General features: G+C 47.5%; 2 protein-coding genes across 2 annotated transcripts; both read left to right on the forward strand.

Annotated features, from left to right (window-relative positions):
* The first annotated feature begins 3,678 nt into the window (after positions 1 to 3,678).
* Positions 3,679 to 4,554, forward strand: LOC134944411 (taste receptor type 2 member 1-like). The gene is made up of 2 exons (XM_063932988.1): positions 3,679 to 4,008; positions 4,111 to 4,554. The coding sequence occupies exons 1-2, from the start codon at positions 3,679 to 3,681 to the stop codon at positions 4,552 to 4,554; spliced, it is 774 nt and encodes a 257-aa protein (XP_063789058.1).
* Positions 4,555 to 43,325: 38,771 nt separating this feature from the next.
* Positions 43,326 to 44,228, forward strand: LOC134944412 (taste receptor type 2 member 40-like). The gene has a single exon (XM_063932989.1). The coding sequence runs from the start codon at positions 43,326 to 43,328 to the stop codon at positions 44,226 to 44,228; it is 903 nt and encodes a 300-aa protein (XP_063789059.1).
* Positions 44,229 to 72,089: the final 27,861 nt, after the last annotated feature.

The following is a 72,089-nucleotide window of genomic DNA, read 5'->3' on the forward strand; positions in this document are numbered from 1 at the left end:
AGCCGTCCGCAGGGAGGTCTTCTTGGTGGCGTTCCACATCGTGTCCGTGATCCGGTCTCTTTTATCCTGCCGACTACGCCAAGTGTGGGAGGTGCGGTGCGTGTGGTGGTGCCTGCTGTCGTGCAGGTGTAGACTCTGTACTCACCAGGCGCCGCTCTCTCTCACCTTCAGGTACCGGAACCTTCAACGGACCTGGAATTCTTCAGTCGGATCCGGACACGGCGATTCCCCCTCGGAGCTGACCGACGACCTAGCTGAGGAGAGAAGGGTTTACATTAAAGGGGGTATCGACCCTGCTTCCGGTGGAACAGGGGATACCCCAGGGGTGGCTGCGACCTTCACCGGCTGGGTGAATGGTCATCACCGGCACAAAGCCTCAGCTACCCAGCTTTCACACACTCGCGCTTTCGCACGTAGTGTGATGAAAGGGATTCTCACGTCCGTGAGCAATCCTAACTCCGGCGCTCGGGGACAAACAAGGGACAGACGTACACGGATGCTACTCACCGTCACAAGTCTTGCACTCCGATCTTCTCCACTTACAGGTCCCTGTAAGGAGGCAAAGAGAAACAGCCGTGCAGGGCCTAACTCTACCCTAGTGTCACACCCTACACTAAATACAACAGCCGAGCCCTCAAACTAGCTCTGTGGGTGTGGTGCAACACAACTAGGCACAACTTAAACACATACACTTTGCCCTGCACGGTAACATATATCACACTATCGGAGTTACAACATAAAACGGTGCTGTCCCTTTATCTACCCGACCCAGAACACCCAGTAGTGGGGACCGCACAGCTCACCCACCTACCGTACTCTCAGGGTGGCCTGAGCCTAGCGCCACCTTTACTCACCTCAGGGAAACACTGCTTCGCTGGGCCTAGCGCCCCCTAACTGCCCACAGGCCGGAGGCCTGACTTTGCCCACGGGCCTAGCGCCCGCCTACTTACCGCCCGTTGGGTGACCTGGGCCTTGTGCCCAGGGTCACCTTATCGTATCCCTAATGGCCAAAAACACGCTAGGGCCTAATGCCCTCTAATGCCCACAGGCCTAGTGCCTGGATTGTCCCCCCGGGCCTAGTGCCCGCCTAACTGGTGCCACCAGAGGAGGGTGGCTTGGGCCTAATGCCCAAACCAGCTCATCAATTATTGGGGGCCCAAACTCCTAACTGCGCCCAGGCCTAGCGCCTGAATTGTGTCCTCGGGCCTAATGCCCGTCCCTGGTGGTCGAGGGAGGAAAAGGGGAGGGGGGGAAGGATGCCTCACTGAGGCCTTACCTAACCCGGGGGCCTCCACCGTCTTCTGCCGCTGACCCGTCCTGGCCAGCGGCGCCTCCGTCTTTTCCCTGCGTCCAGCCGCCGCTGGACATCTTCTTTCTGCAGGCCGACGTCTTCTGGCCTCTTCCGCGGCCTCAGGACCTCCTCTCCCCGCGGTCGTCGTCTTCTCCTCGGCGCCGGATCCTCTTCTGCGCTCCGGCGCGCCGACGACCTCCTCCGCTGCTTCCCACCGTGACTTCTCTCTTCGCCGCTCTTCGGCGCGGCCTCCTGCTCTGCGTCCCGCCCGGCGTCTGACGTCAGACGCCGGAGGCGGGGCCTATGACGCGGCGAGCGCCGATTGGCTCGCCGCGTCTCTCCACGATTGGCTGCCGCTCCGGGAGCCGCGATTGGCTCCCGGAGGGCGCCAAGATTCAAATGCCGCGGGCGGCGCTTCTGATTGGCGGCCCGAGCGGCGCCAAGTTCAAAGCGCCGCCGCGCCGCTCTCCGCAGTCTCTGGTCCGGTGCAGGGAAAAAGGTAATCCCTGCACCGGACACCCGCCGCCACGCACCAAGCATGGATGTGCCCACAGGGCACATCCTTACACTGGCATCATGACTCGTTCTCCTCTGTCCCCTGTGACAGGGAGAGGAGTGTTTTCTGTCCGACGAAAGGGGGCGGAGCTACACGGGCCAAGAGGGCGGAGCTTCACGGACCAAGGGGCGGAGCTACACGGATCAAGGGGGCGGAGCTACACGGACCAGGCTAGCAGACAGTGGAAGATCTGGCCAGCAAGATTGTGGTAAGAGTGTAAAGAGTGTGAAAGAGAAAGTGTGTGTGTGTGTGTGTGTGTGTGTGTGTGTGTGTGTGTGTGTGTGTTTGTATTTAAAAAGTGGATGCTGTCCGCCGTAATGTGTAAAAAGGGGGGAGCTGTCCGCCGTAATGTGTAAAAAGGGGAGCGCTATCCGCCGTAATGTGTAAAAAGGGGAGCGCTGTCCACCGTAATGTGTAAAAAGGGGACTCTGTCCGCCGTAATGTGTAAAAAGGGGGGCGCTGTCTGCCGTAATGTGTAAAAAGTGGACGCAGTCCGCCGTAATGTGTAAAAAGGGGGGCGCTGTCCGCCGTAATGTGTAAAAAGGGGACTCTGTCCGCCGTAATGTGTAAAAAGGGAGGCGCTGTCCGCCGTAATGTGTAAAAAGGGGAGCGCTGTCCGCCGTAATGTGTAAAAAGGGGAGCGCTGTCCGCCGTAATGTGTAAAAAACGGAATCTGTCGGCCGTAATGTGTAAAAGGGGCTCTACCTGGTGTAGTGGCGCTACTGTGCGGCATAGTTTGAATAATGGAGACTACTATAATATGTAATATGAATTGGTATTATTTTGTGGCCACACCCCTTCCCCACGAAGCCACGCCCCTATATTTGTGTGCGCGCCTGCGGCGCACACTGCCCCTGTTTTACATGCAGGTGTGTGTGTGTGTGTGGGGGGGGGAGGGTGCCGATTCCCTCTCTTGCACACAGCGGTAAAATGTCTAGTTACGGCACTGTCTGTGTGCAGGGCCGTAACTAGCGCTGCACAGAGTGAATGTGGGCAGAGAGTTCACATCCATAGGCTTACGCGGATCTCCTGCAGCTCAGGGGCCCAAGAGGCCATGGTAACCCCCCGGCCCTACATGTAAAGTATGGGAGGGCGCAAATTTATATTTTGCAGGAGGGCGCCGAACACCCTAGCACCGGCCCTGACTACAGACTCCAGACCTTAAAGGAGAAGACACCACTGGAACCAATGTCTGTCCAGCAAATAAGTCATCCTGTATTATCAGCATCTAAACCATTCTATGGGATCAGCACATAGAACATTCTCTGACACATCTATACATTACTTTGTATGACTTAAACCAATCTTTTACTGACAACATATAAAAAATCTTGTGTGGTCACCATATACAGTAAATCATTGTATAGTGTTGGTGTATGTTGTATATGATATTGCATGACCAACAGCATATAAATATTACTATATAAGGAAAACCAAGCAGCATATACTAATAGTATCTACTGGAGTCAGCATAGTTTTCTAGCCCTTTAGCAGAATATACAGTAAGTCATCTTACAGAATATGGCCTACATAAGTCATCCTACTGTATGTCAGCATTGTATTACTCATATAGGAGTGTGAGGATGATGACGTTTCAATGATATACATCTAAAATGCAAAAATAAGCTGGAATTTCCCATAAAGCACAAACACACGGATCCCTCTGACTGAGCTCTGTAACAGATACGTATTGGGTCTGTGTATATTACCATGCACTTTGCAGACAGGTGACTGACTATTTGCTTTACTTATAATCCAAGCACTGACCTCCTCAGCACACACTGTACAAAGTCTTCACCACCAGCTTCATCCAGCGCAGTCAGTCCAGAAAATGTCGGTTTATGGGATGTCCGTTCTGGAGGTCTTCTCGGTCATAGAAGGTGTGGTTGCAATTGCTCTGAACACAGGTATCATCATCATAAATGTGAATAGCATTAAAAATGGGCTAAAGCTGATCCCCTCTGAGCTAATCCACCTTACCATGGGAGTGGCTAACATCACCATGCAGAGCTTATTGCTTGCAGAATTACGGATCTCATATCTGTGGGTTGATCTCGTCCTTCTGCCATTCCTCATGTTCTTCACCAGCTGGCTGAGTGCCTGGCTCTGTGCCTATTACTGTGCCACCATCACCAACTTCAGTCACCGCCTCTTTGTCTGGGTAAGAAAAAGTCTCTCTGCATTCCTACCACATCTCCTGGTACTCTCAGCGGTGGGGACATTCACCATATGTCTTCCATCCTTTTGGATTGTCTCCTTTCAGACTGAAGAAGGACACTCTGAGAATGGTACCCTCAGTTCCAGCACTGTTACTGGGGTAGTTTGTAGCAGCTTACTATACATGATACTTCTCAACTGTCTGGGGTTCTGTTTCCCATTCCTCGTCATTCTCATCTCCCTTATGATCACATCATCCTCACTTATAAGGCACATCTGGAATATAAAGAATAAGAATTCTGGAATCACTCCTCCTAAGCTCCAGGCCCATACTAATGCCATCAGAACAATTGCCCTCTTCCTCATCCTCTCTGGAGTGTACTACATAGCTGAGGTCATCATCTTCACTGGAAATTCCAACAGTACAGTTTCTCTAAAGTATTTTAGCTGGTGTATGATCATGATATTTCCAACAGCAGAGGCCATCGTCATTACCCAGGGAAGTGCCAGGTTCAGGAAGGTGTTTTTGGGGATGGTCTGTGCTAAATAATTAGTGGAAATGGAAGTGAGAAGAAGAGACTAGTTTGGTATTAATAATATACTGTATGTAACATAGATCCATAAGTTCCATCTTTACAATTAATATATAATATGTCTAAAACAGGTGGCTAATAATCTATTCCGTTCACTACTTACAGTATATAACCTGAACTTGTGTGTATTTTTATATATATATATATATATATAAATACACCCACACTCAAGTTCAGGTTCTATAAGTATATTATATATGTTATATTAGAGTCTAAAGAATTATTTGAGTTAAATGTTATATTAGAGTCTAAAGAACACTGAAGTTAAGACATCAATGAAACTCCAATTATAATAGAGAGGGAAGACAACGGACATCACACTATTACAAAGTTGTTTTCAGAGATCACATAACTTGTGATCTGGGATGTCTCCTTGGTGTATGTCAGGGAATATGTGTCTGTAATCTTTATGCATGTTACTCTCTAGTTATTATTATTATTATTATCCTTTATTTATATGGCGCCACAAGGGTTCCGCAGCGCCCAATTACAGAGTACATAAACAAATAATCAAACAGGAAAACAGCAACTTACAGTTGATGACAGTATAGGACAAGTACAGGGTAAATAAACATAGCTACATCAGCAGATGACACTGGAAAAAGTATCAGGTGGCAGAAGACTGATGGAATTGGTGCAGTTGAAGATTATTAAAGTAAGAAAGGATAAGCACATAAGGGAAGAGGGCCCTGCTCGTGAGTACTTACATTCTAAAGGGGAGGGGTAGACAGACAGGGGTGACACAGTTGGGGTACATAGAGAGCGTAGAACAGAGGGTTAGGATGAGATTTGGCTGGGTTTGGTGAAGAAGTGGGTCTTGAGAGACCGTTTGACGTTTTGTAGAGAGGTGGAGAGTCTGAGGGGGAGAGGTAGGGAATTCCAAAGAAGAGGTGCAGCACGTGAAAAATCTTGGAGGTAGGAGTGGGAGGAAGTAATCAGTAGAGAGGAGAGTCGGCGTGCATTAGCAGAGCGAAGAGGACGGGTGGGAGTGTAAAGGGAGATAAGGTTAGAGATGTAGATGGGAGAGGAGTGGGTGAGGGCTTTGTAAGCGGGTGATTACTCTGTGACCCTCGGAGCATATACATCCATGTCATAAGGCAACTTGGGGTATACTGTATTTACCCAAAAAAAAAGTGATTTGGGTCAATTTTGATCGACGTTTGGTCGAGGTTTGGTCGCTGTTTTAATCGATTTTGTTTTTCAGGGTCTAAATCACAAATTTACTAACAGATGATTTAAAAAAAAATGCAAACCATGTTAAAATCATCTGTTAATAAATGTGTGATTTAAAACCTGAAACATAAAAAATTGAGCAAACATTGGCCAAAAATCGACCCAAATTGACTTTTAGTAAATATACACCCTAGAGCACAATATAACAATGGTGGAGTAAATCTTAATTCTTACATTACACGTTGCTACATCATAAAGGGGAGCGACTATATGACTACAAACGTTTATTGTGCACCTTATAAAAAACAAATATGTGCAGCAATGAGATAAAATTAGAGATGTGCGCTGACCCCTATGTTTTGGATTTGGCTCCGGATTTAAAAGAAAAATAAAAACATCTAAAATCATTTGATTTTTGCAATCTAAACCCTTAATTTCAGATTTAAAATCCGAATTCCAAACCACTGGGACTCCTTCAGTTAGGATCTCTTATGGAGATCCAGACCGGGTTTTGGTTCGGTTCGGATACACAAAATGTGTGGGTTCTGATTTCTGGAAAACTGAACCGCACATCTCTAGATAATATATACTTACAGCGGCGGCTCCTACTTACTTCAAGGTTGGTGGCCTGTCGCTACTCCCATGCCCAGAGAGGAGACAAAGAGCCTGGGTTCTGTCACCTGCGCAGTGGATCTGCCAGGCGCTGGTACCAAAATGTATGGTAGCAGCCCTAATGGGGGCGGAGTCTGTTGCGGGGCTAGCATATTCCATTGCCCTTTCTTTCAAAGTCAGGCAGTGGAAGATTGGGAACTGAAAGTAGCCCTGGAAAAATGAGTAGAATTAGCCTCACGTGGGCAGCACCAGAGGTATACCGTGCAACCATGGCGGCAGCACCAGAGGTATACCGTGTAACCATGGCGGCAGCACCAGTGGTAAACCGTGTAACCATGGCGGCAGCACCACCCCTCACTTATCATCAGACAAGATAGGCCCCACATGCTTGTCGGCCCAATGGGAAACTGCCCTGTGGACCCTATGGCCAATCCACCCCTGCACTACAGGTCCTGTCATGCCTTCCAGCACAGTTTGTTTAAGCTCATTTCTTTCTATGTCACAGTAACCTGTGTAATCAACTCCCTCCGTTGGTCAGCACAGAAATCGCTCAAAGTTACCTATTCTTTTAAACCCTCTTAATTTGCTGTAGTTAGTTAGCAATGCATTATGGGCCAAAAGGATGTGTGAGTAGCCATTTTCCATTCTCACGTGCACATAGACAGACCTGCTTTACATAGTCCAGCCCGGTCTTGCATGCGATGGTGAGTCTGTGACTTTAATTGTGCCATCATAGACTTGTTTAGTCAGCCCGGCATGCTAGCTATATTAGTAGCACTGTAACCTAGTCTTTGTACATGTAACGTCATGTTTGCATATTCATGTTATATGTACTGTATATTGTTTGCTAGCTTTGTTTCCACATTCATGTTGTTATTGCATCTTATTGTTTCATTTACAATTTGACCACTTTCATCACGATTGTATTAAATCATCTCATTGTTTATCACAGACATTTATGATTCCTTTACTAAATAATAAACACTGTTCTTCAGACACCGCATCTGAATTGGATTATTGAAAGTAAAAGGCGGTTATACTGTAGGCTTCAAATTTGTTACAGTAGCTTAGTGAGAGGCAGAACGGGTCCCAGTCGTCTGGATCTTCTAAATGTAATTTGTGACATGCAAGTATAGTATTCTACATCTCTTTGGTATGCATATTGCTTTTTATTCAGAAGCCTAATAAAAGTCTATAGCTTATGAAGCAGCCATTTCTATTTTATTTACAGGTTTATTGTCCCTCTGAGGATTCGGGTTGGTTTAAGAGGAAAGCCAGGGCTGGATTAAGCCAGGGGTGTGAAGGGGGGGAAGGGGGGTGGTGTTATGTTAGATTGTTCATACCTCCCAACATGACCCATTCCAGGAGGGATGAAATGTTCTTATCCTCTTGATAAGTTAATATATGATTGTTGTCACCTGTGTTGAACTGTTTCATTGTTAGAAATGGTATTTCAACAGAGGTGATTGCAATCATAAATTGAGAGGGAAGTCCAGGTAGAGAGCATTTTGGGGGTCATTCCAACCCGATAGCTCGCATGGCAGCCGTCGTTGCCTAGTGATCGCTTCTGAGACAGAGGCGGTCGCTGGGCAGGAGGGGGCTGAACGGCGGCGTTAAGCCGTCATTTAGGGGGGCGCGGTCTGGCAAACGCATGTGACTATTGTGGGGGCGGGCCGAGACGGCTGCGTGACGTCTCATGCAGCCGCTGCGGCCAGTGGCTGCAACAATTAACTCCCGGCCAGCCGCAGGAGCGGCATTGGCCGGGAGTTACTCCGCAAATACAAAAGCATCGCCGCTGTGCTTTTGTACTTGTGCAGGGGGGGAAGGGCCGGACTGACATGCGGGGCGGACTAGTCCTGTACTGGGCGTCCCCCGCATGTCAGTGTGAACGATCGTGACTGTGCTATATTTAGCACAGCTACGATCAACTCAGAATGACCCCCATTGTCCCTCCTGGAATGGGTCATGTTGGGATGTATGGATTGTGTATATTACATTTAAATCAAATGTGTATATTATATTTAGACTAATAGTGTAATAATTCCTGGGTACTGTTTATAGCTCCGATTTATTGAAAGACAACTATTTTATAAAGTTTTCTTGTAGTGGATGAAAACAACTTAAACAACCTTAAAATACACATGAAAAATAAAAATCTATAATGTATCTTGCAAAAATGCAATAGCAGCAGCCTCTGCACTACTTACACACTAGGACAGGACTCATGAGGACTCTGTGTTTCTCTCTCTCTCTCTCTCTCTCTCTCTCTCTCCCTCTCTCTCTAGACCCGAATTATCTCATTAGACAACAGGTCAACAAGACTCAGACACCCAGGTGGGGGGAAGGAGAATCTGGGATCCCGGGTCACTTACTGGTCTCTCCACCCTCCTATGTCTCTTCTGGTCAGAAAACTCAGTTGGTATTTCATGTAACCTGATACTCCTATGTCTCTGCCTGCACTCCATACTGTCCTGCTCATATTTTGGCTGCCTAATTCTGCTGCTGCACAAGAGGGAGAGCTAGTCATGTCAGTGTTGTCTGGCCAGGGGGGGGGGGGGGCTCCTGACAGAGGGGGCTCAAGGGTACAGTATACCCTGTACCCCCACCTTAATCTGGGTTTGGGGAAAGCTTCATATTCCCTACATTCTCCTGTGGGATTCATTACAAATAACCCTGCTCTATAATGGATCATCCATCCTTGATAAGCTTTTTTATTCTAAAATTAGTTATTGACACATTCCGTTATTAATCTTTACCCTTACGCCAGTGTATAAATATACTGTATACTGTATGTTATTTATCTCTAACATAAGATACACGTTTTGCTTGGAATTACACGAAAATAAATTGGCATGTTATGAATCAGTCTGAAGACCCTGTTCATTCCAACATACCACTCCCAGCCTGTGGCTTCCCACTTTACCATCATTCTCCTCCTCACATCATGAAACTTCCTTTTCCTTTTCTTGTATGTACAGTAGGTATAGCTTTGTGTCAAAGCTGTACCTACTGTACCCCAGCGAAACATGTTACTTACTTTTTTTAACAAATATCTGCTCCTTTCACTGATACTACAGTGACTCCTCTGTACCTCAGTTGGTATTTCATGTAACCTGATACTCCTATGTCCCTGCCTGCACTCCATACTGTCCTGCTCATATTCTGGCTGCCTAGTTCTGCTGCTGCACAAGAGGGAGAGCAAGTCATGTCAGTGTTGTCTGGCCAAGGGGGGCCTCCTGACAGAGGGGGGCCCAGGCTCTGATATACCCTGTGCCCCCACCTTAATCTGGCTTTGGGGAAAGCTTGCAGTCTGGGCAAGACTGCATCTTGCCCAGACACCCCAGCACGAGCCATCTACCATCTCCCCAGCAACGGATCCATAGCCATAACAACTGCAAGTCATCTTGCTTAAGAGCTGTTTTGGACCTCAAAATCCACGGACTGGTAAATACTGTATCTCTAACGGAAAAACGGCCCACCTGGACTGATACCTTATATTTCTGAGGGTTTAAACCAGACCTGAAATGACTGTTCCGCACCAGTAAGTTGCTGTGTATATTTCAATGTGTGCTAATTCGCTTTTTTTTAACATTGACCTTTTTCGTGGAACATTTCACAGTTTTTGCTTTGTTTTAATAAATGTTGAATTATTACTTTTAGCAGCCACACCATTATATTTATTGAATATTTATATTTTCATTGGTAATTTCCATTTTTATTAGCAGTTTACCCTAAATAGCACTGTATCTTCATTTCTGCTGTACTATGGGGTTATTCAGAGAGGTACGTAGATGTCTGCATGGGATGTAGTCAGCATACCAACCTGGCTGCGTATGCGGCCACATTTGCGTTCATCTCTGAACATGCTGGGGGAAGCCCACCACATGCCAAGGCCGCACAGCATGTATGAAGCCGCCTCCCGTTGCGTCCGCAATTGGAATGCTGATGAATCAGATCTGAGGATGACCCCTGGCAGCACAGCCTGGGTACACTGTCAGGCAGTCGGTACAAATTTTTTTATTTCGGAGCAGCTGCGTCTCACGTCACGCAGCCACCCTGAAACCGGTCCTGGCCCACCAACGTTTTTCCGGTGCCACCCAGCAACCCCGTAACCCTGCATCTCCGTTGCCTGTCAATCACATTGCGGCCGCATTCATCGAGGATATGACTGCAATGTGCACGGCTTGGCATCCTCAGCGCATGTGCAGTTTGCTGCCACCAGTGGCAGCAAACTGCACTGTGGGCCGCTATTGCGGCGGGGTATGAATGACCTCCTATCTATCTTATAGAAGGCTGACACACTGCTTTACAGCTGCTTTGGGTATAGTATACTAGGCAGCAGGGCCGGTTCTAAGGTTTGTGGCGCCCCGGGCAAAATATGGGGGTGTGGCTTAAATTGGGGGCGTGGTCAACGCACTGAAAGAAAAAATAAAAATCAATAAAAAGTATACTTACCATCCCCGTTCCTGATCCAGACCCCCTCCGCCGGTGGCGCCGCTCTTCTGCTCTCCTCTCTTCGATCTATGGGAGAGACGTTATTACGTCTCTCCCATAGAACAGCATAGACACTAGAGGTCAATTATGACCCCTAGTGTCTGTGCCACTATGCTGTGCGGTGCGCGATGACGTCATCGCGCATCGCACAGAAAAGGTCCTCTAGACGAAGGGAAACTAGACCGTAGCGTCTAGTTTCCCTTCATGGAGAGGACCTTTGCTGTGTGCTACGCGTCTGGTTCCCTTCAAAGCGGGGGGCACAGCAGGGCACTGCGGGGGGGCACAGTGGCGGTTCTTGCCCTGGTGCGGCGCCCTCCAGATGGCGCCGGCGCCCTCCGGAAGGTGGCGCCCCGGGCAAAAGTAGGCAGCACCAGTGTGAATCACTTTTTCTTTTATTGCAGTTATTGTTTCAAAATATCACTGATTAGTAATATTACTAAATGCATTAATAGTCCATTGCAGAATTGATCAAGCTTTGATATCTTGAATTGAATTTTCATAAACTATAATTTGTGCTAATGTGTCTTGACTTCAGAGAGAGTACCCGGGATCGTGTGTAATACAGGTAGAGTATCCCATATCCAAAATGCTTGGGACCAGAAGTATTTTGGATATCGGATTTTTCCGTATTTTGGAATAATTGCATCCCATAATGAGATATCATGGCGATAGGACCCAAGTCTAAGCACAGAATACATTTATGTTTCATATACACCTTATACACACAGCCTGAAGGTCATTTAATACAATATTTTTAATAACTTTATGTATTAGACAAAGTTTGTGTACATTGAGCCATTAGAAAACAAAGGTGTCACTTTCTCACTCAAAAAATTCTGTATTTCGGAATATTCCGTATTTCGGAATATTTGGATATGGGATACTCAGCCTGTACCTCAAGCAGTGATGGTTTTTGGCTATAACTGCTTCTAGATTGGAATTCTATGTGACATTACTAAAATAAAATAAAGTGGTGATGGGTGAGAACTTACATTCTGTCTTTCAGATGGTCATCAGGTCCAGCTTCCATTCCAGATGATATTGTACATTACTATCACACTTTTCACTGTCAGCAAAGAGAATGTTATCAGATCTCGATTTATAGATCAGCATCACTGTAAAGTGGTATGTGTGTAAATCAGAACAGGACTCAGCAGAAGTGCAGAAGTGTGACTTTACTATGGGAATCCTTGCTTAACCCAGGCTGCAGAGGCACTTCCAGTATAACTATGGGAAGGCCATACTTGCCGACAATATGAATTTACTCACCGGGATATGCCTGGAGAGGATAAGCAGGTGGGTGGTGCAAGGGGTGGGACTGGGCCAATAGAGCCATTAGACCCCATCCCCTCGAGGGGAAAAAGCCAGGATTGGATCACATTTTCATAGGGGTGGGGCTAAAATGACGCACATAGCATATAATCACATCATTAGGCCTCTCCGCAGGGATCACTGTTTGTCCGTATTTATCTCCCCGTTCTGCCCACTTCACTAGGAAGTGGGCAGAATGCGGGAGGAGTGCCAGCTCTTCTGGGACTGCGGGGGACTACCTAAAAAAACAGGTGTCTCCTGCAGGATCCGGGAGGGTAGTTAAGCATGGGGAAGGCAAAGATGCAACTACCGCCAACCACATACAGCATGCATCTACAGTACATCCCACTCTATCCCACTCTGTTGGTGTAAGCAGTGTCAGTTGCAGAGGGGGTGGTGGCTGCAGCACAGTCCAAAACTAACATGGGGGAGCCACACCAATGCCCCCCCCCCACCCGCAAATGCTGCCAAACATCACTGGCCCGGAACTCACTGTCAGCGCGAAGCCACCGTCATCCAGATGCAGCAGCAACAGACAGGGAGACTCATTAGATCATCATCTCGCCCCCAACATCTGTAGCTAACAAATTTGTATTGGCTAGCTAACTATCTGCCTACACTATAAAACATCGGACATCTGCAAATCCATTTTCGCATCTCACTCCCTGTTGAATATTTTTTCTAGTCTGTGCATAGCCCAGGACCTACTCCTCCAGTGCGATAGAAACTGTTGATCAAAGTCAGATCCGACGTCACACACCCTCCCTGAAAATGCTTGGGAACACCTGCGTTTTTCCTGATACTCCGAGAAAGTGGCTAGTTACCACCCCCAAACGCCCGCTTCCTGTCAATCAGCTAGCGTATTCCTAGCGATTTAAAAAAATCACAGGATTCTTTTGCGGTTTCGCCTCATGTGTCCGCACTACAATGCAAACGCATGCGCAGTATATTGATAATCAGCCGCTGTGCGAATTCGCACAACATTGATCAGGTCTGAATTAAGCCCATTAGTTGGCCAGCTTGACAAATTATTGCAATATTTCGGAACCAAAAGTCCCTGAATTTAAATGAAATACAGTTTGTAGTGCAATTAGGTGAGGGCACAGCATATATGTTTTATTGGTTGCAATGGTGCTTCGATGCAGCATCTTCGGATGCAGCACTCGGCTGGCAGATGCATGAAGGAGGCATCTATTTCTTTTCTGCTGCATTTGCATTTTATTTGTACAGTATTGCACAGTCACTTCCCTGTGGTTGTGTAATAAAGTACAAATCAGAATCAGGCTCTAAGTACTTATCAAATCTCTGCATATTACCAAGTACTCAGCAGACAGATTACAAAGAGCCAAGGACTGTTTGCATGAGTCAAATTCCAACCACTGATGTGTTTCTGTTACATACACACCATACAACTCCTCAGCCTGCGGGTAGAATGAGCGCTCAAATGCTCCCTCCACTGTGAACTGCGGTGATGTAAATCTATGTTGAAGGTGCTGTGGCAATTATTTTATATCATGATAAATGTGATATGCATGAAGATTTGGCTCAAGCAGTGCACCACTGTTCATCTTGCAATAATGACAGTGGTAAGCATCACTCAAAGTGGGGAAGATGTATTATGCCATGAGAAGGGATAAAGCAGTGATAAGTGCAAGAAGATAACGCACCAGCCAATCATTACAGATGTTAAAAATGACAGGAGCTGATTGGCTGGTGTGTTTATCTCCAGTCTGTCTCCTGCTTAGAAGTACCCCTCCCCCTTTCAAGCAACTGCAGTATATTGTCAAATCGATATGAGCAACTTTCATTCTGTTTTGCTACAGTACAGTACACATCTACACAAACCCTCAATGACAACACAGATACTGTACAGTACATAGAGCTGGCCCTGAAGCAGCCATTGGCCCACATGGAAGAAAATAACACTTCAGTCCCATGGGGGGGGGGGGGGGGGGGGGGGGGACACATTGGTCCCGCATGGAAACAATAAAGTAACTTAACATTGGAACCACATAAAAAATAATAATTCATAGGGTCCTGTACATATCCTCCGGTTAGTATTATAAGCTTAATATCTCTGCTTTTCATATTTATTAACATAGTAATGATTTAAAGTGTTCAAATATTGGGTTAAACAACAGCATCACTCTGCCATCACCTGGGAACCAGAACGGAACATATTTGCATTTGATGCTCATATATCTGAATGTCATGTATCAGTGTAATCATTCTGCTGCAGACTCTCCCAGCATAGACTAATCATTACTACAGAGACGTCAGACCAGGACCATACACTGAGACACAATGATATCAGCTGTGATTCTTACTAAATTCATTATTACGCTGATCACTGGGATATCTGGGACCATCGTATGCTGCGCAGTGTTCCATGTGTACATCAGACACAGGAGAGAGACCGGCAATCTGGGTGTCTGTGATAAAATCCAGCTTGTTACACTGCTGACAAATCTCCTCTTACAGAGCACGATGACTGCTCACGGCAGTTTTCAGTACTTTGGGACATATCTGATGTTGGATAATAATATGTTACTATTATTCATGTATACGGCACAACATGTACTTATTGTTGTCAGTTTCTGGAACACCACCTGGCTCTCTATCTTCTACTCTGTTAGTTTGGTCAACATTTCCCACCAGTTTTTCCATCGTGTCAAAGCAAGGTTCATATCTTCTGTCCCTCAGCTCATACTGGGATCACTGCTATGTTCTATTCTTACTAATATCCCAATCTTCTTCACAGCAACTGTAGAAAATTTCAGAAATAACACAGATGAAACATTTCAGTCTGGTTACGTGATTACATGGGATTATTATTACATCATCGTCAGCTCACTGATCAGATTCTTTATTCCATTTTCTATGACGTGTCTGTGTATCGGAGTCAGTGTCAGATCTATACTGAGACACGTCTGGAGGATGAAGCAGGGAGACTCTCATCTAACATCTGGCCAGCTCAAGTGTCATGTCCGAGCAGTCAGGTCACTGGTTGTACGCTTCATACTGGACATCCTTTTCTTTTTGTCAACAACAATAGTTACTGTTTTATCCCCATTGTACCACATTGATGACATATTGATGTATACCGCCTGTTTATTTATCCTGCTTTATCCCACTGCTCAGACTTTCATTATAATCCATGGAAATCCCAGGTTCATGGGAAGATTATGGACCTGACTCTGAGTAGCACACGGGTCCGTATGCAGCCACATTTGGAATGTAGATATATTGCTAACAGAATGCTGATGACTATACCTATGCCTCAATGAATATGCATTGCACCAAACTACTTCTTCAGTCACCATAACTAGTATCAATGCTTACACCTACTGCTGGTTGCAAGAGATCCATCTGAAATATGTGTTCCCTAGGCATACAAACAACTGAGATTATGGTGTAACTCTGGCAGCACATCCACAACTGATGCCACCACGAGACATCCATGTCACCTAGGGAAATGAAAGGATGGGATTCATGTAGTTCAGAAGAAGCATATGCTCACTAAGGCACACTATACGCCTGCAGACCGACCTGCGCGTGACCTAGAATCAGGCCCTATGTGGCCACTGAATTACCACCTGAATATAAGGTCTACACAACAATCATGAGATCTATTTTCATCTAGCTTCTTTTTTTAGACCTTGGCAGCCTATGGTAGTGTAGGGGTGTGTTGTTTTCATTTTATTTTTTTATTTAAATGACTGTTATCATGAGGCAAACCCTCTTTTTTTTCTAGTTTTCCCATCCTCCCTTCCCTTGAGCATGTTTGGTTTGGTGATTTGGTGTTGGCTATTTTGCATCAGGAAAGAACTATACCAGTTTGCATTTATTTATTTGGTTTAGGTGCACTTCCTTCAATGACTGGTGGTTGGATGTACCACCATAACGGGAACAGTATCATCACCCAAATAGGGTGAGTTAAATTGTAACAGCTCTTCCACATTACACTTCTCCTCTTCCTTCTCAGCACTGTTTATGTAGGAGATCTGTGATTGGCTGACTGTCATGTGCTTCTTGTTATATATTATACTCACAGGAAAGCGGACATATTAATTTCACTATGTGTTATATCATCTCACTGTATGTAATATCCATCTTGTTACATGTCATATCCATCCTGCTACAGTATATGTCATATCCATTTCACTATATGTTATATCCATTTCACTATATGTTATATCCATTTCACTATATGTTATATCCATTTCACTATATGTCATATCCATTTCACTATATGTTACATCCATTTCACTATATGTCATATCCAGTTCACTATATGTTACATCCATTTCACTATATGTTATATCCATTTCACTATATGTTACATCCATTTCACTATATGTCATATCCATTTCACTATATGTTATATCCATTTCACTATATGTCATATCCATTTCACTATATGTCACATCCATTTCACTATATGTTTTATCCATTTCACTATATGTTACATCCATTTCACTATATGTCATATCCATTTCACTATATGTTATATCCATTTCACTATATGTCATATCCATTTCACTATATGTTATATCCATTTCACTATATGTTATATCCATTTCACTATATGTCATATCCATTTCCCTATATGTCATATCCATTTCACTATATGTTATATCCATTTCACTATATGTTATATCCATTTCACTATATGTCATATCCATTTCACTATATGTTATATCCATTTCACTATATGTTATATCCATTTCACTATATGTCATATCCATTTCCCTATATGTCATATCCATTTCACTATAAGTCATATCCATTTCACTATATGTTATATCCATTTCACTATATGTCATATCCATTTCCCTATATGTCATATCCATTTCACTATATGTCATATCCATTTCACTATATGTCATATCCATTTCACTATATGTCATATCCATTTCACTATATGTTATATCCATTTCACTATATGTTATATCCATTTCACTATATGTTATATCCATTTCACTATATGTCATATCCATTTCCCTATATGTCATATCCATTTCCCTATATGTCATATCCATTTCACTATATGTAATATCCATTTCACTATATGTTATATCCATGTCACTATATGTTATATCCATGTCACTATATGTTATATCCATTTCACTATATGTTATATCCATTTCACAATATGTCATATCCATTTCCCTATATGTTACATCTATTTCACTATATGTCATATCCATTTCACTATATGTCATATCCATTTCACTATATGTTATATCCATATCTAATTCACTATATGTTATATCCATTCACTATATAGGGGACATCTGCCAACAATTATTAAAGAAAGAATCTCAGTGGATTTTCTATTTACAAACATTGGAGCCTGCAGGCTTGAACATAGATACTGATTTTAACTTCTTTCTATGAAGTGATATTTTTAATTAGTACTAATTATTACATATTGATTCCCTTTCTATATATTTATATATCTAATTACCGTTATTCACTTTTTATACCCCACATATTTGTTAAATGTCACCTGAAAGCGCAAATATCTGTCATTTACTCTTCTAAATAATAAGAAACAACTACATTTGAAAACAAGTTTTGATTGATGATAATTAACCAATAACGTTTTCAAATAAAAAGGAGATCTCAGATCAGAAGCGTCATCCTCGACAAAGGGCCCAATAGCCCAAAACACGTTGGTTTAGCGTTGCGGAGCCCAGATCCGACACTCCAGTATGTCATCCCCACCGCGCCGACACACGAGAGAGGGAGAAGACTGCACGGGAACCAGCCGGACGGAGAGGCGCCGCAAGCATCGGGAAGGTAGGCAGCGGTAGGGACACATAGCGAGGATCTGTGTGGCTATACCCCTGCAAACCTCTTTCCATGCGGTCCTGACCGCTGTCATGTACACGGAACCCGATGAGAAACGGACACTATAAGGACTCTTACACCAGCACCTGAAAAGGGCTGTAAAACATTGCTCATTAACCCTTAAATCTTTTTTTTCACAGGTATTTACGCTTTCACATTCATTCAACGCTCCCATCCACACTTTACTATTGTAATCATTTTATTGGAGCTGCTCACATATTTATAAAGCGCGGGGTACCATTAATTTACCAGACACTACAATTGGTTATTCTGCTAAGTGCCCTCTTGTTTTTCTGTCATTCACTTATACTGACTTCATTTTTTCTTTAGCCTCACAGAGTAATGAGTCTCAATCACCAAGAATTGAACCTCTGGAAAAAGAGGAGGATGGGACATTTATTTTAAATTTGCAAACTCAGAGGCCTCCCAGCCCAGACTTACAGGAGGCAACAAGACAAGCAGGTGCTGATGTTTTCTTCTTAAGGAGTTGAATGAAAATGTGAAAACATTAGGACAACAAAATGTTGGTCACCTCCTTGAGGCTTTATGTTCCACCATTAGTAGTGCCAACTTCTCGCCTGCACCAATGCCACAAGATGTGGGGTCCACACTAGAGGTGCAGGTATTGGTCCTTGCTGCTCCTCATCAGCCCCTAGCCATCCACCTAAAAGGAGGTGTTGATAAAAATTTGTGTCAATATCATGACCAATTACATGACTATGGCCCTCATTCCGAGTTGATCGGTCGCAAGGCGAATTTAGCAGAGTTGCACACGCTAAGCCGCCGCCTACTGGGAGTGAATCTTAGCATCTTAAAATTGTGAACGATGTATTCGCAATATTGCGATCACAAACTACTTAGCAGTTTTAGAGTAGCTCCACACTTACTCTGCCTGTGCGATCAATTCAGTGCTTGTCGTTCCTGGTTTGACGTCAGAAACACACCCAGCGTTCGCTCAGACACTCCCCCGTTTCTCCGGCCACTCCTGCGTTTTTTCCGGTAGCGTTTTCAACCACACGCCCATAAAACGCCGTGTTTCCGCCCAGTAACACCCATTTCCTGTCAATCACACTACGAACGCCGGAGCGAAGAAAAAGCCGTGAGTAAAAATCCTTTCTTAATAGCAAAGTTACTTGGCGCAGTCGCAATTCTGGCTTCGTTTCAAAACAAAAACACCACTTTAATTATTTATTTTATTATTTATTAATAGTTTCATATATAGCACAGCAAATTTGGCTGCGCTTTGCAATTGGAAATAACAATGATATAACAAAACTAGGTAATAAGAAACAGTCATAGAGGTAGGAGGGCCCTGCTCGCAAGCTTACAATCTATAGGGAAATAGGCTTAGATACACAAAGATAGGTGCTATCTATTGCATTAATGTGAATTGACTAACATGATATGGTGGCGTTGAACAAATAAACCCTGTTGAAAACCAATTATTTTTTTCCGTGCAACTTTTTGGCATGTGATTCCTGTCCTCCTGCAATTCGTTATTTGGAAGCATTACACACATTAAAATAAGTGTAAACTGATTTTCTGTACTTTGTCTGAGTTTCAAACTTGTTAATACACTGACATATCAGTGAAATTGTATGGGCCAAATACAGTTACATACTTAACATTAACTCTAAGTGGAGCGGGTAAACACTGTTTCAGTACTGTCTACAGCAAACAGTTTAGAAGAGACTACTTTATTTGCACCGGATGCCAAAAATGTTGTCCAATTTTAGGATTGCAATTTTAAAAAATACTGAAAATGTCTATGTTGTGTAATATATTTCCTGTGAAGTAGTTGGCTATCACTGATGACCTAACCTGCCTCCAATACTCTGAATTCAGAGTCGCCAGATGAAACCAGTAGCCCTGCCTGCTGTTTGTGCATTACATAATCCGGTAGGGTGGTTGATTGTGCACAGTTGCTGCGTGTTGCATAATCTGTGCCTAAATGTCACAGATCTTATAAAAACTATACAACACACTCCATTCTGATCTATCTAAACAACGAAACTTATTTAATAGCCCAAATGTACATTCTATCACAGATTGAGTGCATTATTGTGCATCATTATACTTGCGTTCTGCAGGACAATCAGGAAGCGGCAATGTAGTCAGAAGCCAGGAGAAACAGCCATATCCTGAGTCCCCTATAAGGCAAAAATAAGAATTTACTTACCGATAATTCTATTTCTCATAGTCCGTAGTGGATGCTGGGGACTCCGAAAGGACCATGGGGAATAGCGGCTCCGCAGGAGACTGGGCACAAAAGTAAAAAGCTTTAGGACTACCTGGTGTGCACTGGCTCCTCCCCCTATGACCCTCCTCCAAGCCTCAGTTAGGATACTGTGCCCGGACGAGCGTACACAATAAGGAAGGATTTTGAATCCCGGGTAAGACTCATACCAGCCACACCAATCACACCGTACAACTTGTGATCTGAACCCAGTTAACAGCATGATAACAGAAGGAGCCTCTGAAAAGATGGCTCACAACAACAATAACCCGATTTTTGTAACAATAACTATGTACAAGTAATGCAGACAATCCGCACTTGGGATGGGCGCCCAGCATCCACTACGGACTATGAGAAATAGAATTATCGGTAAGCAAATTCTTATTTTCTCTAACGTCCTAGTGGATGCTGGGGACTCCGAAAGGACCATGGGGATTATACCAAAGCTCCCAAACGGGCGGGAGAGTGCGGATGACTCTGCAGCACCGAATGAGAGAACTCCAGGTCCTCCTCAGCCAGGGTATCAAATTTGTAGAATTTAGCAAACGTGTTTGCCCCTGACCAAGTAGCTGCTCGGCAAAGTTGTAAAGCCGAGACCCCTCGGGCAGCCGCCCAAGATGAGCCCACTTTCCATGTGGAATGGGCTTTTGCAGATTTTGGCTGTGGCAGGCCTGCCACAGAATGTGCAAGCTGAATTGTACTATAAATCCAACGAGCAATCGTCTGCTTAGAAGCAGGAGCACCCAGCTTGTTGGGTGCATACAGGATAAACAGCGAGTCAGATTTTCTGACTCCAGCCGTCCTGGAAACATATATTTTCAGGGCCCTGACTACGTCCAGCAACTTGGAATCCTCCAAGGCCCTAGTAGCCGCAGGCACCACAATAGGCTGGTTTAAGTGAAATGCTGAAACCACCTTAGGGAGAAATTGAGGACGAGTCCTCAATTCTGCCCTGTCCGTATGAAAAATTAGGTAAGGGCTTTTATAGGATAAAGCCGCCAATTCTGAAACACGCCTGGCTGAAGCCAGGGCTAACAGCATTACCACTTTCCATGTGAGATATTTTAAGTCCACAGTGGTGAGTGGTTCAAACCAATGTGATTTTAGGAATCCCAAAACTACATTGAGATCCCAAGGTGCCACTGGAGGCACAAAAGGAGGCTGTATATGCAGTACTCCCTTGACAAACGTCTGAACTTCAGGAACAGAAGCTAGTTCTTTTTGGAAGAATATTGACAGGGCCGAAATTTGAACCTTAATGGACCCTAATTTTAGGCCCATAGACACTCCTGTTTGCAGGAAATGCAGGAATCGACCCAGTTGAAATTCCTCTGTAGGGGCCTTCCTGGCCTCGCACCACGCAACATATTTACGCCAAATACGGTGATAATGTTGTACGGTCACATCCTTCCTGGCTTTGATCAGGGTAGGGATGACTTCATCTGGAATGCCTTTTTCCTTCAGGATCCGGCGTTCAACCGCCATGCCGTCAAACGCAGCCGCGGTAAGTCTTGGAACAGACATGGTCCCTGCTGGAGCAGGTCCTTTCTTAGAGGTAGAGGCCACGGGTCCTCCGTGAGCATCTCTTGAATTTCCGGGTACCAAGTCCTTCTTGGCCAATCCGGAGCCACGAGTATAGTCCTTACTCCTCTCCTTCTTATGATTCTCAGTACTTTTGGTATGAGAGGGAGAGGAGGGAACACATACACTGACTGGTACACCCATGGTGTTACCAGAGCGTCCACAGCTATTGCCTGAGGGTCCCTTGACCTGGCGCAATATCTGTCCAGTTTTTTGTTGAGGCGGGACGCCATCATGTCCACCTTTGGTTTTTCCCAACGGTTCACAATCATGTGGAAGACTTCTGGGTGAAGTCCCCACTCTCCCGGGTGAAGATCGTGTCTGCTGAGGAAGTCTGCTTCCCAGTTGTCCACTCCCGGAATGAACACTGCTGACAGTGCTATCACATGATTTTCCGCCCATCGAAGAATCCTTGCCACTTCCGTCATTGCCCTCCTGCTTCTTGTGCCGCCCTGTCTGTTTACGTGGGCGACTGCCGTGATGTTGTCCGACTGGATCAACACCGGCTGACCCTGAAGCAGAGGTCTTGCCTGACTTAGGGCATTGTGAATGGCCCTTAGTTCCAGGATATTTATGTGAAGTGACGTTTCCATGCTTGACCACAAGCCCTGGAAATTTCTTCCCTGTGTGACTGCTCCCCAGCCTCTCAGGCTGGCATCCGTGGTCACCAGGACCCAATCCTGAATGCCGAATCTGCGGCCCTCTAGGAGATGAGCACTTTGTAACCACCACAGGAGAGACACCCTTGTCCTTGGAGACAGGGTTATCCGTTGATGCATTTGAAGATGCGATCCGGACCATTTGTCCAGCAGATCCCACTGAAAAGCTCTTGCGTGGAATCTGCCGAATGGAATCGCTTCGTAAGAAGCCACCATCTTTCCCAGGACCCTTGTGCATTGATGTACTGACACTTGGCCTGGTCTTAGGAGGTTCCTGACTAGGTCGGATAACTCCCTGGCTTTCTCTTCCGGGAGAAACACCTTTTTCTGTACTGTGTCCAGAATCATTCCTAGGAACAGCAGACGTGTCGTCGGAATCAGCTGCGATTTTGGAATATTTAGAATCCATCCGTGCTGTCTTAGCACTACTTGAGATAGTGCTACTCCGACCTCTAACTGTTCTCTGGACCTTACCCTTATCAGGAGATCGTCCAAGTAAGGGATAATTAAGACGCCTTTTCTTCGAAGAAGAATCATCATCTCGGCCATTACCTTGGTAAACACCCGGGGTGCCGTGGACAATCCAAACGGCAGCGTCTGAAACTGATAGTGACAGTTCTGTACCACAAACCTGAGGTACCCTTGGTGAGAAGATCAAATTGGGACATGGAGGTAAGCATCCTTGATGTCCAGAGACACCATATAGTCCCCTTCTTCCAGGTTCGCTATCACTGCTCTGAGTGACTCCATCTTGAACTTGAACCTTTTATGTAAGTGTTCAAGGATTTCAGATTTAAAATGGGTCTCACCGAGCCGTCCGGCTTCGGTACCACAAACAGCGTGGAATAATACCCCTTTCCCTGTTGTAGGAGGGGTACCTTGATTATCACTTGCTGGGAATACAGCTTGTGAATGGCTTCCAATACCGCCTCCCTGTCGGGGGGAGACGTTGGTAAAGCAGACTTCAGGAACCGGCGAGGGGGAGACGTCTCGAATTCCAATTTGTACCCCTGAGATACTACCTGCAGGATCCAGGGGTCCACTTGCGAGTGAGCCCACTGCGCGCTGAAATTCTTGAGACGGGCCCCCACCGTGCCTGAGTCCGCTTGTAAGGCCCCAGCGTCATGCTGAGGACTTGGCAGAAGCGGGGGAGGGTTTCTGTTCGTGGGAAGAGGCTGTCTGCTGCAGTCTTTTTCCCCTTCCTCTGCCCCGGGGCAGATATGAGTGGCCTTTTGCCCGCTTGCCCTTATGGGGACGAAAGGACTGAGCCTGAAAAGACGGTATCTTTTTCTGCTGTGAGGTGACTTGGGGTAAAAAGGTGGATTTCCCAGGCGTTGCCGTGGCCACCAGGTCCGATAGACCGACCCCAAATAACTCCTCCCCTTTATACGGCAATACTTCCATATGCCGTTTGGAATCCGCATCACCTGACCACTGTCGCGTCCATAACCCTCTTCTGGCAGAAATGGACATCGCACTTACTCTTGATGCCAGGGTGCAAATATCCCTCTGTGCATCACGCATATATAGAAATGCGTCCTTTAAATGCTCTATAGTCAATAATATATTGTCCCTGTCCAGGGTATCAATATTTTCAGTCAGGGAATCCGACCAAGCCACCCCAGCACTGCACATCCAGGCTGAGGCGATTGCTGGTCGCAGTATAATACCAGCATGTGTGTATATACTTTTTAGGATATTTTCCAGCTTCCTATCAGCTGGTTCCTTGAGGGCGGCCGTATCAGGAGACGGTAACGCCACTTGTTTTGATAAGCGTGTGAGCGCCTTATCCACTCTAGGGGGTGTTTCCCAACGCGCCCTAACCTCTGGCGGGAAAGGGTATAATGCCAATAATTTTTTAGAAATTAGCAGTTTTTTATCGGGGGAAACCCACGCTTCATCACACACCTCATTTAATTCATCTGATTCGGGAAAAACTACGGGTAGTTTTTTCACACCCCACATAATACCCTTTTTTGTGGTACTTGTAGTATCAGAAATGTTCAAAACCTCCTTCATTGCCGTGATCATGTAACGTGTGGCCCTACTGGAAAATACGTTTGTTTCCTCACCGTCGACACTGGAGTTAGTGTCCGTGTCAGTGTCTGTATCGACCTGAGGTAACGGGCGTTTTATAGCCCCTGGCGGTGTTTGAGACGCCTGTACAGGTATTAACTGATTTGCCGGCTGTCTCATGTCGTCAACAGTCTTTTGTAAAGTGCCGACGCTATCACGTAATTCTTTCCATAAGACCATCCAGTCAGGTGTCGACTCCCTAGAGGGTGACATCACTAACACAGGCAATTGCTCCGCCTCCACACCATTTTCCTCCTCATACATGTCGACACAGCGTACCGACACACAGCACACACACAGGGAATGCTCTGATAGAGGACAGGACCCCACTAGCCCTTTGGGGAGACAGAGGGAGAGTTTGCCAGCACACACCAGAGCGCTATATATATATACAGGGATAACCTTATATAAGTGTTTTTCCCTAATATAGCTGCTGTAATAATAATAATAATAATAATTTTATTTATATAGCGCTCTTTCTCCCATAGGACTCAAGGCGCTTAACAGATACATAGCATAATATAGTACAGAAAATAATGAAGTACATTTTCATAAAATACAGAAGCATGAAGATACTAAAAGAGACACTATGGAAATGCTTGAGTAAACAGAAAAGTCTTGAGTCTACTTTTGAAGGATTCTATAGTTGGGGCCTCTCGCACTGTGCGGGGAAGTGAGTTCCATAGAGTCGGAGCCGCATGACTAAAAGCTCGACCCCCAGATGAATTACGGTAGATTCTAGGTACTGCTAAAAGTCCTTCATCTACAGATCGCAGTAATCGAGTGGGGCAGTATGGGGTCAGAAGCTGTTTGAGGTACCTTGGGCCTTGGTCATGTAATGCTTTGAAACTCAGTAAGCCAATCTTGAAGATGATTCGCCATCGTACAGGCAGCCAGTGAAGGGAGTAGAGGATGGGTGTTATGTGGCTAGAACGGGGCTGGTTGGTTAATAGCCTGGCAGCTGTATTTTGCACCAGCTGTAAGCGTTGCAATTCTTTTGCTGGTAGACCAAGGTAGAGGGCATTACAGTAGTCTAAACGAGATGATACAAATGCATGTATGACTTTTGGCATATCATCTGAGGGAATTAAGTGCTTGATTCTGGCTATGTTCCTCAGGTGAAAGAATGAGGATTTGATTGTGGCTGATATCTGATGTTTAAGTGTCAAGCCACCATCCAGGACAACGCCAAGATTCCGCACACGATCACTGGTCTGTAATTCTGAATCCCCGAGTGTAAGTCCAGTTGGTTGGCTATGCTGCAGTCTTGTCCTTTGATGTTGCGGTCGTATCATAAGGACCTCTGTTTTATCCGGGTTCAGTCGCAGGCAGCTGGCGCTCATCCACTCCTGTAGTTCAGCTAGACAGCCATTAAGGGTTGCTATTGGGTTATCAGTGCCCGGAGCAAAGGACAAGTACAGTTGTGTATCATCTGCATAGCAGTGGTAGACCAGGCCATGGCGCCTGATTATTTCGCCCAATGGGAGCATGTATACTGCAAAAAGCATGGGGGATAGTATAGAACCTTGTGGGACACCACATGGCAATGACACTGGTGGTGATGAGTATAATCCAGATGATACTCTCTGTGACCTGCCTGTGAGAAATGATTTGAACCATCTTAGGACTGTGCCATCCAGACCACAGAAATGTATCAGTCGCTCAATCAGAAGCCCATGGTCCACGGTATCAAATGCTGCCGAGAGATCCAGAAGGATTAATATTGAACAGTCACCTCTGTCTTTTGCCATCAGAAGATCATTTAACACACACACCAGGGCTGTTTCAGTGCTATGTCTTCTCCTGAATCCTGATTGAAATGGATCATAAATATCATGGGTTGTCAGGCGGGTTTCCAGTTGATTTGCAACGACTTCCTCAATAACCTTTCCTAGGAAAGGAAGGTTTAATACCGGTCTGTAGTTGGTCATGCAGTCGGGATCTAAATTAGGTTTTTTAAGAAGCGGTCTAACAATTGCTTCCTTTAGGGGTCCAGGAAAAATGCCTGTCTGCAAAGAGCATTGAACAATTTTTGTAAAGACAGGACCAATTATATCCATACAACCTATTAGAAGCTTGGTTGAGGCTGGGTCCAGATCACAGGTGGTGGGACGCAAGATCTGAGCAATTTCAGCAGTGTCCTTTACATCCACTGGATCAAAGCTGGTCCATGAAGGCAGGTAGCTTATATTGGCGGGCTTTGTAGTTTGGCACTCCTTTGCTGTATATATTTATATGCCAATTTAGTGCCCCCCTCTCTTGTTTTACCCTGTTTCTGTAGTGCAGGACTGCAGGGGAGAGACAGGGAGCCTTCCTCCAACGGAGCTGTGAGGAAAAAATGGCGCCAGTGTGCTGAGGAGATAGGCTCTGCCCCCTTCTCGGCGGCCTTTCTCCCGCTTTTTTAGGAAAAATTGGCAGGGGTTAAATGCATCCATATAGCCCAGGAGCTATATGTGATGTATTTTTTGCCAAAAAAAGGTGTTTTATTGCGTCTCAGGGCGCCCCCCCCCCAGCGCCCTGCACCCTCAGTGACCGGAGTGTGAAGTGTGCTGAGAGCAATGGCGCACAGCTGCGGTGCTACCTTATTGAAGACAGGACGTCTTCTGCCGCCGATTTTCCGGACCTCTTCACTCTTCTGGCTCTGTAAGGGGGCCGGCGGCGCGGCTTCGGGACCCATCCATGGCTGGGCCTGTGATCGTCCCTCTGGAGCTAATGTCCAGTAGCCTAAGAAGCCCAATCCACTCTGCACGCAGGTGAGTTCGCTTCTTCTCCCCTTAGTCCCTCGATGCAGTGAGCCTGTTGCCAGCAGGACTCACTGAAAATAAAAAACCTAACTTAAACTTTTACACTAAGCAGCTCAGGAGAGCCACCTAGTATGCACCCTTCTCGTTTCGGCACAAAAATCTAACTGAGGCTTGGAGGAGGGTCATAGGGGGAGGAGCCAGTGCACACCAGGTAGTCCTAAAGCTTTTTACTTTTGTGCCCAGTCTCCTGCGGAGCCGCTATTCCCCATGGTCCTTTCGGAGTCCCCAGCATCCACTAGGACGTTAGAGAAATAATAATTTCATTTGAAGTTAACATAACAACATCTCTAGATGAGGAAGTGACCAGAGGAATGTGTACCTAATAAACAGCAATCCCATTGGTTTATGCACTGCCTCAAACTTAGCACACAGGGAAGTAACAATATTATTGAAAGCTGATTCATATTTCCAAATAATATACATTTTCATTAACAATAATTATAAAACACTGTATAAAAGATGATATCCAGTATTGTATTTGATTATGCAATAGATCTGTTTGCCATATGTAAGTACTGTACATGTGTAAGGAGGTAGGTTTGTTGTACAGAGTGTGGGTGTGTCACAGATTCTATCACCTGAAGCAGTAGCATAAGTTCGTCCAAGTTGCCCGGAGACAAGATAAATATTGGTGCCCCCCCTATACATAGATATACATACATAGAGTATGCAGACTTGCGGATAAATATATTTATCTATATGAAGCTACTTAGAATTGCCAGTTCAAAACCATTGCATCTAGGCTGATCTGTGCAGCGTGCAGCCACACAGTACATAGATCTGCTCAGACACTCACAGTGCTGTTATTTCTCTGACAATTATTTTACAAGTGTCATACCCGGGATTAGAACCCACAACCTATTACACTGGAAGCATGCACCTTATTGATGGAGCTATTTGTTCCTGCTCCTTATAATTGTCAGAGAAGTAGCTTCATATAGTCCTATACATGTGTAAATAGCTTCATCGGTATGGTGTCTGCTTCCAGTGTACCAGGTCATGGGTTCAAATCTTGGGTATGACACTTGTAAAATGTGTATCTATAATAAAGAGGGTGAGACTTGTAAGAGGCAGGGGCTAGTGGGGGAGGCGGCCATGGAAGAGAAAGCGGTGGCTATCAGACAGAATGGGAGGAGAGGTGCCACCCTTCAGAGCAGGAAACCGGCGGCAGCAGTCTCCATTGCCTCCGACAGTTACGCCTCTGACCTGAAGATTCTATCTTACATCATAAAACCTATATTTGGTAAAACACCTTTACAGATGTGTCCTTATTTAACTGTTCTATTGGCCGGACATATACTTTGTTCTAGCTTATGATACCTTATCACGAGATGCCTTGCATATCACAAAAAGCAAACAAGTTCAAGAGAATAATATCTTCTGACCCCTAATTACATGTATCACATCTTTCTCATAACAAAGTGAGGACACATCTATCAGTAACATGACAAGGCCTGGAGTTACATATGCTGGCTGCGCCTCTAACTGCATGATGTCATGACGTTGCATAGTGCAGTGTGACACTCCAGGGGGCACTGTCACAGCAATACTGCCTGCAAGGTGCCATTCCATGCACTCTGTTAGCCAGAAGGAAGGAACTTGGGGCAGCGATGGTGCAAGCCACACGCCCTGACATCTAGTCAATCTAAACTCCTTAACATGATATGTATAAATGCACAGCATAAAACACACTGCCCTCTATTTTGCATCTTACAAGTAGCCAATTAAAAAATGCATACATTTTAAACAATAGTTTCCATATGTGCCAAAGAGACTGTATGCTAACTAACCACTACCTTTCCACTTATGCAATACCTACAGATGAAACTACATTGCCATCGTAAAAAAAAAGAGTGAGGGAGAGGGTAAAGAGGAGTGAGGGAGAGGGAGACGCCTATTAATCATGTTCTACCAACCAGAAGTGAGTGTTCTGTCTGTGTGGTCAGGTGGGTGGAATCTGGCCACAGGTAGTTGTCACATCTATTGATAGGAAATGGTTTTCAGGGCCGCCTCTTTGTATGGGCTCATTGGTCAGTTGCCTAAGGGTCCCAGGAGTAGAAGGGCATTAGTCTGATAGCTGACGATACCCTATATACAGGGGTACCAGATTTTTTTAAATCTAAAACCTTGGGAACCGGAGACATCTGGCTTCAAAGCAGTGGTCCCCATCCAAACATGTTAATTGATCTTCCCAGCAGGATATCACGGGTTGTGTCTGACTTAGAGTTTCTCTGAGGGTATACCCCAAAATCAGGGACTCTCCCCTTTCAGTGGACAATGGCATCTCTAGTTCTGGGCATACTATAGACAAAATATCAGCCTTCCAGCAGCTGGTCACTGCTCCAGCTCCACACGCCTGGTATGCAGGTATAAATTTCCATTGGTGGATTGCTCTGGCTCTTGGACTCTGATTCCCAAGTCCCCAGTATCTCCTGAAAGGTGTCCCCAGTACCTCCTGAAAGGTGTCCCCAGTACCTCCTGAAAGGTGTCCCCAGTACCTCCTGAAAGGTGTCCCCAATACCTCCTGAAATGTGTCCCCAGTACCTCCTGAAAGGTGTCCTCAGTACCTCCTGAAAGGTGTCCTCAGTACCTCTTGAAATGTGTCCCCAGTACCTCCTGAAAGGTGTCCCCAGTATCTCCTGAAAGGTGTCCTCAGTACCTCCTGAAAGGTGTCCCCAGTACCCCCTGAAAGGTGTCCCCAGTACCCCCTGAAAGGTGTCCCCAGTACCCCCTGACAGGTGTCCCCAGTACCTCCTGAAAAGTGTCCCCAGTACCTCTCCCCAGTACTTCCTGAAAGGTGTCCCCAGTACCTCCTGAGAGGTGTCCTCAGTACCTCCTGCAATGTGTCCCCAGTACATCCTGAAAGTGTCCCCAGCACCTCCTGAAAGGTGTCCCCAGTACCTCCTGAAAGGTGTCCCCATTACCCCCTGAAAGGTGGAACTCTATAGTTTTTTTTATACCATTGAAAGCTAATACAGTAAATCTATTTTCAGTAACTGGAGATGGGTGGTCTTCTGTATGCCGGCGGTCAGGCTCCCGGCGCCGGTATGCTGGTCGCCGGGAGCCCGACCGCCGGCCAGCCGTGAACCCCTGGAGGTATCTGCAGTCAAGCAAGCTGCCCTCCCATCGGAAAATGATGAATATTAAGTCCACTCCACTATCTATCCCTCCCCTGCGTATTAAACATCCCCTACCACCCTGGAAGTCATGTACAAGGGCCCCTTTGTTCAGCCCAATGCCCCCGTCTACAGTTTAGTGTTCTCCCTCCCACCCCATCTCCCACCATCTGTGCAGTAAAGGAGTAATTAGCAAAAATTACTGCTCCAGGTCCTACATGCTGAGCAGAAGATATAACACCCCTAATGCCCGTGGGACATCAATGCTGCCGCTGATAGCACCCCCCACCCCTACCGCTGGAGAATGTGTAAGAGGTGCGGCTGCGTGTGGTGTGGTGGTGCCTGCTGCCGTGCAGGTGTAGACTCAGTACTCACCAGGTGCCGCTCTCTCTCACCTTCAGGTACCGGAACCTTCAACGGACCTGGCAATCTTCAATCGGATCCGGACACGGCGATTCCCTCTCGGAGCTGACCGACGACCGAGCTGAGGAGAGAATAGGTTACCTCAAGGGGGGTATCAACCCTTCTTCCACCGGAAAAGGGGATACCCCAGGGGTGACGGCGACCTTCACCGGTTGGGTGAAAGGTCATCACAGGCACAAAGCCTCAGCCACCCAGATTTCACACACTCGCGCTCTCGCACGTAGTGTGATGAAAGGGATTCTCACGTCCGTGAGCAATCCCGACTCCGGCGCTCGGGGACAGACAAGGGACAAACGTACACGGATGCTACTCACCGTCACAAGTCTTGCACTCCGATCTTCTCCACTTACAGGTCCCTGTAAGGAGGCAAAGAGAAACAGCCGTGCAGGGCCAAGAACTACCCTAGTGTGCGTCCGCTACACTAGCTACATAAACAGAGCCCTCAAACTAGCTCGTGTGGGTGGTGCAACACAACTATGCACAACTTAAACAACGCATACACTTTGCCCTGCACGGTAACAACATACATCACAATATCGGAATACAAGATCACACGGTGCTGTCCCTTTAAATCCCTCCCGCTGGAAAGGGGGTGGGTGCCGCACAGCCTACCCACCTCCTGTACCTTCCCTTATGTGGGCCTCAGGCCTGCCTACCTAAATACCTCAGGGTGGCCTGGGCCTAGCACCCAGTGCCACCTTTATTCACCTCGGGGGTCTTATTCACTGGGCCTAGCGCCCCCTAGCTGCACACAGGCCAGAGGCCTGACTTCACCCACGGGCCTAGCGCCCGCCTAACTTGTTGCCTGTTGGGTGACCTGGGCCTAGTACCCAGCGTCACCTTGTATCCGTAGCGGCCGCCAACTGCACTAGGGCCTAATGCCCTCTAATGTTCCCCAGGCCTATTGCCTTCGTTTGCCCCCGGGCCTAATGCCCGCCTACTGTGCCGCTTTCTGGTGGCTTGGGCCTAATGCCCAAACCACCTAATCCAACGATGACCCCCAACCTCCTATCTGCGCCCAGGCCTAGTGCCCGAATTGTACCCTCGGGCCTAATGCCCGTCTCTGGTGGTCGAGGGAGGAAAAGGGGAGGGGGAAGGATAGCCTCACTGAGGCCTCACCTAATCAGGGGGTCTCCGGCACCCTCTTCTGCCGCTGACCTGTCCTGGCCAGCGGCGCTCCGTCTCTTCTCCGCGCTGGACATCTTCTTCAAGGGGCCTGGCGTCTTCTGGCCTCTTCCGCGGACTCAGGACCTCTTCACCGCTCTTCGGCGCAGTGCAGCGTCTTCTTCCGGCGTCTTCCCCCTTCGCGATCCCGCGCGCGGTCTCTTCTACTGGCTCCCGCCCGACGTCTGACATCAGACGCTGGGGGCGGGGCCTGTGATGCGCGAGCGCTGATTGGCTCGTCGCGCCCGCTCCTGATTGGCCGGCACCCCGCGAGCCATGATTGGCACGCGGACGGCGCCGGATTTAAAAAGCTGCGGGCAGCGCTTCTGATTGGCGGCCAGAACGGTGCCAGGTTTAAAGCGCCACCGCGCCGCCACCCGCAGCCGACAGTCTGGTGCAGGGAAACATCCGATCCCTGCACCAGACACCCGCCGCCGCACACTCAGCGCTGGGGACAGACAAGCTGCCCCAGCGCTGCCCACCCTCACACTCTGCAGGGGACACAGGTCCCCTGCACACAGCTGTGGTAATGTGCCCTTGGACACAGGGCACATCTCCACATATGGACTGGGGCCCCAGTGCATTGCTGTGCCCAGGGGCCCACACTGCTGTTAAAATGGCCCTGATGGTTTTGTGTGGAGATTATATGCTGTCATCTTCCAAGAATGAATTGGACTACGGACAAAAAATGACCCTAGCATTCTTTGTATGAACACGTAAAAATGGGAATGGCATCACAAGGGGTGAGTCCCAAGTTCCTGGGTCTCACAGCACTCCTACGTCTCAGCATGCCAGCTAAGCAGGGAGTCCAGGCCTTCAGGCATCTGGACTGGCCCATCAGGTCATAGACCCTTTTGGCCTTTGCAGGAAGTGCCGGATGACCAGTCCGTCAGTGTTTCTGAGTGTCGTGGATAGTGCTCACAGTCACAGCAGAGAGCTATGTGAGTGTTGATTAAGGTTTTCTTGGGCTCTTGTGCCTTGCTAGGTGCAGGTATTTCCATTGTAATTTGTCCAGCATCATCTAACTTGCTGTGTGTCTAAGGTAAATAATGTACCTTCCTCTTCTACACAGACGATGGGTGATCGGAGAGCAGGGAGAATGGTTTGCTGGACACCAACTAGAGGGAACGTAGAAACGAGGAATCTACAGATGTGTCCTCATATTCTGTCTCTTCAGTAACGCCAAACAGCCCCTCTCTGTGTGCTAAGTCCCCAACAACATGGCAATGGCGAGCGTTTCTCTCATTCAAAATGTGCTTCTTATACGCATAAGACAAAATAAAGGGGAAGCAACAAAATACACTGCTAGACTGCACCGATACTGTAGATCTGATCAGGGGCGTTTTAAGAGAAGAGGTGGCCCGTGTCTCCCCTCCTGGGAGGCCCCTTCTCTCTGACCGACGCACAGGTTTTATTACCTACCTCTCCGGAGTCCCCCGGCGGTGCCATCCTTCTCTTTAGCGGCAAAAGAGTCTGGGCACAGACTCTATTGCGCATGCGCAAAACTCCGGGAACACGGCGCATCGGCCATTTTCCAGAAGATTTTCCTAATGTGCATGCGTGAAACTCTGGAAAAATGGCCGCCGTGCCATCTTTCTGGAGTTTTCAGCAGGTGCAATACAGTTTGTTCCCCCTAGTGTTCAGATTCTATTGTGCTGACAAGAAGGGATGGCTCCGACGGGGGACTCCAGAGAGGTACAGTAAGTATTAAATAAACGGGTGTAGTGTGTGCACCACACACTACACCCATTATAGATACGGCAATGGATCTGATGTACAGTATGACATTATAGACTTGTGTGCGACTGAGTCTGAATCTGTGTAAGACGTGCTACAATGCAGCATCCGTGGCTCTTTCTCACGCCAAGTCCTGTTGTGATTCATCAGCAGATTTGTACATATATAAAACTCTTTCCTGTGCAGTTAAAGTCGCAGCCCGGCGCTTCTAGTACACTTTTAGTGCTTTTTGCTGCAATGCAAATAAGACGTAACATTTAAAGAAAAATATGGTCACGCCGGGCGCCTGCGCCATATAGCATATAAATGTTAAGCGTATAAGGACACATCTGTACCCAATTGGTTTCTTTTAAGGCATTGGTGTCTTATTTGAAATACAGCAAATTAAAAAAAAAAATCTTTATTTACACTATAAATGAAACAGAAAAAAATTATAAAATAATGTTCAAATAAAAATCCTACTTTATCGTTTTCCGCATAACTAGACAAAATTATAGATAAAATAGTAATTATACAATATGCACAATGTAAACATTATTGTTATGATGTGTGGGATGCACCCACCTCAATATATATATATATATATATATATATATATATATACTGTACTGTAAGTGCACTTTTTTTGCTTGAATCTTCTTTTAGTTGAGTGTACAGTAATGCTAATACATCAAACCTCTTTGTGTACAAACTTGTCTATAACATTTACCTCTGAACCTGAGATTTGTACGAAGTACCAAGCGGACAGGTAACAAAGAGCCAAGGGCTATTTGCATTAGTCAAATTCCAAACATTGACCTGTGTCTACTATACAAATCCTCTGCCGCCAGCTGGGATGTCAGCCATTGATATGTTGGTTCCAGTGTAAGTCTCGGTGATGTTTATCTGTGTTGAAGCTGCTGAGGCAATTACTTTGTATCATGGTAAATGTTATAAACATGAAGATTTGTCTCAAGCAATAGACGTCTGATCATCTCTATGCCTTATGGAAGTGGTTGCTATAACCATGTACAGTTGATGAATTGCAGGTTCTATTGCAGATATGCTATGGAAGACTATTACAATGTAATAGCTGTAGTCAAGTGTCAGAGCTAACTCAGTATACTGAGCAGTTCCAGAGTATACCAGATATAGATTGGCCACACAATTTCAGATGCAATCCTTGTTTGATTACCTGCTGTTGTGCAGTCATAAGCCAGTACACAGATGTTAGCCATGTTGGTGCACAAGCGGCTTCTTAGTAGTCATGTGGTTTCTCAGAAAAACAGGTAGACATTACCAAGCCAGTAGATTCAGCAGCTGCAATCTGAGTTGGTGTTGAAAGCCAATAGTAATCCATATTGGTATACAAGCAGGAACTATAGACTAGAGATGAGCGCCTGAAATTTTTCGGGTTTTGTGTTTTGGTTTTGGGTTCGGTTCCGCGGCCGTGTTTTGGGTTCGACCGCGTTTTGGCAAAACCTCACCGAATTTTTTTTGTCGGATTCGGGTGTGTTTTGGATTCGGGTGGTTTTTTCAAAAAACCCTAAAAAACATCTTAAAACATTGAATTTGGGGGTCATTTTGATCCCATAGTATTATTAACCTCAATAACCATAATTAACACTCATTTTCAGTCTATTCTGAACACCTTACACCTCACAATATTATTTTTAGTCCTAAAATTTGCACCGAGGTCGCTGGATGACTAAGCTCAGCGACCCTAGTGGCCGACACAAACACCGGGCCCATCTAGGAGTGGCACTGCAGTGTCACGCAGGATGTCCCTTCCAAAAAACCCTCCCCAAACAGCACATGACGCAAAGAAAAAAAGAGGCGCAATGAGGTAGCTGTGTGAGTAAGATTAGCGACCCTAGTGGCCGACACAAACACCGGGCCCATCTAGGAGTGGCACTGCAGTGTCACGCAGGATGTCCCTTCCAAAAAACCCTCCCCAAACAGCACATGACGCAAAGAAAAAAAGAGGCGCAATGAGGTAGCTGACTGTGTGAGAAAGATAAGCGACCCTAGTGGCCGACACAAACACCGGGCCCATCTAGGAGTGGCACTGCAGTGTCACGCAGGATGTCCCTTCCAAAAAACCCTCCCCAAACAGCACATGACGCAAAGAAAAAAAGAGGCGCAATGAGGTAGCTGTGTGAGTAAGATTAGCGACCCTAGTGGCCGACACAAACACCTGGCCCATCTAGGAGTGGCACTGCAGTGTCACGCAGGATGTCCCTTCCAAAAAACCCTCCCCAAACAGCACATGACGCAAAGAAAAAAAGAGGCGCAATGAGGTAGCTGTGTGAGTAAGATTAGCGACCCTAGTGGCCGACACAAACACCTGGCCCATCTAGGAGTGGCACTGCAGTGTCACGCAGGATGTCCCTTCCAAAAAACCCTCCCCAAACAGCACATGACGCAAAGAAAAAAAGAGGCGCAATGAGGTAGCTGACTGTGTGAGAAAGATAAGCGACCCTAGTGGCCGACACAAACACCGGGCCCATCTAGGAGTGGCACTGCAGTGTCACGCAGGATGTCCCTTCCAAAAAACCCTCCCCAAACAGCACATGACGCAAAGAAAAAAAGAGGCGCAATGAGGTAGCTGTGTGAGTAAGATTAGCGACCCTAGTGGCCGACACAAACACCTGGCCCATCTAGGAGTGGCACTGCAGTGTCACGCAGGATGTCCCTTCCAAAAAACCCTCCCCAAACAGCACATGACGCAAAGAAAAATAAAAGAAAAAAGAGGTGCAAGATGGAATTGTCCTTGGGCCCTTCCCACCCACCCTTATGTTGTATAAACAAAACAGGACATGCACACTTTAACCAACCCATCATTTCAGTGACAGGGTCTGCCACACGACTGTGACTGAAATGACGGGTTGGTTTGGACCCCCACCAAAAAAGAAGCAATTAATCTCTCCTTGCACAAACTGGCTCTACAGAGGCAAGATGTCCACCTCATCATCATCCTCCGATATATCACCGTGTACATCCCCCTCCTCACAGATTATCAATTCGTCCCCACTGGAATCCACCATGTCAGCTCCCTGTGTACTTTGTGGAGGCAATTGCTGCTGGTCAATGTCTCCGCGGAGGAATTGATTATAATTCATTTTAATGAACATCATCTTCTCCACATTTTCTGGATGTAACCTCGTACGCCGATTGCTGACAAGGTGAGCGGCGGCACTAAACACTCTTTCGGAGTACACACTTGTGGGAGGGCAACTTAGGTAGAATAAAGCCAGTTTGTGCAAGGGCCTCCAAATTGCCTCTTTTTCCTGCCAGTATAAGTACGGACTGTGTGACGTGCCTACTTGGATGCGGTCACTCATATAATCCTCCACCATTCTATCAATGGTGAGAGAATCATATGCAGTGACAGTAGACGACATATCCGTAATGGTTGTCAGGTCCTTCAGTCCGGACCAGATGTCAGCATCAGCAGTCGCTCCAGACTGCCCTGCATCACCGCCAGCGGGTGGGCTCGGAATTCGGATTTGGGATTTCGAAGAATGCACAGTTCTTTGCTGTGCTGCTTTTGCCAGCTTGAGTCTTTTCATTTTTCTAGCGAGAGGCTGAGTGCTTCCATCCTCATGTGAAGCTGAACCACTAGCCATGAACATAGGCCAGGGCCTCAGCCGTTCCTTGCCACTCCGTGTGGTAAATGGCATATTGGCAAGTTTACGCTTCTCCTCCGACAATTTTATTTTAGGTTTTGGAGTCCTTTTTTTTCTGATATTTGGTGTTTTGGATTTGACATGCTCTGTACTATGACATTGGGCATCGGCCTTGGCAGACGACGTTGCTGGCATTTCATCGTCTCGGCCATGACTAGTGGCAGCAGCTTCAGCACGAGGTGGAAGTGGATCTTGATCTTTCCCTAATTTTGGAACCTCAACTTTTTTGTTCTCCATATTTTATAGGCAGAACTAAAAGGCACCTCAGGTAAACAATGGAGATGGATGGATTGGATACTAGTATACAATTATGGACGGACTGCCACGGTTAGGTGGTATAAAAAAACCACGGTTAGGTGGTATATAATACAATTATGGATGGACGGACTGCCTGCCGAGTTCCGACACAGAGGTAGCCACAGCCGTGAACTACCGCACTGTACACTGGTTGATAAAGAGATAGTAGTATACTCGTAACAACTAGTATGACACTATGACGACGGTATAAAGAATGAAAAAAAAACCACGGTTAGGTGGTATATATTATAATAATAATAATACAATTATGGATGGACGGACTGCCTGCCGACTGCCGACACAGAGGTAGCCACAGCCGTGAACTACCGCACTGTACACTGGTTGATAAAGAGATAGTAGTATACTCGTAACAACTAGTATGACACTATGACGACGGTATAAAGAAAGAAAAAAAAATACCACGGTTAGGTGGTATATATTGTAATACAATTATGGATGGACGGACTGCCTGCCGAGTTCCGACTGCCGACACAGAGGTAGCCACAGCCGTGAACTACCGCACTGTACACTGGTTGATAAAGAGATAGTAGTATACTCGTAACAACTAGTATGACACTATGACGACGGTATAAAGAAAGAAAAAAAAATACCACAGTTAGGTGGTATATATTATAATAATAATACAATTATGGATGGACGGACTGCCTGCCGACTGCCGACACAGAGGTAGCCACAGCCGTGAACTACCGCACTGTACACTGGTTGATAAAGAGATAGTAGTATACTCGTAACAACTAGTATGACACTATGACGGTATAAAGAATGAAAAAAAAACCACGGTTAGGTGGTATATATTATAATAATAATACAATTATGGATGGACGGACTGCATGCCGACTGCCGACACAGAGGTAGCCACAGCCGTGAACTACCGCACTGTACACTGGTTGATAAAGAGATAGTAGTATACTCGTAACAACTAGTATGACACTATGACGACGGTATAAAGAAAGAAAAAAAAATACCACGGTTAGGTGGTATATATTGTAATACAATTATGGATGGACGGACTGCCTGCCGAGTTCCGACTGCCGACACAGAGGTAGCCACAGCCGTGAACTACCGCACTGTACTGTGTCTGCTGCTAATATAGACTGGTTGATAAAGAGATAGTATACAATACATACAACAATATACTACTATACTGGTGGTCAGGCACTGGTCACCACTAGTCACACTGGCAGTGGCACTCCTGCAGCAAAAGTGTGCACTGTTTAATTTTAAATTAATATAATATTATGTACTCCTGGGGGCTCCTGCTATAACAACCTGCAGTGCTCCCCAGTCTCCCCCACAATTATTATAAGCTTTGCCTTTTATACATTGATGTGCAGCACACTGGGCTGAGCTGAGTGCACACAGACTGAGTCACACTGTGTGACTGGCTGCTGCTGTGTATCGTTTTTTTTCAGGCAGAGAACGGATATAGCAGAGAACGGATATATTATATTAAAATAAATAAAAGTTAACTAACAACAACTGCACTGGTCACTGTGGTAAACTCTGTCTGACTCTGCACAATCTCTCTCTCTCTTCTAATCTAATTTCTAATGGAGAGGACGCCAGCCACGTCCTCTCCCTATCAATCTCAATGCACGTGTGAAAATGGCGGCGACGCGCGGCTCCTTATATAGAATCCGAGTCTCGCGAGAATCCGACAGCGTCATGATGACGTTCGGGCGCGCTCGGGTTAACCGAGCAAGGCGGGAGGATCCGAGTCTGCTCGGACCCGTGAAAAAAACATGAAGTTCGTGCGGGTTCGGTTTCAGAGAAACCGAACCCGCTCATCTCTACTATAGACTGTAGTAAGCTGGTCTAGTTGTAATGAAACAAAGGTGTTGACCAAAATTATGTTTCTAATTGCCCACCTTGATTAGTGTACTTAGCTCAGGATCAGGATATTCTCTGATGATACTTGCCGTAGCTATTGGCTTTCAGGCTCGCGTCTTTCCTCACATGAGCACTTGCGTAGCAATCGCTATTGTTAAACCTGGTTTCCACAGGGATGCAGAGAATTCATGAGCAGCAAACACTGTAATAAATAGAGCATGCTCAAATGCAGTCTCTAGATTCGTTTCACTGCAGATTCATGAAGTTTCATCAGAAGGTTGGAGGAAACTGCATGAATTAGAAACTGGTAACTGGGCTTAGCATTCAACCAAGCTGGACTCACATGGTGATCTACATCTGACCTCTAACAAGGAATGACAAGATAATCAGGAATTACTCTGCCCAGGCAGAGAACGAATTCAGGAGATCTTCTAAGTATGAGATAACAAGGACTTTCATTGCTCAAAGAGAGAGAGAAAAAAAGGGTGACAGCTACACTAGTCCTGGAATTAACACCCAATTAACATCTGAACTGGTGAGCAAATCATCACTCTCATCAGATTGGTTATGGGTGTCTTCAGGAGAATCGTAAAAAAATGAATGAACAAATCTCATGACCACAAACTGGTAATCAGAAGAAATACCAGTACTTTTGATAAATGTCACCTGTATATGGTATATACTGTAACATAAATATTCAGCCGCTAAAATATCAGCATTGTGGATAAAACTGACAAGAACCTTGCATGATAGAAACATAGAAACATAGAATTTGACAGCAGATAAGAACCACTTGGCCCATCCAGTCTGCCCCTTTTTTTTTACCATATTTTTATATCAAACCTTGTTTGATCCTTATTCGTTTGTAAGGATATCCTTATGTCAATGTGAGAGGGCAACGCCGGGGCGAATAGCGCCTGCTGCCGTGCAGGTGTAGACGTACCACTTACCAGACTCCGCACGCTCTCACTCTCAAGTGCCGTAACTATCGACGGTCCTGGAAACTCTTCTGGACGACCCGGACACAAAACCTAAGAGGGAGAAGATTGTTGAATACCGTCCCCCTGACCGTGGACCGAAACGCCCTCCGTGTTCGAAGAAAATAGCTCTTTCGGACTAGGTGAGGGTCATCCCAGGCGTCCGCCTCAGAGCCCGAATTTCACCTATAGGCACTTTCGCACCAGGTGGAAATTCCGCCTTGCACCGGCGTGCAAGGCTCACCGTTGCCCTGATGGAAGGGAGATAGATAGGGACACACACAGATGAAACACCCAGAACGTGGTAACTCACCGTCCTACGTCTTGTACTCCGATCTTCTCCACTTACAGGTCCCTGTAAGGAGGCAATGAAAGAAACAGCCGTGCAGGGCCTAACTCTAAACTAATGTGCGTCCGCTACACTAACTGCATACAAAGCCCTCAAACTGGCTCAAGTGTAAGTGGTGCAATATAACTAGGCACAAACGCTATAACAACAATCTGCCCTGCACGGTAATACATACATCGGAGTACAACAATAGCACAGTGCGGTCCCATGAGTTCCCTACCTGTACCGCAGGGGTGAGCGCTGTACAGCCTACCCACCTCCTGTACCTTCCCTTATGTGGGCCTCTGGCCTACCTACCTAAATACCCTGGGGCAACTACTCGCTAGATCTAGTGCCCCCCCCTATCTATGCGCGGACCCGTGGTCCGACGGTACCCACAGGCCTAATGCCGGTCTACTCGTCCCTCGTGGGGAGACCTGGGCCTGGTGCCCAGGGCCACCTTATGTTACCTACTGGCCAAATTACTCTCGGGCCTAATGCCCCCTAATGTCACACGGGCCTGTTGCCTGCCGTGGCCCCGGGCCTAGTGCCCGCCTACTGTGCGGCCGAGGGTGGTTCGGGCCTAACGCCCGAACCCCCGGGTGGATGAGTGTCGGGTCTGGGCCTACAGGCCACGGCCCGAGTGGAACCCCGACTGCGCGTGGCCCCTGACCCAGACACGCCGACTACTGGTGCCCACGGACCGGGAGGGCCCGACTAAATGCCCACAGGCCGGAAGGGCCTGACTATGCCCACGGGCCTAGCGCCCGAACACCTGGTGGTCTAGGGAGGAGGGCCTAGAGGAAAGTGGTATAGGCCCAAGGCCTCTTACCCAGACCGGTGGGAGAGGCTGTGGAGGGGAGCTTCGTTAGCTCTTTAGCTTCCCTCTCTCCACAGCACTCTCCGCCGTTATTCCGCTGCTGGGCCGTCGACTTCGCCTCTTCTTCTGGCTCCGACCCGTCTTCCGGCGCAGTCTTCTTCTGACCCAACTTCTGTCTTCTCCGTCACCGCCGCTTCTTCTTCCGCCGCCGCCTCTTCTTCCGCCGCCGGGCTTCGTCTTCTGTCTTCTGGAGCTCTTCCCTGCTCCGGCGCGCAACTGACTCCCGCCGCCGCCCAGCACCTGATATAAGACGCTGGGAGGAGGCGGGGCCATGATGCGGTGGACTCCCATTGGTCCGCCGCGGCGGACTCCTATTGGTCCGCCGCGGCGACTCCTCATTGGGCGCAAAGCCGCGAGCAGCGATTGGCTCGCGTCTGGCGCCCATTTCAAATCTGGAGGCGCTGATTGGAGGAACTTGGATCCTCTCGGATCCTCGTTCCTCCGTACTCCGGCGCGCTCGTCGCGCCGCCGCCCGCCACCTCACATCTATCCCATGCATGTTTACATTGCTATACTGTCGTAGCCTCTACCACCTCTATTCCACTTGAGATATTTTGGTAAAATTCTCCTGTTTTTTAAAGTGGCAAACATTTACATGGCAAAACCAGGTTGATTTTGCCATCTAAACGATTGCCACTTTAAAAAACAGGAGAATTTTACCAAAAAAGCTCACTTTCTGATTCTCAAGAAGGGTACACACAGAGAGATCCGTGCTTAAATTTTAAGTAATCTGACTAGATCCCTCCGTGTGTATGCCCCATAGTGACAGTAATGTGCGGCCCCACGCGGCGCTATCGCCGTTACTAGATTGGCCTGTACATCGCTCACTTCACCGCTGGGTGAAGTGAGCGTCCCCCCGGTCCCCACCCCTCGCTCAGCACACATCGCGCTTGGTGATGAGCGGGGGAAGGAGATGTGTGCTGACTGAGCGGTCTGTGCTACATTGCTCCGCACACATCTCCCCCGTGTGTACTGGCCTTCACACCCTATTACATTCCCCTCCCTGTGTTATCAGCATCTTAATGATTTTATATGTCCGGCGTCTATGTTATCCTTTATGGCCAGCATATACGTCATTATACACTACATGGCCTGCATATAAATCATTGTATATAGCCAGCATATATAACATACTGAGTAACCAGCAGAATATAAATCATTCAGTGTTGCCAATAATAAATTAATCATCCATTGTAGGAAATGTACAATAGTAAAAAAAGTTTAAATGGACACCTAGAATGCAAATGTGATTTTGACCAGGCTTACACTAAATGGAATAATAAGTTTCCTATAGAATGTACACACCTGACCCTGAGCTGTGCAGGAGGCACGTATAGAATCTGCGTACATTACCATGCACATTGCAGACAGGTGGCCAGTCCCTGGTTATTTGCATTAGGTAAATACTAAACACTGTCCTGGTTCTGCTCAGCGCACACTGCACGTCCTTCACCGCCAGCTGGAAGGAGTCCCTCAGCCCAGACAATGTTGCCTTCTGCGTGGCTGGTCTCGTTATCCATCGCTATCACTGAAGGTGTTGTGGCAATCACTCTGAACGCAGTTATCATCATTATATGTGTGAAAAGCATGAAGAATGGGGTAAAGCTGAGACCATCTGATGTTATCCACATCATCATGGCAGCGGCTAACATCACATTGCGTGGCTTATTACTTTCTCAGTCACTGGGATCATTGTTCCTAGCTAATTATGTCACGGACTCTTACTACATGGTCCTCGTCCTTCTTCCATTCCTGATGTACTTCATCTTCTGGCTGACAGCCTGGCTCTGTGCCTATTACTGTGCCACCATCACCAACTTCAGTCACCGCCTCTGTGTCTGGGTAAGACAATGTCTCTCTGCTTTCCTGCCGCATCTCCTCCTACTTTCAGGCGTTGGGTCGCTCGCCATAAGTCTTCCATCCATTTGGACTGTCTTCTTGAAGGCTCAACTGCAAAACCCTGGGAACAGCACACTCAGCTCCGCAATGGTTAATGGGGTAGTGTTTACTAGTTTACCCTACACAGTCCTTGCCAACCTCCTGGGCTCAGGTTTGCCATTTATCTTCATTATCACCTCCCTTGTGGTGACGGTGTCCTCACTTTTAAGACACGTCTGCAATATGAAGGGGAATGATTCTGGATTCACGCCCAACCTCCAGGCCCACATACATGCTGTAAGAACAATGATCCTCTTCTTGGTGCTCTCTGCAGTCTTCTACACAAGTGTGATCATTGTCAACGCAGGAGCGTCCAACTTTGAAGGTGCTATGACTATTACTGGCTGGTTTATAATCATGTTATTCCCAACAGCGGAAGCCATCGTCATAATCCAGGGCAGCTCCAGGCTCAGGAAAGTGTTTCAGCTGAGCTTCTGTGTGAAGAACTAGACGTGAGGAGAAGAGAATACTGGACTGCAGCTGGTTGTGTCTATAAGTCATTTCTGTATAATTCCCTGCAAAATAGAATAAAATCTCTTCTCTTTATCGCATCAGTCCTGAGAGCGTTGTACTACATATAACTCCTCAAAGAAGTCTCCCAATTATGTTACTATTGGGCAATGTGACATCACCTCTCTAACTAATCACTTCTTCACCTAAGATATTAAATATTCCTTCATGGACAGCTCATCTCCTTAAAACCAGGTATTTAATTTACAGTTATTTCTATAATGCCCACATATACCGTAGAGTCTTGCGTTTAGTGTTTGGCCAGACACATCAGCCCACTGTTCCACTGGAGCTTGCAACCTATAAGATTCTCTTCCACGAACACACACATGGAAGCACACAAATACTGGTTTCCATGTTGGTTGGGGACCATCTTTATGATCATCATATGTGGAGACCACCCCTTCTAAAGGTTCTAGAAGTATGAAAAAAACATGTACAATAACCATAGCATTGTTAGCTTATACACAATTTCAATTATGTCAATTGATGAAATAATGCCCTGACCATACTAAATGGGAACCTTTGAAAACTCAAGTGAACATGGCATATTTGCATAGCTCACACAAATTCCCCTTTGATCAGTGAGGACCTTGCAACAAGAGTATTACTAATAACAAATTACATGCATCTATATCAAGTAAATCCACAGATTATTGCATTTATTAAAAAAAGGGTTAATGGGTTAATCTATAATTAAGAAGTTAATGATACAGTAGCTGTACATCAATAACAGTGTAAATGATGAAATTTAGCTTAGTTCATAGATAATGTAGCAATGTAATGTAAGGCTTACAAATGGTGCTAATGATGCAAAGCATCACTTGTATAGAACACTAGTGCCTTGTATGTAGTCATCTTCACAATATGTAAGAATTTACAGTATGTTTGACCGATTGATATTCCTTAGTTTAATAGGAATATTGGTGTGATTTAAATAAGTACAGTGAAAGGCTATCTATTAATGTACAAAGGATTGAAAGAGAAGTGAATTATTGTCTGTATATTTTCCAATCCATATCAAACCCACAAGTGAAACTTTGAAACCCTTCTACTTTCTGTTAGCTAGTCTATCTTTAATTCAACTATTTAAAAAATATATATTTTAAACACAGACACTAGAGTTTTTTTTGTTTATTTTTTTGTCAGAATCCATTTAACCTACCTGTATGTTTTTGGATATTGAGAAGACACACCTTCAAATGTGAGAACATATAACGTTTACACTGATAAGGTCTTTGCGGCAATAGTTTAATCATTGTTATAATTGTTGCTGTATGTCAATATTTTATGTTATACTTCTAGTGCTAGTAAATCCTGGAATACCTAATTTACTAATTTATTATATAGAGATATTTAGAATGCCACTGGCTTAACTCCTGAAACTATGGTAATCGGGAAGGTAAAAAGTTCCCCAGAAGAGAGAACATCAGAAACTGGAAGGTGGAAGACGGACATCACTGTATCACACTATATTTCTATTTTTTTTAAGACCCCACCCAACTAGCTTTCCTGGAATTCTCCTGTGTGGGGTGATGTATATTCAGTGGCGCACCCAGGGGGGGTTTCCGAGCACCCAGAAACCCCCCTCCACCAAAAAAAAATATTATTATTATTTTTTTTTTTTGCTGCATGAGTATTATTAATGGCTGTCTAGCGTCCTCTGCAGCCTGCTGTCTTCCTGGTGGCACTTGTAAGTGCTTAATAAAAGTTTACTTTATTTTAATTATAGTACATACAGTATATATCCATGTGCATGCATATATATATATACAAACATGTATATACATACATATAAACACACACACATGATATATATACATGTGTATATATACGTGTACTGTATGTATGTATATACAGGTTGAGTATCCCTTATCCGAAATGCTTGGGACCAGAAGTATTTTGGATATGGGATTTTTCCGTATTTTGCAATAATTGCATACCATAATGAGATATCATGGTGATGGGACCTAAATCTAAGCACAGAATGCATTTATGTTAGATATACACCTTATACACACAGCCTGAAGGTAAGTTTAGACAATATTTTTGTAACTTTGTGCATTAAACAAAGTGTGTCTACATTCACACAATTCATTTATGTTTCATATACACCTTATACACACAGCCTGAAGGAAATTTAATACAATATTTTTAATAAGTTTGTGTATTAAACAAAGTTTGTGTGGATTGAGCCATCAAAAAACAAAGGTTTCACTATCTCAGTCTCACTCAAAAAGTCTGTATTTCGGAATATTCCATATTTCGGAATATTTGGATATGGGATACTCAACCTGTATATATATATATATATATATATATATATATATATATATATATGTGCGGGGGGTGGGATGAGGTATTACAAGCGACCGAGGTGTCTAATCAATGATTAAGTACAACAGGTACTAATAAATAATAAAATTTAATATTTAGGAGTACAAAGCACTAAAAAAAGGGGGGGAGGAGTAACATGCAATAAAATGTAAAAATCGCTGGATTGGTACAAAAAAGAAGTAAAAAGGGGAGGGGGTTTATGCTAAAGAATATATCAGGGTACGTATATCAAAATTCATAAAAGTACATAATAACACTAAAATAAAAAAATAAAAAAAAATTTTTGTTATATAAAAAAATTCTTTTAAAATCAAAAATGCATACGATAAAATACAGTAAAAGGTGAGGAGAAGTAGCTTATCTTTTATAAGTTTGAGATGTGATCAGGAAGTCACCCAACGCGTTTCGTCCCTCATGGACTTCATCAAAGGGTAATGCAGAGCTAGAGACTGAACCTATTTATACCTTGAGACTGAGGGAAGTGATGCTGACGTCACTTCCTGTTTAGTTAATTGGTAACAACATGTTTGTAGTAAAAAATACAATTCTGTGCGGGTAAAAATGGAGAGGATAACATAGAGACATATATATATATGTATTCATGTTTAATATGCTATGTATATATATATATATATATATATATATATAGGTGTATATACGGGTGTAGTATGGTATGCTAGCGGCCGGGCTCCCGGCGTCCAGCATACCAACGCTGGGAGCTCGACCGCCGGCATACTGACAGCGTGGCGAGCATAAATGAGCCTCTTGCGGGCTCGCTGCGCTCGCCACACTGCGGGCACGGTGGCGCACTATGCACGCCACGTTATTTATTCTCCCTCCAGGGGGGTCGTGGACCCCCACGAGGGTGAAAATCTGTCGGTATGCCGGCTGTCGGGATTCCGGCGCCGGTATACTGTGCGCTAGGATCCCGACAGTAGGTATACCGAAGACCACCCGTAAATACGGTATATAAATGTGTAGATATGTGTGTATGTATATATATATATATATATACACACAGACACACTAGTTTTACGGACCCAGCATATACTGGGTCACCTCAGTCCCCACCCCCGTGCTTGGCTCCACCCAGTTCTGGAAAACCCCAATGCAAATCCTGTGTTTGCCACTGATATTAGAGGAATATTCTTGTGACCCATAGTACTTGTATGCTATTAGTTGTAGTCACTGTTCTGTAAAGCTAGGGGCACATAAGTATATACTGTAAGTATGCATATATATTAGTTTTTGCGCTAATTAATAAGAGGTCTGGCATGTGAATTAAACACTCTAATACTCTAAAATACTAATATACTGTATATACAAAATTATTTATTGCACATTATAACAATAAAAAGTTTGCAACCAGTTGCTATTATATCAGCATATACTCTTATAAAAGATCACAATAAGATGTCATGAAAAGCCATTAAAACAAAAGGAAGAGAAAACAAAACGTCTCTTATATATATATATATATATATATATATACTCCAGGGGTTTTCAGATTGTTCCCCATTACTGGCTAATTAGCGTGCGTGCTCACCGCAGCAGTCTTTTCTTATGGGTGTAATCAATGTTGTGTCCAAATAGATCTATGAGCAACAACCAAAGTCCTGTTATTGCTGACCAGGTTAGCAGGATCTCCTGGGCTGATATCGCCTTAATGCCTTGGACAGGTGTAAGATCACTGGCACTGTGCATAAAACGCTGTGCCGCTTGGCTGTGTGCTTACAGTTTGTTATGCCATATCCCCAGACACTGAGCAGCGTCCATGAATGACCTCATATGTTTGTCTCCAGTCAGGTGGTTGAAATATACTGTAAGTATGTTATATTTAAATATTTCTTTATGTTGTTATCCTGTGATGGGCAATACACTTTTTCTTTGGAATGAGTAAAATGTTGTTATTTTAGTTTATTCTTTCATAAAATCAAAAGTAAAAAGTTTATTTAGAATCTCCCAAAATACTGTACTTTGTGATATATTGCAGAGGAGGCTGACCTGCACTACCGTATGGCGTGTCCACACTCCACCCACCACCTCAAATCAGCGAGGGTTGGCGAACCTACTCCATACATAGCACGGCATTCCCACACTCCACCCACCACCTCACATCAGCCAGGGCATGCGAGCCTACTCCATACATAGCAAGGCGTGCCCACACTCCACCCACCAGCTCACATCAGCCAGGGCAGTTGTGTCTACTCCATACACAGCAAGGCATGCCCATACTCCATCCACCACCTCCCCTCAGCTGGGGCAAAGTGTCTACTCCACACATAGCAAGGCATGCCCACACTCCATCCACCACCTCCCCTCAGCTGGGGCAAAGTATCTACTCCATACATATCAAGGCATACCCATACTCCAACCACCACCTCCCCGCAGCTGGGGCAAAGTGTCTACTCTATACATAGCAAGGCATGCCCATACTCCATCCACCACCTCCCCTCAGCTGGGGCAAAGTGTCTACTCCATACATAGAAAGGCATGCCCACACTCCATCCACCACCTCCCCTCAGCCGGGGCAAAGTATCTACTCCATACATAGCAAGGCATACCCATACTCCAACCACCACCTCCCCTCAGCTGGGGCAAAGTGTCTACTCCATACATATCAAGACATGACCACACTCCACCCACCACCTCCCCTCAGCTGGGGCAAAGTGTCTACTCCATACATAGCAAGGCATGCCCATACTCAATCCACCACCTCCCCTCAGCTGGGGCAAAGTGTCTACTCCATACATAGCAAGACATGCCTATACTCCATCCCCCACCTCCCCTCAGCTGGGGCAAAGTGTCTACTCCATACATAGCAAGGCATGCCCATACTCAATCCACAACCTCCCCTCAGCTGGGGCAAAGTGTCTACTCCATACATAGCAGGACATGCCCACACTCCACCCACCACCTCCCCTCTGCTGGGGCAAAGTGTCTACTCCATACATAGCAAGGCATGCCCACACTCCATCCACCACCTCCCCTCAGCTTGGGAAAAGTGTCTACTCTATACATAGCAAGACATGCCCATACTCCATCCACGACCTCCCCTCAGCTGGGGCAAAGTGTCTACTCCATACATAGCAAGGCATGCCCATACTTCATCCAACACCTCCCCTCAGCTGGGGCAAAGTGTCTCCTCCATACATATCAAGACATGACCACACTCCACCCACCACCTCCCCTCAGCTGGGGCAAAGTGTCTACTCTATACATAGCAAGGCATGCCCAAACTCCACCCACCACCTCCCCTCAGCTGGGGCAAAGTGTCTGCACTATACATAGCAAGGCATGCCCATACTCCATCCACCACCTCCCCTCAGCTGGGGCAAAGTGTCTACTCCATACATAGCAGGACATGTCCACACTCCACCCACCACCTCCCCTCAGCTGGGGCAAAGTGTCTACTCCATACATAGCAAGGCATGCCCACACTCCATCCACCACCTCCCCTCAGCTTGGGCAAAGTGTCTACTCCATACATAGCAGGACATGCCCACACTCCACCCACCACCTCCCCTCAGCTGGGGCAAAGTGTCTACTCCATACATAGTAAGGCATGCCCATACTTCATCCAACAGCTCCCCTCAGCTATGGCAAAGTGTCTACTCCATACATATCAAGACATGACCACACTCCACCCACCACCTCCCCTCAGCTGGGGCAAAGTGTCTACTCTATACATAGCAAGGCATGCCCATACTCCATCCACCACCTCCCCTCAGCTGGGGCAAAGTGTCTACTCCATATATAGCAAGGCATGCCCATACTTCATCCAACAGCTCCCCTCAGCTGGGGCAAAGTGTCTCCTCCATACATATCAAGACATGACCACACTCCACCCACCACCTCCCCTCAGCTTGGGCAAAGTGTCTACTCCATACATAGCAGGACATGCCCACACTCCACCCACCACCTCCCCTCAGCTGGGGCAAAGTGTCTACTCCATACATAGCAAGGCATGCCCACACTCCATCCACCACCTCCCCTCAGCTTGGGAAAAGTGTCTACTCTATACATAGCAAGACATGCCCATACTCCATCCACCACACCCCCTCAGCTTGGGCAAAGTGTCTACTCCATACATAGCAAGGCATGCCCATACTCCATCCACCACCTCCCCTCAGCTAAGGCAAAGTGTCTACTCCATACATAGCAAGGCATACCCAAACTCCACCCACCACCTCCCCTCAGCTGGGGCAAAGTGTCTACTCCATACTTAGCAAGTCATGCCCATTCTCCACCCAGGGGCGTAGGGAGGGCGGTTCCGGTGGAGCTCGAGCTCCAGGCGTCCAAGACAGTACAGGGCACCGCAGCTCGACTCAGCCGGAACCTCCCTCCCGCAAGCAGCTTGCGGCCGCAGCTGTCAGTCACTGACAGCTGGAAGCCCGAGCTGCATCAAGTCTCTCCCTCCTCCCATCCCCTCCCTCCTCCCCTCCGCTCCCCGCCGGACCGTGACTTGCGTGTGACGTCACGCGTCACACACATGGACGGGCGGAGACGAGGCCAGCAGCAGTCGGGAAGCAGGAGCGGATGGGTGAGTATTTTTTTTTTTGTTTCGTTTTTTTTCTTTTATGTTTGCAGCGCTTACCAGGGGGCACAGCTACAGGGGCATAATTTCTCTGGGCACACCTAGTGGGGCACACCTACTGGGAGCATAACTATTCCGGGCACAACTACAGGGGGCACATCTACAAGAGGCACAACTACTCCGGGCACAGCTACAGGGGGCACATTTTCTGGGGGCAAATCTATAGGGGGCACAACCTCTCCGGGCACAGCTACAGGGCACATCTACTCGGGGCAAATCTACATGGGGCATAACTACTAGGGGCAAATCTACAGGGGGCACAACTACGCTGGGCACATCTACTGGGGGCACAACTACTGGGGCAAATCTACTGGGGGCACAAACCAGGGTGCACAATTACTCTGGGCACAGCTACAGGAGGCACACCTACTGGGGACACACCTACTAGGGGCACAGCTACTCTGGGCACAGCTACTGTGGGCACATCTACTGGGGGCAAATCTACAGGGGGCACAACTACAGGGGGCAGTTCTACAGGGGGCACAGCTACAGGGGACACAACTACTGTATCCATAACTACAGGGGGCATAACTGTGGCCATGCCTCTTCCCTATGAAGCCACGCTCCTATTGTTTGTCGTGCACGTTTGGCGCGCATTATGTTTAACCTGTGGGTGTGGGGGGGGGGGGGCCCAAAGGAAACTTTCACCCTGGATGCCACACAAGGTCTAGAACCGGCCCTGGTGGCCACGCCCCCAATTCAGTACAGGGGAGGTGGGCGCCGAAACATACCTTGCTCCAGGCACCATGACACCTTGCTACACATCTGACTCCACCCACCACCTCCCCTCAGCTGGGACAAAGTGTCTACTCCATACATAGCAAGGCATGCCCATACTTCACCCACCACCTCCCCTCAGCTGGGGCAAAGTGTCTACTCCATACATAGCAAGGCATGCCCATACTCCATCCACCACCTCCCCTCACCTGGGGCAAAGTATCTACTCCATACATAGCAAGGCGTGCCCATACTCCATCCACCACCTCCCCTCAGCTGGGGCAAAGTGTCTACTCCATACATAGCAAGGCATGCCCATACTTCACCCAGGGGCGTAGGGAGGGCAGTTCCAGTGGAGCTCGAGCTCCAGGCGTCAAAGACAGTACAAGGTGCCGCAGCTCGACTCCTCTGGAACCTCCCTCCCGCAAGCAGCTCGTGGTCGCAGCTGTCAGTCACTGACAGCTGGAAGCCCGAGCTGCATCAAGTCTCTCCCTCCTCCCATCCCCTCCCTCCTCCCCTCCGCTCCCCGCCAGACCGTGACTTGCGTGTGATGTCACGCATCGCACACACGGACGGGCGGAGACGAGGCCAGCAGTAGTCGGGAAGCATGAGCGGACGGGTGAGTATTTTTGTTTTGTTTTGTTTTTGTTTTGTGTTTGCAGCGCTACCAGGGGGCACAGCTACAGAGGCATATTTTCTCTGGGCACACCTACTGGGGCACACCTACTGGGGGCACAACTATTCCGGGCACAACTACAGGGGGCACATCTACAAGAGGCACAACTACTCCGGGCATAGCTACAGGGGCACATTTTCTGGGGGCAAATCTATAGTGGCCACAACCTCTCCAGGCACAGCTACAGGGGGCACATCTACTGGGGGCAAATACACATGGGGCACAACTACTAGGGGCAAATCTACAGAGGGCACAACTATGCAGGGCACATCTACTGGGGGCAAATCTAGAGGGGGCACAACTACTGGGGGCAAATCTACAGGGGGCACAAACCAGGGTGCACAATTATTCTGGGCACAGCTACAGGAGGCACACCTACTGGGTACACACCTACTAGGGGCACAGCTACTCCGGGCACAGCTACAGGGGGCACATCTACTGGGGGCAAATCTACAGGGGGCACAACTAGAGGGGGCAAATCTTCAAGGGGCACAGCTACAGGGGACACAACTACTGGGTCCATTACTACAGGGGGCATAACTGTGGCCATGCCCCTTCCCTATGAAGCCACGCTCCTATTGTTTGTCATGCACGTTTGGTGCGCATTTTGTTTAACCTGTGGGTGTGGGGGCCGCCAAAGGAAACTTTCACCCTGGATGCCACAAGGTCTAGAACCGGCCCTGGTGGCCACGCCCCCTATTCAGTACAGGGGAGGGGGCGTCGAAACACACCTTGCTCCAAGCACCATGACACCTTGCTACACATCTGACTCCACCCACCACCTCCCCTCAGCTTGGGCAAAGTGTCTACTCCATACATAGCAAGGCATGCCCACACTCCACCCACCACCTCCCCTCAGCTGGGGCAAAGTGTCTACTCCATACATAGCAAGGCATGCCGATACTCCACCAACCACCTCCCCGCAGCTGGGGCAAAGTGTCTACTCCATACAAAGCAAGGCATGCCCACACTCCACCCACCACCTCCCCTCAGCTGGGGCAAAGTGTCTACTCAATACATAGCAAGGCATGCCCATACTCCACCCACCACCTCCCCTCAGCTGGGGCAAAGTGTCTACTCCATACATAGCAAGGCATGCCCACACTCCATCCACCACCTCCCCTCAGCTGGGCCAAAGTGTCTACTCCATACATAGCAAGGCATGCCCATACTCCACCCACTAGCACACATCAGCCGGGGCAGGTGTGTCTACGTCATAAATAGCAAGGCATGCCCATACTCCATCCACCACCTCCCTCAGCTGGGGCAAAGTGTCTACTCCATACATAGCAGGACATGTCCACACTCCACCCACCACCTCCCCTCAGCTGGGGCAAAGTGTCTACTCCATACATAGCAAGGCATGCCCACACTCCATCCACCACCTCCCCTCAGCTTGCCAAAGTGTCTACTCCATACATAGCAGGACATGCCCACACTCCACCCACCACCTCCCCTCAGCTGGGGCAAAGTGTCTACTCCATACATAGCAAGGCATGCCCACACTCCATCCACCACCTCCCCTCAGCTTGGGAAAAGTGTCTACTCTATACATAGCAAGACATGCCCATACTCCATCCACCACCTCCCCTCAGCTTGGCCAAAGTGTCTACTCCATACATAGCAAGGCATGCCCATACTCCATCCACCACCTCCCCTCAGCTAAGGCAAAGTGTCTACTCCATACATAGCAAGGCATACCCAAACTCCACCCACCACCTCCCCTCAGCTGGGGCAAAGTGTCTACTCCATACTTAGCAAGGCATGCCCATTCTCCACCCAGGGGCGTAGGGAGGGCGGTTCCGGTGGAGCTCGAGCTCCAGGCGTCCAAGACAGTACAGGGCACCGCAGCTCGACTCAGCCGGAACCTCCCTCCCGCAAGCAGCTTGCGGCCGCAGCTGTCAGTCACTGACAGCTGGAAGCCCGAGCTGCATCAAGTCTCTCCCTCCTCCCATCCCCTCCCTCCTCCCCTCCCCGCCGGACCGTGACTTGCGTGTGACGTCACGCGTCACACACATGGACGGGCGGAGACGAGGCCAGCAGCAGTCGGGAAGCAGGAGCGGATGGGTGAGTTTTTTTTTTTTGTTTCGTTTTTTTTCTTTTATCTTTGCAGCGCTTACCAGGGGGCACAGCTACAGGGGCATATTTTCTCTGGGCACACCTACTGGGGCACACCTACTGGGAGCATAACTATTCCGGGCACAACTACAGGGGGCACATCTACAAGAGGCACAACTACTCCGGGCACAGCTACAGGGGGCACATTTTCTGGGGGCAAATCTATAGGGGGCACAACCTCTCCGGGCACAGCTACAGGGCACATCTACTCGGGGCAAATCTACATGAGGCATAACTACTAGGGGCAAATCTACAGGGGGCACAACTACGCTGGGCACATCTACTGGGGGCACAACTACTGGGGCAAATCTACTGGGGGCACAAACCAGGGTGCACAATTACTCTGGGCACAGCTACAGGAGGCACACCTACTGGGGACACACCTACTAGGGGCACAGCTACTCTGGGCACAGCTACTGTGGGCACATCTACTGGGGGCAAATCTACAGGGGGCACAACTACAGGGGGCAGTTCTACAGGGGGCACAGCTACAGGGGACACAACTACTGGGTCCATAACTACAGGGGGCATAACTGTGGCCATGCCTCTTCCCTATGAAGCCACGCTCCTATTGTTTGTCGTGCACGTTTGGCGCGCATTATGTTTAACCTGTGGGTGTGGGGGGGGGGGGGGGCCCAAAGGAAACTTTCACCCTGGATGCCACACAAGGTCTAGAACCGGCCCTGGTGGCCACGCCCCCAATTCAGTACAGGGGAGGTGGGCGCCAAAACATACCTTGCTCCAGGCACCATGACACCTTGCTACACATCTGACTCCACCCACCACCTCCCCTCAGCTGGGACAAAGTGTCTACTCCATACATAGCAAGGCATGCCCATACTTCACCCACCACCTCCCCTCAGCTGGGGCAAAGTGTCTACTCCATACATATCAAGACATGACCACACTCCACCCACCTCCTCCCCTAAGCTGGGGCAAAGTGTCTACTCCATTCATAGCAAGACATGCCCATACTCCCTCCACCACCTCCCCTCAGCTGGGGCAAAGTGTCTACTCCATACATAGCATGGCATGTCCATACGCAATCCACCACCTCCCCTCAGCTGGGGCAAAGTGCCTACTCCATACATAGCAGGACATGCCCAAAGTCCACCCACCACCTCCCCTCAGCTGGGGCAAAGTGTCTACTCCATACATAGCAAGGCATGCCCACACTCCATCCACCACCTCCCCTCAGCTGGGGCAAAGTGTCTACTCCATACATAGCAAGGCATGCCCATACTCCATCCACCACCTCCCCTCACCTGGGGCAAAGTATCTACTCCATACATAGCAAGGCGTGCCCATACTCCATCCACCACCTCCCCTCAGCTGGGGCAAAGTGTCTACTCCATACATAGCAAGGCATGCCCATACTTCACCCAGGGGCGTAGGGAGGGCAGTTCCAGTGGAGCTCGAGCTCCAGGCGTCAAAGACAGTACAAGGTGCCGCAGCTCGACTCCTCTGGAACCTCCCTCCCGCAAGCAGCTCGTGGTCGCAGCTGTCAGTCACTGACAGCTGGAAGCCCGAGCTGCATCAAGTCTCTCCCTCCTCCCATCCCCTCCCTCCTCCCCTCCGCTCCCCGCCAGACCGTGACTTGCGTGTGATGTCACGCATCGCACACACGGACGGGCGGAGACGAGGCCAGCAGTAGTCGGGAAGCATGAGCGGACGGGTGAGTATTTTTGTTTTGTTTTGTTTTTGTTTTGTGTTTGCAGCGCTACCAGGGGGCACAGCTACAGAGGCATATTTTCTCTGAGCACACCTACTGGGGCACACCTACTGGGGGCACAACTATTCTGGGCACAACTACAGGGGGCACATCTACAAGAGGCACAACTACTCTGGGCATAGCTACAGGGGCACATTTTCTGGGGGCAAATCTATAGTGGCCACAACCTCTCCAGGCACAGCTACAGGGGGCACATCTACTGGGGGCAAATACACATGGGGCACAACTACTAGGGGCAAATCTACAGAGGGCACAACTATGCAGGGCACATCTACTGGGGGCAAATCTAGAGGGGGCACAACTACTGGGGGCAAATCTACAGGGGGCACAAACCAGGGTGCACAATTATTCTGGGCACAGCTACAGGAGGCACACCTACTGGGTACACACCTACTAGGGGCACAGCTACTCCGGGCACAGCTACAGGGGGCACATCTACTGGGGGCAAATCTACAGGGGGCACAACTAGAGGGGGCAAATCTTCAAGGGGCACAGCTACAGGGGACACAACTACTGGGTCCATTACTACAGGGGGCATAACTGTGGCCATGCCCCTTCCCTATGAAGCCACGCTCCTATTGTTTGTCATGCACGTTTGGTGCGCATTTTGTTTAACCTGTGGGTGTGGGGGCCGCCAAAGGAAACTTTCACCCTGGATGCCACAAGGTCTAGAACCGGCCCTGGTGGCCACGCCCCCTATTCAGTACAGGGGAGGGGGCGTCGAAACACACCTTGCTCCAAGCACCATGACACCTTGCTACACATCTGACTCCACCCACCACCTCCCCTCAGCTTGGGCAAAGTGTCTACTCCATACATAGCAAGGCATGCCCACACTCCACCCACCACCTCCCCTCAGCTGGGGCAAAGTGTCTACTCCATACATAGCAAGGCATGCCGATACTCCACCAACCACCTCCCCGCAGCTGGGGCAAAGTGTCTACTCCATACAAAGCAAGGCATGCCCACACTCCACCCACCACCTCCCCTCAGCTGGGGCAAAGTGTCTACTCAATACATAGCAAGGCATGCCCATACTCCACCCACCACCTCCCCTCAGCTGGGGCAAAGTGTCTACTCCATACATAGCAAGGCATGCCCACACTCCATCCACCACCTCCCCTCAGCTGGGCCAAAGTGTCTACTCCATACATAGCAAGGCATGCCCATACTCCACCCACTAGCACACATCAGCCGGGGCAGGTGTGTCTACGTCATAAATAGCAAGGCATGCCCATACTCCATCCACCACCTCCCTCAGCTGGGGCAAAGTGTCTACTCCATACATAGCAGGACATGTCCACACTCCACCCACCACCTCCCCTCAGCTGGGGCAAAGTGTCTACTCCATACATAGCAAGGCATGCCCACACTCCATCCACCACCTCCCCTCAGCTTGCCAAAGTGTCTACTCCATACATAGCAGGACATGCCCACACTCCACCCACCACCTCCCCTCAGCTGGGGCAAAGTGTCTACTCCATACATAGCAAGGCATGCCCACACTCCATCCACCACCTCCCCTCAGCTTGGGAAAAGTGTCTACTCTATACATAGCAAGACATGCCCATACTCCATCCACCACCTCCCCTCAGCTTGGCCAAAGTGTCTACTCCATACATAGCAAGGCATGCCCATACTCCATCCACCACCTCCCCTCAGCTAAGGCAAAGTGTCTACTCCATACATAGCAAGGCATACCCAAACTCCACCCACCACCTCCCCTCAGCTGGGGCAAAGTGTCTACTCCATACTTAGCAAGGCATGCCCATTCTCCACCCAGGGGCGTAGGGAGGGCGGTTCCGGTGGAGCTCGAGCTCCAGGCGTCCAAGACAGTACAGGGCACCGCAGCTCGACTCAGCCGGAACCTCCCTCCCGCAAGCAGCTTGCGGCCGCAGCTGTCAGTCACTGACAGCTGGAAGCCCGAGCTGCATCAAGTCTCTCCCTCCTCCCATCCCCTCCCTCCTCCCCTCCCCGCCGGACCGTGACTTGCGTGTGACGTCACGCGTCACACACATGGACGGGCGGAGACGAGGCCAGCAGCAGTCGGGAAGCAGGAGCGGATGGGTGAGTTTTTTTTTTTTGTTTCGTTTTTTTTCTTTTATCTTTGCAGCGCTTACCAGGGGGCACAGCTACAGGGGCATATTTTCTCTGGGCACACCTACTGGGGCACACCTACTGGGAGCATAACTATTCCGGGCACAACTACAGGGGGCACATCTACAAGAGGCACAACTACTCCGGGCACAGCTACAGGGGGCACATTTTCTGGGGGCAAATCTATAGGGGGCACAACCTCTCCGGGCACAGCTACAGGGCACATCTACTCGGGGCAAATCTACATGAGGCATAACTACTAGGGGCAAATCTACAGGGGGCACAACTACGCTGGGCACATCTACTGGGGGCACAACTACTGGGGCAAATCTACTGGGGGCACAAACCAGGGTGCACAATTACTCTGGGCACAGCTACAGGAGGCACACCTACTGGGGACACACCTACTAGGGGCACAGCTACTCTGGGCACAGCTACTGTGGGCACATCTACTGGGGGCAAATCTACAGGGGGCACAACTACAGGGGGCAGTTCTACAGGGGGCACAGCTACAGGGGACACAACTACTGGGTCCATAACTACAGGGGGCATAACTGTGGCCATGCCTCTTCCCTATGAAGCCACGCTCCTATTGTTTGTCGTGCACGTTTGGCGCGCATTATGTTTAACCTGTGGGTGTGGGGGGGGGCCCAAAGGAAACTTTCACCCTGGATGCCACACAAGGTCTAGAACCGGCCCTGGTGGCCACGCCCCCTATTCAGTACAGGGGAGGTGGGCGCCGAAACATACCTTGCTCCAGGCACCATGACACCTTGCTACACATCTGACTCCACCCACCACCTCCCCTCAGCTGGGACAAAGTGTATACTCCATACATAGCAAGGCATGCCCATACTTCACCCACCACCTCCCCTCAGCTGGGGCAAAGTGTCTACTCCATACATATCAAGACATGACCACACTCCACCCACCACCTCCCCTAAGCTGGGGCAAAGTGTCTACTCCATTCATAGCAAGACATGCCCATACTCCCTCCACCACCTCCCCTCAGCTGGGGCAAAGTGTCTACTCCATACATAGCAAGGCATGCCCATACGCAATCCACCACCTCCCCTCAGCTGGGGCAAAGTGCCTACTCCATACATAGCAGGACATGCCCAAAGTCCACCCACCACCTCCCCTCAGCTGGGGCAAAGTGTCTACTCCATACATAGCAAGGCATGCCCACACTCCATCCACCACCTCCCCTCAGCTGGGGCAAAGTGTCTACTCCATACATAGCAAGGCATGCCCATACTCCATCCACCACCTCCCCTCAGCTGGGGCAAAGTATCTACTCCATACATAGCAAGGCGTGCCCATACTCCATCCACCACCTCCCCTCAGCTGGGGCAAAGTGTCTACTCCATACATAGCAAGGCATGCCCATACTTCACCCAGGGGCGTAGGGAGGGCAGTTCCAGTGGAGCTCGAGCTCCAGGCGTCAAAGACAGTACAAGGCGCCGCAGCTCGACTCCTCTGGAACCTCCCTCCCGCAAGCAGCTCGTGGTCGCAGCTGTCAGTCACTGACAGCTGGAAGCCCGAGCTGCATCAAGTCTCTCCCTCCTCCCATCCCCTCCCTCCTCCCCTCCGCTCCCCGCCAGACCGTGACTTGCGTGTGACGTCACGCATCACACACACGGACGGGCAGAGACGAGGCCAGCAGTAGTCGGGAAGCAGGAGCGGACGGGTGAGTATTTTTGTTTTGTTTTGTTTTTCTTTTGTGTTTGCAGCGCTACCAGGGGGCACAGCTACAGAGGCATATTTTCTCTGGGCACACCTACTGGGGCACACCTACTGGGGGCACAACTATTCCGGGCACAACTACAGGGGGCACATCTACAAGAGGCACAACTACTCCGGGCATAGCTACAGGGGCACATTTTCTGGGGGCAAATCTATAGTGGCCACAACCTCTCCAGGCACAGCTATAGGGGGCACATCTACTGGGGGCAAATATACATGGGGCACAACTACTAGGGGCAAATCTACAGAGGGCACAACTATGCAGGGCACATCTACTGGGGGCAAATCTAGAGGGGGCACAACTACTGGGGGCAAATCTACAGGGGGCACAAACCAGGGTGCACAATTATTCTGGGCACAGCTACAGGAGGCACACCTACTGGGTACACACCTACTAGGGGCACAGCTACTCCGGGCACAGCTACAGGGGGCACATCTACTGGGGGCAAATCTACAGGGGGCACAACTAGAGGGGGCAAATCTTCAAGGGGCACAGCTACAGGGGACACAACTACTGGGTCCATTACTACAGGGGGCATAACTGTGGCCATGCCCCTTCCCTATGAAGCCACGCTCCTATTGTTTGTCGTGCACGTTTGGTGCGCATTTTGTTTAACCTGTGGGTGTGGGGGCCGCCAAAGGAAACTTTCACCCTGGATGCCACAAGGTCTAGAACCGGCCCTGGTGGCCACGCCCCCAATTCAGTACAGGGGAGGGGGCGTCGAAACACACCTTGCTCCAAGCACCATGACACCTTGCTACACATCTGACTCCACCCACCACCTCCCCTCAGCTTGGGCAAAGTGTCTACTCCATACATAGCAAGGCATGCCCACACTCCACCCACCACCTCCCCTCAGCTGGGGCAAAGTGTCTACTCCATACATAGCAAGGCATGCCGATACTCCACCAACCACCTCCCCGCAGCTGGGGCAAAGTGTCTACTCCATACAAAGCAAGGCATGCCCACACTCCACCCACCACCTCCCCTCAGCTGGGGCAAAGTGTCTACTCAATACATAGCAAGGCATGCCCATACTCCACCCACCACCTCCCCTCAGCTGGGGCAAAGTGTCTACTCCATACATAGCAAGGCATGCCCATACTCCATCCACCACCTCCCCTCAGCTGGGCCAAAGTGTCTACTCCATACAAAGCAAGGCATGCCCACTCTCCACCCACCACCTCCCCTCAGCTGGGGCAAAGTGTCTACTCAATACATAGCAAGGCATGCCCATACTCCACCCACCACCTCCCCTCAGCTGGGGCAAAGTGTCTACTCCATACATAGCAAGGCATGCCCACACTCCATCCACCACCTCCCCTCAGCTGGGCCAAAGTGTCTACTCCATACATAGCAAGGCATGCCCATACTCCACCCACTAGCACACATCAGCCAGGGCAGGTGTGTCTACGTCATAAATAGCAAGGCATGCCCATACTCCATCCACCACCTCCCCTCAGCTGGGGCAAAGTTTCTACTCAATACATAGCAAGGCATGCCCATACTCCACCCACCACCTCCCCTCAGCTGGGGCAAAGTGTCTACTCCATACATAGCAAGGCATGCCCATACTCCACCCACTAGAACACATCAGCCAGGGCAGGTGTGTCTACTCCATACATAGCAAGGCATGCCCATACTCCATCCACCACCTCCCCTCAGCTGGGGCAAAGTATCTACTCCATACATATCAAGGCATACCCATACTCCAACCACCACCTCCCCTCAGCTGGGGCAAAGTGTCTACTCCATACATAGCAAGGCGTGCCCACACTCCACCCACCACCTCCCTTCAGCTGGGGCAGGCAGCTGCTGTCCAACTGCCACAATCTTGCTCCACTTTGTGGGACACCCAGGTGCACTTGTACAATCTGAGATAAACGGAGTCATTGATGATATTTTTGTGCCTCACCTTTGTGAATGAGGCTCACAGCCATCTCTATGTGCTATCATGGGCAGTTGTGTATGCAATAAAGCTATCTGACATAAGCACATATCCAGGGGCTGCAGTAACAGCCTAATGCAGGAGATCTCACAGAACTCTCCTTCAGAGGGCTAATTATATATAGTGATTACGGTCTGACCCCTGACTGCAGTCACAATACTGATTGACTGAGGGTGTGTTTGAGTGTGTGTGTGTGTGGGGGGGGGGGGGAGGGGGGGGGGGGCAATAGGGATTACCATTGGTAATACTTTGGTAAGATTTGTCACCTAGCACATAATAATATTTGTCCCGGGTTTGATAGGGGATCCTGATACTCTGGGCATGGCGGTTACGGCTAAGACTCGCGGGTGGCGGCTATGGCTAAAGCCCCCTCTAATGCCTAACCCTAACCCCCAGGGCCTGAACCCGAACAGTGGCCCTGATACTTACCGTCACCTAACCCTAACAATGACCCCAATACTTACCTTCGGTATGTCGACGGTCAGTGTTCCCGGCGCCGGGATGCCGAGTGGTGTTGGAATTCCGGCGTCGGTCACATGACCACTGTCATCCCAACTGCTGGCATACTAAACACATACCCTTGTCCCCACTGCAGTCAGGCAGGTGACCCTGTAACATATTAATAGTTACAAAGCTTCATTATGATTTATCTTATTATAAATATACATTGGCTGCTTGTTGAATTAGGGGAATACAGGGATGTTTTTGTAACAATCATTGTCACAAAAAGATGCAGAGGAAACGGTTGGGAAATGTCTCTAACAATACATCTGTTTCCTTGTATAGACATAAGTGTATTCTCTGGGGGTCAGTACATTCCCTCTGCACATTATAGCTTGTTAGTGCTACATCTGAGCGGCAGTACAATACTGTAATACTCCCGGGGTTAGTTATACTGAATGATACTAATTACAGTAAGATGTGACAGTATATAATCTGTACAGGACGGTGCTCTCCTCATTATCGGATCTATGACATGAGATTTTCCTGCTGGAGCAGAACGATGTGTGTGATTGGCTCTTTATGTCTTTTATATATTTGTTATTGTAATAAGGAAACACATTGTCTAAGTGACTGCTGTGTCTTTGGTAAGTGTGTATTGTAACACCATAGCTTTACCCACAACAGTCGTTTTTTCCCCCATTGTCATTCATTAGGAATAAAAATGTGTCCCAGAAATGCTGCATTCTTTTGCTTAAACAGTTACAAATAAGTTGCTATTTACTTACGTTGCAGCCAGTGTGGTGTGGCACAATTCTGTAGCGCAAACATAAACTCACACAAAAAGAAAAATGTGTTTAAAATACCCTTTCCGTCCCCTTCCTTCCTTTTCTGTGTTCTGTGTCCCCTTTATTCTCAAATTGCAACAACAAAAAAACAAAAAACAAAACACATTACAGATAACACGGTAAGGTTCTAATACATAAAGAGGTTACGCCCAGCGCCTGATATAGCAGAGGGTTATGGGCACAGTTGCAGCAATAGTAATGCGGCAAATGATCGCCCCACAATACATAGAATAAACAAGAAAAAACTGCGCTGCTGTATGCTATTGGGTAACAGAATTACGTTTCTCAGCCCTTAAAATAATATTTGTTCATAACCAATAAAATACTTAAATTAACGTTTTATTGTTTACGTTTATATTGTCAATCAAAGGAACTTATAACAGTTATACAAAAACAGGCTGGGTTTGAAAAATAACAGGAACTGGTTGGCTGGTACTTTATCACCTTCCACTTTATTTCTCTCCGAGGCTTAATACACAGGGCCTAATTCAGACCTGATCTCAGCAGCAACCCTTTTCTCTAATGTGCAAAACCATGGGGGTAATTCCAAGTTGATCGCAGCAGGATTTTTGATAGCAATTGAGCAAAACCATGTGCACTGCAGGGGGGGCAGATATAACATGTGCAGAAAGAGTTAGATTTGGGTGGGTTATTTTGTTTCTGTGCAGGGTAAATACTGGCTGCTTTATTTTTACACTGCAAATTAGATTGCAGATTGAATACACCCCACCCAAATCTAACTCTCTCTGCAAATGTTATATCTGCCCCCCCTGCAGTGCACATGGTTTTGCCCAATTGCTATCAAAAATATTGCTGCGATCAATTTGGAATTACCCCCCATGTGCAGTGCAGGGGGGGGGGGTGGCAGGTGTAACATGTGCAGAGAGAGTTAGATTTGGGCGTGGTGTGTTCAAACTGAAAATAAGAATTTACTTACCGATAATTCTATTTCTCGGAGTCCGTAGTGGATGCTGGGGTTCCTGAAAGGACCATGGGGAATAGCGGCTCCGCAGGAGACAGGGCACAAAAGTAAAGCTTTCCGATCAGGTGGTGTGCACTGGCTCCTCCCCCTATGACCCTCCTCCAGACTCCAGTTAGATACTGTGCCCGGACGAGCGTACACAATAAGGGAGGAATTTTGAATCCCGGGTAAGACTCATACCAGCCACACCAATCACACTGTACAACCTGTGATCTGAACCCAGTTAACAGTATGATAACAGGGGAGCCTCTGAAAAGATGGCTCACAATAACAATAACCCGATTTAGTTAGCAATAACTATGTACAAGTATTGCAGATAATCCGCACTTGGGATGGGCGCCCAGCATCCACTACGGACTCCGAGAAATAGAATTATCGGTAAGTAAATTCTTATTTTCTCTATCGTCCTAGTGGATGCTGGGGTTCCTGAAAGGACCATGGGGATTATACCAAAGCTCCCAAACGGGCGGGAGAGTGCGGATGACTCTGCAGCACCGAATGAGAGAACTCCAGGTCCTCTTTTGCCAGGGTATCAAATTTGTAGAATTTTACAAACGTGTTCTCCCCCGACCATGTAGCTGCTCGGCAGAGTTGTAATGCCGAGACCCCTCGGGCAGCCGCCCAAGATGAGCCCACCTTCCTTGTGGGCTCATCTTGGGCTGTGGCAGGCCTGCCACAGAATGTGCAAGTTGAATTGTGCTACCAATCCAACGAGCAATCGACTGCTTAAACGCAGGAGCACCCAGCCTGTTGGGTGCATACAGGATAAACAGCAAGTCAGATTTCCTGACTCCAGCCGACCTGGAAACTATATTTTCAGGGCCCTGACAACATCCAGCAACTTGGATTCCTCCAAGTCCCTAGTAGCCGCAGGTACCACAATAAGCTGGTTCAGGTGAAACGCTGACACCACCTTAAGGAGAAACTGGGGACGAGTCCGCAGCTTTGCTCTGTCCGAATGGACAACCAGATATGGCTTTGTGAGACAAAGCCGCCAATTCTGACACTCGCCTGGCCCCGGCCAGGACCAACAGCATGGCCACTTTCCATGTGAGATATATCAAATCCACAGATTTGAGTTGTTTTAAACCAATGTGATTTTAGGAATCCCAAAACTACGTTGAGATCTCCCAGTGCCACTGGAGACATCAAAGGGGGGTTGTATATGCAGTACTCCCTTAACAAACTTCTGGACTTCAGGAACTGAAGCCAATTTCTTTTCTGGAAGAAAATCGACAGGTCGAAATTTGAACCTTAATGGACCCCAATTTGAGACCCAAAGACACTCCTGTCTGCAGGAAATGTAGGAATTAACCTAGTTGAGATTCTTCCGTGGAGCCTTCCTGGCCTCACACCATGGAACATATTTTCACCTAAGTGGTGATAATGTTGTGCGGTCACCTCCTTCCTGGCTCTGACCAGGGTAGGGATGACCTCTTCCGGAATGCCTTTTTCCCTTAGGATCCGGCGTTCACCCGCCCTGGCGTCAACGCAGCTGCGGTAAATCTTGGAACAGACATGATTCTTGCTGAATCAAGACCCTTCTTAGTATCTCTTGAAGTTCCGGGTACCAAGTCCTTCTTGGCCAAACCGGAGCCACGAGTATAGTTCTTACTCCTCTCCTTCCTATCATTCTCAATACACTGGGTATGAAAGGCAGAGGATGGAACACATACACCGACTGGTACACCCTCGGTGTTACCAGAGCGTCCCAGCTATTGCCTGAGTGTCTCTTGACCTGGCGCTTCATGTGGGACGCCATCATAACCTTTGGTCTTTCCCAACGGTTTACAATCATGTGGAAACTTCCAGATTAAGTTCCCACTTTTCCGGGTGGAATTCATACATGCTGAGGAAATCTTCCCAGTTGTCCACTCCCGGAATGAACACTGCTGACAGTGTTATCACATGATTTTTCGCCCAGCGAAAAGTCCTTGCTATCATTGCCCTCCTGCTTCTTGTGTCGCCCCGTCTGTTAACGTGGGCGACTGGTATGATGATGTCCTACTGGATCAGCACCGGTTGACTTTGAAGCAGAGGTCTTCCTAGGCTCAGAGCATTGTAAATTGCCCTTAGCTCCAGTATATTCATGTGGAGAGAAATCTCCAGACTTGACCACACTTCCTTGGAAATTTCTTCCCTGTGTGATTGCTCCCCAGCCTCTCAGGCTGGCATCCGTGGTCACCAGAACACAGTCCTGAATGCTGAACGTGCTGCCCTCTAGAAGATGAGCACTCTGCAGCCCCCACAGAAGAGACACCCTTGTCCTTGGAGACAGGATTATCCGCTGATGCATCTGAAGATGCGATCCGGACCATTCGTCCCGCAAATCCCCCTGAAAAAATTTTTTTGCGTGAGATCTGCCGAATGGAATCGCTTCGTAAGAAGCCACCATTTTTCCCAGGGCTCCTGTGCATTGATGCACTGATACCTGGTCTGGTTTTAGGAGGTTTCTGACTAGGTCGGATAACTCCCGGGCTTTCTCCTCCAGGAGAAAACCTTTTTCTGGACTATGCCCAGAATCATTCCTAGGAACAGCAGACGTATCATCGGAAAACGGCTGCGATATTTGGAATATTTAAAATCCACTCATGCTGTCGTAGAACTACTTTAGATAGTGCTCTTCCGACGTCCAACTGTTCTCTTGAACTTGCCCTTTTCAGGATATCGTCCAAGTAAGGAATAATTAAGATGCCTTTTTTCTTCGAAGAATCATCTTTTCGGCCATTACCCTGGTAAAGGCCCGGGGTGCCGTGGATACTTCAACGGCAGCGTCTGAAACTGATATTGACAGTTCTGTACCACGAACCAGAGGTATCCTTGTTGCGAAGGACAAATTTGGACATGGAGGTAATCCTTGATGTCCAGGGACACCATATAGTCCCCTTTTTGGTTCGCTATCACTGCTCTGAGTGACTCCATCTTGATTTGAACCTTTTTATGTAAGTGTTCAAAGATTTCAGATTTAGACTACGTCTCACCAAGCCGTCTGGCTACAGTACCACAATATAGTGTGGAAGACTAATACCCTTTTCCTTGTTGTAGGAGGGGTACTTTGATTATCACCTGCTGGAAATACAGCTTGTGAATCTTTTCCAATACTGCCTCCCTGTCGGAGGAAGCCGTTGGTAAAGCAGAGTTCAGGAAACTGCGAGGAAAAGATGTCTCGACTCTCCAATCCGTACCCCTGGGATAATACTTGTACGATCTAGGGGTCAACTTGCGAGTGATCCCACTGCGCGCTGAGACTCTTGAGACTACCCCCTCACCTCACCTGAGTCCGCTTGCACGGCCCCAGTGTCATGCTGAGGACTTGGCAGACGTGGTGGAGGGCTTCCTTTCCTGGGAAGGGGCTGCCCGCTGCAGTCTACTTCCCTTACCTCTATGTCTGGGCAGATATGACTGGCCTTTTGCCCGCTTGCCCTCATGGAAACGGAAGGATTGAGGCTGAAAAGACGGTGTCTTTTTCTGCTGAGATGTAACTTGGGGTAAAAAGGTTGGATTTCCCAGCTGTTGCCGTGGTCCCCAGGTCCGATGGACCGACCCCAACTAACTCCTTCCCTTTATACGGCAATACTTCCATGTGCCGTATGGGATCTGTATCACCTGACCACTGTCGTGTCCATGACATCTTCTGGGAGATATGGACAACGCACTTATCTTGATGCAAATCTCCCTCTGTGCATCTCGCGTACATATATATAGAATGCATCCTATTAAATGCTCTATATCAATAATGTATTTTCAGTCAGGGAATCCGACCAAGCCAACCCAGCACTGCATCTCCAGGCTGATGGCGATTGCTGGTCGCAGTATAACCACCGTATGTGTGTATATACTTTTTAGGATATTTTTCCAGCTTCCTATCGGCTGGCTCCTTGAGGGCGGCCGTATCTGGAGACGGTAACGCCACTTGATAAGTGTGTGAGCGCCTTATCCACCCTAAGGGGTGTTTCCCAACGCGCCCTAACTTCTGGCGGGAAAGGGTATAACGCCAATATTTGCTATCGGGGTAACCCCACGCTTCATCACACACTTCATTTTATTTTATCTGATTCAGGAAAAACTACAGGTAGTTTTTTCACTCCCACATAATACCCTTTTTTGTGGTATTTGTAGTATCAGAAATATGTAACACCTCCTTCATTGCCCTTAACGTGTGGCCCTAATGAGAAATACGTTTGTTTATTCACCGTCGACACTGGATTCAGTGTCCATGTCTGTGTCTGTGTCGACCGACTGAGGTAAATGGGCGTTTTTAAAAAGCCCCTGACGGTGTTTCTGAGACGCCTGGACCGGTACTAATTGTTTGTCGGCCGTCTCATGTCGTCAACCGACCTTGGAGCGTGTTGACCTTCTCACGTAATTCTCTCAATAAGCCACCCCTTTCGGTGTCGACTCCCTAGAGAGTGACATCCCCATTACAGGCAATTGCTCCGCCTCCTCACCAACATCGTCCTCATACATGTCGACACACACGTACCGACACACAGCACACACACCGGGAATGCTCTGACAGAGGACAGGACCCCACTAGCCCTTTGGAGAGACAGAGGGAGAGTTTGCCAGCACACACCAAAAACGCTATAATATATATAGGGACAACCTTATATAAGTGTTTCTCCCTTATAGCATCTTTATATATATATTAATATCGCCAATTAATGCCCCCCCTCTCTGTTTTAACCCTGTTTCTGTAGTGCAGTGCAGGGGAGAGCCTGGGAGCCTTCTCTCCAGCCTTTCTGTGAGAGAAAAAGGCCCTGTGTGCTGAGGAGATAGGCCCCGCCCCTTTCTCGGCGGGCTCGTCTCCCGCTCTTCAACGGATTATGGCAGGGGTTAAATATCTCCATATAGCCTCTGGGGCTATATGTGAGGTATTTTTAGCCAATATATATGTAGCATAGACTTTATCTAATATATCACATATATGTTATTGTATATTGGTTACATGTTATTGGTGGGAATTTGGCATATTAGTAACATGATTAAGGTGCTTATATGTATATTTAATAGTAAATCTGTACTCAGATATTTATATACTTAAAACCATTGAATATAGTTGACTAAATATACATTAGAGCTGTAGAAATATGTACTATCTTTGGAGTGGTATTGAGGTGCAACTTGATTGGGGTACTATGGAATTTAGTATGACTATTTACATTGCCTCATGAATCTGAGGTGACCATGCTGCATTGGGCTGGATTGAAGGCTCGTCTCACCTGATTGGAGGACAGGTGCTCTAAGGTGAAGTTGGGCACATGTATATGCAGGTGACTCGCGTGACCTCGGCGGGAAGAACCTGCATCGCGCGACGAGATACTGGACTATAAATAAGGGAGCTTTCTGTTGCTGAGGTTGGTCAGTCGAGTGCACAGCCTCTGGAGCTGTTTCCCTTGTCTCTGGCACCGTTACTTGAGCTGAGGACTCTGGGCGGTTGCTGGGGGTAGGGGGAGGCACCAGCGGGCGGTAGTGCACTGTATGGGAGCCTATTGCGGAGCCTGTGTGACGGAGGCGGGCATCTAGAGAGGCGGACCTCTGGTTGGAGTGACGGCATGGGGGAGTAACTGAGACGCGGCTCAGGTGCCTGGCCGTACAGAGAACCCGCATATGAAGAAGCTAGCGCAGCCTCCACCATCAGTCAAAGCGACAGTGAGAGACGGACATCCCTGCTGATGAAAAGGTGGAACGAGACACAGCCTGAAGATTCATGCTGATACCTGGAAAAATCCTACCGCTTGAAGTGCGGCCAATTAGAGGGTCCAGGGGGCGTGGCTACCACAGCTAACATCGCGCAATTGGCTGGAGCTGATTGAGAAGCCATCTCAGGTCTGTGAAATTATACACGTCACCACTATAGGTCAGCACTCAGTACTGCTAATACAGTTGCCGCACACAGGACTCCTACACCTCTTAAGTTATAAACAAATCTCTGCTACTAATAATAAGAGACTTACAAAAAGTACTAAGCCCACCCCATATTGACTATTCATAAGGAGAAATAGAGAAATATATTTCCTATCTTGTAAATCCCATTTGCGTATAAAAGACTCTTAACAAGGAAGGATATTAACATCACCAAATTGTTTATTGACAGTAGCATACAGAATATTCAAAGCCAGCTATCATTAAATGGGATAAGAGCAGACAGTAATTACCAGTTTCAACAAGACGGGATAGACTATGCTGCTGTGTATATTCTCCATCTGGAACGAGTACAAATAGTGACATCTAGTGGAAACACATGGTATTTTCAAGTAGTATTCAGTCACTTCAGGATTGCAACATTTGATATTATTTGGATACACTTATACTATTGTAGCAGTAAAAGGATACCTTTCATAAATACAATAAACTACTTGGTATCAACACCTTCCATAGGCAGACTAGGAAAGGACAATCTTTGAATAAATTCCGGATGTAGCAAGCAGAGGGATACAAGTCGTAAGACAGGATCATCTTTTCCATTTAACAAACAAAAAGTTAAAGAAGATTATTACATATATATGCATATATATATATATATATATATATATATATATATAAAATATATATATAAACTATAAACTATGTGATAAAAGTTGTTACTTTAAGTTCATGAACTTAATACTGTTTGATGGTTACTAAAAGTGATACCTTAATGAGAGTAATTGCACTGTAGTTTACTGATAAAATCCTAATGTAATAGTAATGGAAGAGTAGATTGAGGGGTAGTTAATGATCAATAATAGATACATTGTATAAGACTGATTTAAATTACATTTAGAAAAGTAATAATATGCATAATATCTGCAATGTCATGTTGAATGGTAAAGTTTAGAGAAGAAATGATGATATTGTGTGGATCTTAAAGCAGAGTAAATATCTTAAACATATACAAGTATTGTGTTACTGTGTTTCACTTACCCGGGAAATTACCAAAAAGGAACCGGAATCCAGAGAATACAGGTAAATACTTAATGGTGAATCATCATTATTGGATGAAATGTTATGGGTTTTCCCAAACTGACCCAATTACAATATAGATATATCTTTAATTATCATATTACAATACAGAAGTTTGGGTGGAGGCACAGAACCGACCTAACACTTTAGACCCCATATTGGAGAACAAGGGTTACATTTTTGGAGGCACCGCTTGAGATACATTTTTGTAAATACTCAGGGACAGGTGAAGCACAGTAGCAAAATGACTCAATGTACGAGAAGTGACGCCTTTGATTGGTGTATAAGGAAGGGAGTAACTCCTGAAAGGAGTTTTGTGTTGACAGGGGATCTCGCAGACACCACTGATGGTACTATTATGACAGAGATGTTATTTCTTTTCGGGATAAAGCAACCACGGATTGCTGATAAACAGTTTAGAGAAAATGGAGAGATGTGGGCTGTATTAATAACTACAAGTCATGACTTAGAGTCTGAGTTGTTTCCAAAAGTGGTGGCTGTGAGGTCTAACCCTGATCGCAGGTGGAAAATTTTATGGCCTGAAAAGGACATCAGTGAAAGGGCTGCTGAACCATTAATGGTGGGTGACCAGCTTTATCCAGCTAGTGGAGACCCC

Source organism: Pseudophryne corroboree, chromosome 7, assembly GCF_028390025.1.
Source record: "Pseudophryne corroboree isolate aPseCor3 chromosome 7, aPseCor3.hap2, whole genome shotgun sequence".
Taxonomy (NCBI): domain Eukaryota; kingdom Metazoa; phylum Chordata; class Amphibia; order Anura; family Myobatrachidae; genus Pseudophryne; species Pseudophryne corroboree.

Bases quoted from the DNA above. Each gene is read 5' to 3' on its own strand.
- LOC134944412 (XM_063932989.1), top strand. From the start codon at position 43,326: ATGTTGCCTTCTGCGTGGCTGGTCTCGTTATCCATCGCTATCACTGAA.
- LOC134944411 (XM_063932988.1), top strand. From the start codon at position 3,679: ATGTCGGTTTATGGGATGTCCGTTCTGGAGGTCTTCTCGGTCATAGAA. The intron at 4,009-4,110 runs GTAAGAAAAAGT...GTCTCCTTTCAG, and splicing joins GTCACCGCCTCTTTGTCTGG to ACTGAAGAAGGACACTCTGA.